The following is a 72,089-nucleotide window of genomic DNA, read 5'->3' as shown; positions in this document are numbered from 1 at the left end:
TAGGTCCTCACCTGCCATAGCCTTCCTGTCATCAATTTTTGGCATGTTATTTGTTTCTTCCACTGTGAAGACCGACACAAAATACCTGTTCAATGCCTCAGCCATTTTCTCATTTCCAGTTATTACATCCCCCTTCTCGTCCTCTAATGGACCAATGTTTACTTTCGCCACTCTTTTTCGTTTTATATATTTGTAGAAACTTTTGCTAGGGCGGCACAGTGGTTAGCACTGCTGCTTCTCAGCTCCAGGGACCTGAGTTTGATTCCCGGCTTGGGTCACTGTCTGTGTGGAGTTTGCACATTCTCCTCGTGTTTGCGTGGGTTTCCTCCGGGTGCTCCGGTTTCCTCCCACAGTCCAAAGATGTGCGGGTTAGGTTGATTGACCATGCTAAAAGAATTGCCCCTTAGTGTCCTGAGATGTGTAGGTTAGAGGGATTAGCGGGTAAATGTGTAGGGATATGGGGGTAGGGCCTGGGTGGGATTGTGGTCGGTGCAGACTCGATGGGCCGAATGGCCTGTTTCTGCACTGTAGGGTTTCTATGATTTCTATGATCTGTTTTTATATTCTGAGCCAGTTTACTCTCATAATCCATCTTACTTTTCTTTATAGCTTTTTTCGTCACTTTCTGTTGACCTTTAAATATTTCCCAATCCTCTCGTTTCCCACTAATCTTTGCCACTTTGTATGCATTTTCTTTCAATTTGATACCCTCTTTTATTTCCTTAGATATCCATGGCTGATTATCTCTTTTTCTACAGTCCTTCCTTATCACTGGCATATACTTTTGCTGAGCACTGTGAAAAATCGCCTTGAAAGTCCTCCACTGTTCCTCAATTGTCCCACCATAAAGTTTTTACTCCCAGTCTACCTTAACCAGCGCCTCTCTCATCCCTTTGCAGTCTCCTTTGTTTGAGCACAAGACACTGGTATTGGATTTTACCTTCTCACGCTCCATCTGTATTTTAAATTCAACCATACTGTGATCGCTTCTTCCGAGAGGATCCCTAACTGCAAGATCATTAATTATTCCTGTCTCATTACACAGGACCAGATCTAGGATAGCTTGCTCCCTCATGGGGTCCATTACATTCTGTTCAAAGAAGCTATCGCGGATACATTCTGGCAGTGGTTACCTCCCATTTTCAGACTTAGTGACAGGACTACCAGTAAGTGGAAAAATTCAGCCCAATATTTCAATGGGTGAGTGAGTGGGCAATCAATGAAGCAGTTAACTCATGTGCAAACAAAATAGGTATAATTTTGTGATACAGCATTTGAGTAATTATATTGGCGATCTTGTGGCGCAGTGGGCAGTGTCCCTGCCTCTGAACTAGAAGCTCCGGGTTCAAATCCCACACCAGGACTTGTTGGCCATTGTAGATGAGTTCATAACACAGGCTGAGTATCAACTTGCAAATCATTTCAAACCGCAGCAATGGCAGATGTAAAAGACAGCAGAGATTCCTAGCCAACCATATGATGGAAAGAAAGTTGGAGCTTCTATTATAGCTCACAGCATGTCTAAGTGCAAAATACCACTGCAACCCACACCTCCCAAGTGAACTGGAACACACCAGTGCCATACGAGCAATTGGAGGCATGACCTGTGAGAAGCTTAGCTTACTCAGGAACAGCACGTAGCTTTGAACTTTTGGTTCCATAACTCTCCCACAGTGAGCTTTCCGTTCAGCATGTGGGTTTGTTGTGGACTAACTGATAGAGATCCATTGCTATGATTGGTCATGACTCATCATCATTCTATCACGTGATTACCAAGATGGTTGAAGGTAAACTAATAGGATCCTGCTCTACATTTAACTCGTGATTCCTATGCTCTAAGAACTGCAATGTAACTGATTCAACTTTAACCTTACAAACAAGCCATTCCCATTAAAATCAAAGAGGCATTTTAACATCGCCACTTTAAAGCTTCATACACAAGTCAGCCTCAATGTCATACATTCAGTGCATACAGACTTTCAGATGGGCTATTCTGCTATCAGTTCTGTCCAAGTTATGATGTGATGTGATGCTGAAATAACTTGGAGCAACAAGAGTAGCTCATGTGGAATGATGTGTACACTGCACATTCATTTGGTTTACTGGCACAGCATGAAGCGAAAGAAATCTGGATTAAAATGATCTTAAAATAATTTTGTTTACTTTTTCTTATTAATAGCCTGTCTAAAAGCAACAATGTGGCTACAACAGCCAGAGGTTGAGTATTTAGCAATGAGTGAATCACCTCTTAATGCCTTGTGCATTTACCTCTGGCTGTGTGTAATGGAATATGCCATCCACCTGGCTGAATGAAGGCACAACACTCGAGAAGCTCCACATGATCTGGGACAGAGAAGCTCATCTGAGCCTGGTGTGCCATTCACTCCGAGTCTGTCTGATCTATTTTTCAGTTCCATTTTCCCGCCTTTGCTTGCTACCCTTATTCAAGCAAATCTATTGATCTTATCATCCACTCACAGACAGATATCTGATCAAGGGTTACAGACCGAGGGTGCAATCTTTTTATTTATTAGCCGAGTGCCAACTCAAGTGGGAAAAGTGTTGTGCTGCCTGTTTTTCCCCTGAATTTTTAAACACTCCGAAAAACAATCCTGGAGGCGGCTCCCAGGATGCCATGCTCACACGGATGGACTCTCCAGAAACCTTAGCTCCTGACAGATTGGAGCACATTTTAAATAAAGAACCTCCATGGACATGAAACATTCCCCCCTTCCAGGAATCTCACCCCCAGAGAACCACCACCCCGCCACGCCCCCCCCCCCCCCCCCCCCCTCCCCCCGTTCCTGAATCTCTCCAATGTTTGTAAAAACATGTTAGGAGCCATGGTGGCATAACGTCACAGTACCAGCAGGGGCAGGGTGGGGGGGTGGGGGGGGTGGGGGGGGGGCGGGGGTACCATGAGGTCTACTAATTGGATTAAATGAATTTATCATTGCATGACGGGAACCCTGACGGAACTCCCCTTCGATTCTCCACCATTTCTGCCTGCCGAAAACTGGGGCAGAAAATCCTTCCCGCCCTGTAATTTGTTAACTGTGTCTCTCCCCACAGATGCTGTCTGACCTCCTGAGTACTTGCAGCATTTTCAGTTTACAGTATTGCTGTTGAATCTTTTTCTCTTCCGCTCGTCAGGATAGAAGCAAGGATGCTAAATTTCAAAGAGAATAACAAACTGCACAACTGATTGGCTGGCAAGTTTGCTCTGATTGGTCAAGATGTTGCCATGGCAAGTGCTCCATGGGGGAGCTATTGTCCCCTATGCTTTTGCTTCATTCAAAAAAACGACCTTAAATTACCTTGGAAAGGTAAAGCATGTCAAAAAAATTACAGTAAGCGTTCTCCAAGGCGGCTTTCAAGACACACGACAACGCAGAGTCGCTGAGCAGAAACTGATAGCCAAGTTCCACACACATGAGGACGGCCTCAACTGAGATTTTGGGTTCATGTCACACTATCTGTAACCCCCACGACTTGCCTGGGCTTGCAAAATCTCACTAACTGTCCTGGCTTGAGACAATTCACACCTCTTTAATCTGTACTTAACCCTGTCTCCACTCGCTTTGTCTGAACCTGTAAAGACTTGATTACCTGTTAAGACTCGCATTCCAATCATTATTTTGTAATTGTGTTTGTGTCGATGTATGCCCTGTTTGTGAACTCAACTCCCACTCACCTGATGAAGGAGCAACACTCCGAAAGCTCGTGCTACCAAATACACCTGTTGGATTTTAACCTGGTGTTGTGAGACTTCTTACTGTGCCTACCCCAGTCCAACACCGGCATCTCCACATCAAAAAAATTGAGCAAGAGATGAAACTAGCTGTTTCACACTGCTAATAAGCAGTCGCAACACGAGTGCTATTTTCCACTGACAAGTTGTTCCATCAAGGCAAAACAATGTTTGCCTATCACACAAATCAGTAATGTGATTTTCAGTGTGGATGTGATGCCAGGTGTGTATGCAGTACATCCCATTATATCAAACAGCACAAGAGTTCCAAATATCATAGGAAACAAGAATTGGGACTAGATAGAAAATGGATGCTTATTGGTTAGCAAGTCAGCTCTGATTGATCGAGAAGGCTTGTGTGCACGACAAACAGCAGGACAGGAATAGGGCCTGGATGGGATTGTGGTCGGTGCAGACTCAATGGGCCGAATGGCCTCCTTCTGCATTGTAGGAATTCTGTGATTCTATGACTCTTTGACTGTTCACAATAGGCTGAGTGCTGACCATACTCAACCAAACTGCACTTGCAAAACTTAAAACACTGGGCAGGATTTTACGGCCTCGCTTGTCCCAAAACCATAAAATCCCACCCGAGGTCAAAGGACCTTTCCATGGTCCGCCCCTCGCCTGCTCCAATTCCCGGGGCAGGCAGGACAGTATAATTCCAGCCATAATGTCTAACATTAGCTATGGTTCCCAATCGACAGAACTTGCTGCACAATTCTGAGTGTGCTAAGAATTACACTAGCAGTGACTTTAGGTTTATCAAGGGACTCGCTTGCTACACTTACTGGAGGCTCCATTTATTCAAAACCTGTCCCTAAAAAAAATTGGCAAGTCATGTTGCAGCTTTATAGAACCTTAGTGAGGCCGCACTTGGAATATAGTGTTCAATTCTGGTCGCTACACTACCAGAAGTATGTGGAGGCTTTGGAGAGGGTACAGAAAAGATTTACCAGGATGTTGTCTGCTATGGAGGGCATTAGCTATGAGGAGAGGTTGGAGAAACTTGGTTTGTTCTCACTGGAGCGACGGAGGTTGAGGGGAGACCTGATAGAAGTCTACAAGATTATGAGAGGCATGGACAGAGTGGATAGTCAGAAGCTTTTTCCCAGGGTGGAAGAGTCAATTACTAGGGGGCACAGGTTTAAGGTGCGAGGGGCAAGGTTTAAAAGAGATGTACGAGGCAGATTTTTTACACAGAGAGTGGTGGGTGCCTGGAACTCGTTGCCGGGGGAGGTAGTGGAAGCGGATACGGTAGTGACTTTTAAGGGGCGTCTTGACAAGTACATGAATGAGATGGGAATGGAGGGATATGGTCCCCGGAAGTGTAGGGGGTTTTAGTTAAGTTGGGCAGCATGGTCGGTGCAGGCTTGGAGGGCCGAAGGGCCTGTTCCTGTGCTATAATTTTCTTTGTTCTTTTGTTTGTTCCATAGCCAAAAGGAACATATGCAGATATTATAGCTATCAGGAATAAACAAAAAGCATGGGGGACAATGATGTCCTTTGGGGAAGGAAATTTGCCATCCTTACCTGGTCTGGCCTACATGTGACTCCAGAGTCACAGCAATGTCGTTGACTCTTCACTGCCTCCTCAAGGGCAATTAGAGATGGGCAATAAATGCTGGCCCAGCCAGCGACACCCACATACCATAAACAAATTTTTTACAAGTAGTTAATTCACCGTGTCAACATCTCAATCAATCAGAGCTGACTTGCTAACTAATAAGCACCCGTTTTCTATCTACTATCAATTCTTTTTTCCTATGAAGAAAAGGAAAGCGTACAAAAGGTTCAGAGAGCTTGGCAAAGATAGGGATCTAGATGAGTATACGGCTTGTAGGAAGGGACTAAAGAAGGAAATTAGAAGAGCCAGAAGGGGTCATGAGAAGGCCTTGGCAGGTAAGATTAAGGAGAACCCTAAGGCGTTCTATAAATATGTGAAAAGTAAAAGGATGAGACGTGAAGGAATAGGGCCTATAAAAGGTGAAGGTGGGAAAGTCTGTACGGAACCAGTAGAAATGGCAGAGGTGCTTAATGAGTATTTTGCCTCGATTTTCACAGAGGAAAAGGACCTGGGTGGATGTACTCTGGGCTTGTGGTGGACTGAAAAGATTGAGTATGTGGACTTTAAGAAAGAGGTTGTGCTGGAATCTTTGAATGGCATCAAGATAGATAAGTCGCCGGGTCCGGATGGGATGTACCCCAGCTTACTGTGGGAGGCGAGGGAAGAGATTGCAGGGCCTCTGGCGATGATCTTTGCATCGTCGATGGAGACGGGAGAGATGCCGGAGAATTGGAGGATTGCGGATGTGGTTCCTATTTTCAAGAAGGGGAATAGGGATAGCCCAGGAAATTACCGACCGGTGAGTCTAAACTCAGTGGTTCGTAAACTGATGGAGAAGATCCTGAGGGACAGGATTTATGAGCATTTGGGGAGGTTTAGTATGCTCAAGAATACTCAGCACGGCTTTGTCAAAGACAGATTGTGCCTTACGAGCCTGGTGGAGTTCTTCGAAAATGTGACTAAACACATTGACGAAGGGAAAGCGGTAGATGTGGTTTATATGGATTTTAGCAAGGCGTTCAATAAGGTCCCCCATGCAAGGCTTCTAGAAAAAGTGAGAGGGCATGGGATCCAAGGGGCTGCTGCCCTGTGGATCCAGAACTGGCTTGCCCAAAGGAGGCAGAGAGTGGGTATAGATGGGTCTTTTTCTAAATGGAGGTCGGTCACTAGTGGTGTGCTCCAGGGATCTGTTCTGGGACCCTTGCTGTTTGTCATTTTCATAAATGACCTGGATGAGGAAGTGGAGGGATGGGTTGGTAAGTTTGCTGACGACACGAAGGTTGGTGGGGTTGTGGATAGTCTGGAGGGATGTCAGAAGTTACAGAGGGACATAGATAGGATGCAAGACTGGGCGGAGAAGTGGCAGATGGACTTCAACCCAGATAAATGCGTCGTGGTCCATTTTGGCAGGTCGAATGGGATGAAGGAGTACAATATAAAGGGAAAGACTCTTCGTACTTTAGAGGATCAGAAGGACCTTGGGGTCCGGGTCCATAGGACTCTAAAATCGGCCCCACAGGTGGAGGAGGCGGTTAAGAAGGAGTATGGTGTGCTGGCCTTTATCAATCGAGGGATTGAGTTTAGGAGTCCGGGGATAATGATGCAGCTGTATAAGACCCTTGTCAGACCCCACTTGGAGTACTGTGCTCAGTTCTGGTCGCCTCATTACAGGAAGGACGTGGAAAAGATTGAAAGGGTGCAGAGGAGATTTACAAGTATGTTTCCTGGATTGAGTGGCATGCCTTATGAGGATAGGCTGAGGGAGCTCGGTCTTTTCTCCTTGGAGAGACGTAGGATGAGAGGAGACCTAATAGAAGTATATAAGATGTTGAGAGGCATAGATCAGGTGGACTCTCAGAGGCTTTTTCCCAGGGTGGAAATGGCTGCTACAAGAGGGCACAGGTTTAAGGTGCTGGGGGCTAGGTACAGGGGAAATGTTAGGGGGAAGCTTTTCACACAGAGGGTGGTGGGCGAGTGGAATCGGCTGCCGTCAGTGGTGGTGGAGGCAAACTCAATAGGGACTTTTAAGAGACTCCTGGATGAGTACATGGGACTTAATAGGATGGAGCGTTATAGGTAGGCCTAGAAGGTAGGGATATGTTCGGCACAACCTGTGGGGCCGAAAGGCCTGTTTGTGCTGTAGTTTTTCTATGTTTCTATGAAATTTGGAGCTCTCGTGTCTGTCCTGATGAGTGTAAGATGAAAAGCTTCGAGTGCATGTGTCTTTATTCAGCAACACTCGCATTCTGTGGTACCAAGGGATATTTGTGCTTTTAAGTCAGATTTTCAGCATGTGTAGTTTTTGTTTTGTACCTGGGGTAAAAGGATATTGTGAGTGCTGTTACAACTCTACCAATACAGATGAATGGTAAGCACATCATTTGAACCAAATCTCTGAGATGGTTTAGAGTTTAGAGATAAGTTAGTTATCACAGAATGTCTGCCTGGCTCTATTCTTCAGCCACAGAGCTGAAACGACTCATCCGGTCACTTTCTGCCCATGATGATGCTCAAGATGCTTATGGTGAGGAACTAGGTGCCAATGGAGGTCAGGGGAGGCAGTTGTTGAAGGTGGTCATTGCCTGGCACTGAATTGAATGCCACGTCCAGGTCCAGCTATTAGTTCCAATGGACTGATTCATTGTTGTAATAGTTGTAATTTTATTTATTCTTGCATGGGATGTGGACACCAATGGCAAAGCCAGCAATTGTTGCCCATCCTTAACTGCTCTTGAACTGAACAGAGAGTCAATCGCATTGCTGGAGTCACATGTAGATCAGACCAACCCGGTCTGATCTACATGTAAGAGCAGATTTCTTCCCCTAAAGGCATCAGTGAAAAGATACTAGCGAAGTAGTCTTTTTGACTACTTTTTAAAAAATTCATTCAAGGGATGCGCAAGTTGCTGGCTCGGCCAAATTTATTGTCCTTGAGAAGGTAGTGATGAGCTAACTTCTTGAGTCACTACAGTCCATTTGCTATAGGTACACCCATAGTGCTGTTCTGGAGGGAGTTCCAGGATGTTGACATGAAGATAGTTTCATGGCCACCATTACTGAGACCAGTTTTATCTTCCAGATTTATGTATTGAATATCAATTCCAACAGCTGCTACCTGGGATTTGAACCATCGTCCCCAGACTCTGGTCTTTGGGTTATTAGATGAGTGACATTGCCACTACACCACCAACTCCCCCAAAAATGGAGTTGAATGATCACAATCTTCATAAAACTGTCCCATTCATAATCTCACATTCAAAGAAAGTCCATTAATAAAGCAGCTGGAAGTGGTAGATCAGCTAACTGCTCCACATTGAGGAATCTCGCTGAAATGCACCAGAATATGTGGGAATTAGGGACAATGTATGAAATGGAGGTGCTTGTCTGAACACAGGTTTAAGGCTGGACTTGTTGCAACAGCACAACCTGCCTATGACCTGATCAAATAGTGTTAGAAACACATTGAATTTATACATGGAAGCAAATATTTTATTCCCAAGCACTGGGATTGATAAACCTAAAATGAATCCCTAAAATTACCACCATTTTTTCTCAATACACTGGAGCTGATGCAGTCTGCCAAATACTGTCGCCTAATCAAGTGAAAACCCTCTGGGATGCCTTAGATAGAAATTATATTGAGGTTTAACGTTGACTGACATCTGATTAGCATTAAGGTTATCTGGGCTCAGGAGACACTTGCAGCAGATGAAGAGCTTTCTTGCCTGGTTTGCATGATTGCCTAATCCTCTCATTTTTAAAGGAACAGACAGTCACAGCTCAGATGGGTTCCATAATTCTAATATTCTCCGAATACTCCAAGCCACCCTATTACCAGCGTGTGCAAAGTATCTATTCACAGATTATCATAACAGCATGTGGAGACATTAACACATTAGCTATCCCACCTTATCTTCTTAAGCAGGTTTGGTGAGCTTCCATATTCATCATTACAATTTAAAGTTCTCTTATGTTTTGCTAACAACTCTTTCATCTAGCCACAAAGAGCATCACTCCCACATCAATGAGGCATTTCAGAAGTCAATCCAGCAATAACTATGACTATGAATAAGAATAGCGTGTGATCTCAAATGCAAAGGTTCAAAGTCAGCACTGTAAGTCAACACATATAGGATGCGATTCTCCCAAAAAAGTTCCAAGTGTCAAATTTGCCGGAAAACTGGAGTAAATCATGCTGTTTTTTTCAGTGCGACTTCAGACAAGAACCCACCCCCACACCCTGTGCACTGCAGAGGTCACTATTGTGAACATCATTAAAAGTTCAGGGGCGGGGTCTATTCACGCCAAGAGGACACCCAGGGGACGTCCGCCAAGGGCATCACAGGCAATGGGACGTGGATCACAGCTGGACACCTTTACCTCTGAAGTGCATCCTGGGGGAGCACTGAGAAGAAGCAGTAGGCCACACAAAGTTAGAAAGTTGTAAGTTCACTAAGATGGCACAGGTGAAGGTCACCAGGAGTCAGGGTTTCTTTGGGCTAAATGTTAAGAGCACAATAAACTTTTATTTGCACCTCACAGCTGTGACTAATGTGTGTCTGATTCTCCCCCCAACAGAGCTGAGTGCTCCCCACTCACATGCATTGAGCCGCTGACTGTTGTGCTGTGCGAAGCTCGACCACTACTTTCCCCAACATTCACCGGAGCCTTAGTGAAACTGGACCCCTGTCCATCCCAGCCCCTGTTGCGCCCCTGGCTGATTGCCCCACACACTTGTGTTCCCAACCCTTACTGCTACGTGGACCAAGGTGGCAGTGTGCATTCGGAGAACAGGTAGGAGTCAGACTTGAGTGGCACCAGAGGTAGGATCCCAGTGTGCACAACAGGAGACATTTGCAGCAGATGAAGAGCTTTCTTGCCTGGTTTGCATGATTGCCTAATCCTCTCATTTTTAAAGGAACAGACAGTCACAGCTCAGATGGGTTCCATAATTCTAATATTCTCCGAATACTCCGAGCCATCCTATTACCAGCGTGTGTAAAGTATCTATTCACAGATTATCATAACAGCATGTGGAGACATTTACACATAACCAAGATTTGCTACCAGCCCAGGCCCACTAACAAGTTTTGGTGTTTCTGGGGAACAGGGAGGTGGAATGAGCGAGTCTGAGGAAGAGTGTGAGGAGGGTGGGATGAGAGAGGCTGGGGAAGAGTGTGAGGGGGCGGGATGAGAGAGGCTGGGGAAGAGTGTGAGGGGGCGGGATGAGAGAGGCTGGGGAAGAGTGTGAGGGGGCGGGATGAGAGAGGCTGGGGAAGGGTCATGTGGTTTGAGGGGCCATTTCAGGATTGAGGGGGTATGGCAGCTTCATTTGCACCTGGGGTTTGGTGGAAGTGAGTTTGTAGCAGCCCTCACACTGCACAGCACCAGTTACGTGAAGCGGGCTGCTATCAGGGCGTCCTTCACTGCCCTGCCCTGCCAGGCACCTGCCATCACTGCCTGCCCTTCATCCTCTGACTCCTCATATGGCAGTCCACCTCGCCACTCCTCCTCCTTTTTCTGCTCCAGTTGGTCTTCCCGCTGCTGAGCGATGTCATGCAGGATGATGCCTGATGCACGCACAGGGTCATACTGCAGGGATTCCCCCCCACCCCCCCAACAGAGCGGTCCAGGCAGCGGAACCGCATTTTCAACAGGCCTATGCACCACGCTACTATGGACTGGGTGGCAGCGTGGGTCGCATTGTAGCGGGTCTCTGCCTCGGTCTCGGGCCTCCACACAGGCATCATCAGCCATGACCTCTGCAGGTAAACTTTGTCCCCCACGAGCCATCCCAGCTGGCCTGATCTTCAAAGAGGCCAGGGATGTCCGACTGCCTGAGGACAAATCTGTCATGGACATTCCCTGGGTGTAGTGCATCAACCTGCATGATTGTCATTCGATGGTGGTGGACAATCTGCATGTTCAAGGAGTGGAACCCTTTCCTGTTCACAAATGGTTGCGGTAGCGAATCTTGGTTGAAGGCTGAAAGGTGATGACAACTCACTGTTGTGCTCACTGGGATCCTGCCCCTGGTGCCACTCAAGTCTGACTCCTACCTGTTCTCCGAATGCACACTGCCACCTTGGCCCATGCAAGGCGATGTGGGTCCCATCTACTGCTCCCTGGACATTGGGCATCCCTGCAATGGCTGCAAAGCCTGCAGCCCAGGCCTCCCATGGCACATCATGTGGGCCATGATGTGCACGGCCCACATCAAAATTAATGTATTGTCCTGCCCGGGCATACAGGGCATCCACGATCTGCACACACATCTGTGCAGGGAGGCCTGAGAGATCCGCAGAGGTTGCCACAGGGTGCCTGGAAGAACTCAGTGGCATAAAAGTTAAGGGCAGCCTCATCTTCACTTCTACAGGGAGCAGGTGCCACCCTTCCCTCAGGTGCCAGGTGTGCGAGAACCTCACACAGGTGCCGTACCATGCTCTTCAACAGCCGGCGATGACACATCGCCTCAGACAGGACCTTGAAGGAATGCCAGGGCAGGTACCTCCTTGCCCTCTGCATCCTCCGTCTTCTGGGCACCCTTTCAGGAATCTGCTCTCCCGCCTCCTGGCCCTCAGCAGCAGCCCCTTGCCCTCCTTCCTGAGGGGCTGCCAGTTGCTGCTCCTGCAGTGGCCTCCTTACACCCTCCACCACCTGAGCTGCCTCCTCTTCCTCAGCCACTACCATTACCGCCAGCTCCAAGTCAATCAATCCAAGATCCATCTGTACAGTGAGGTTTGGACAGAGCAAAGAATGACGGATAAGTGTCATTGGCTGCATAGGCCCAGCACCACCCTAATCCCCCAATCCCTCACTGAAACCAGTACCCCCACTAGTGGGTGCTGGCAACACCACACAATCCATGTGCCATACGTGACCCGTTTAGGTGCTGTGAAATTGCTATCATGACAACAGCTGGCACAGAGGTTGTTGTGCAGCCATGGGCACCACACACCCTTGAGCCATTGCCATGTGTGCAACTGCACCATCTGTTCCAGGCATGTGTTACTGATCAGGGATACAGGGCAGGAACATCACCAGGTGGGTCTCCACTCACTGCAGATTCCATGCAGTATGAGTGTCTGTGTCAACCTGGGTATCCCTGCTTGGAGCACCAGCTGCTTGAGCTGATTAGCCCTCAGTCAGCACATGGCGCACTCCACCCCCCGAATCCCCAGCACTCAGTACAGTCCTTGACCACAACCCGCAGCAAGAACAAAGCAACACGCAGTGGCTGCACAGAGCAGCCTGACCAAGACTACGTTAAGGGCCCTTTCCCCAGACAGCACTCCAAAACTAGAACAGCCCCCCCCCCGCAGATAGCACGTAATATTCCTGGTCCACGGGACAGCAGCTAAAGACATCCAATAGGTAGCCCACAGCAAGCAGCACATCACCAGGGCCTGCCTCCAACATCCCCCGCACGCCGCTAGCTTCTGGTCCACAGCACTTACCTTCGCATGCCTGTTCAACGCTGCTACACCAGGTTCAGATATATACATATATCTTGTCTAATCCATGCCAGAGTGACATCACGCCAGAGAGGTGGGAGATGCAAACGAGAGTGGAGAATGCTGTGTCGAGCGCGCTAATCGCATGCAAATGTAGGGCTAGTGATGCAAATTACCGTCACGCCAGTTTTCAGCATGGTTGCGATGGCGCCAGCCATCGTGGGTTGGGAGATGCGCATGGGGCACCAACGCTCGTGGGAATCCCACGGATCAGCCAACACGCGATTGAATAGAGTGTTCGCCCGGCCCACCGTGCTAAAAAAATTAGTGTGGCCGGATGGGAGAATCGCCCCCTATAATGTTTATTTTCTTAGAATATTTGTTTTTTCAGAAGCTTATACAAAAATTGGAAATCCTTTGAATGTCAGGAAACGTCCGGTTGGTTGACTTGGATCACATAAAATTCTGGGTGTCAGAGTTTCAAATGTCTCCATTCTGCTTTGATGCCTGTGGGTGATTCTCAGAACATTCCGAAACCTGCTCGTTAGAGACTTGACAGAGAATGACCAAACTTATATTCCTCACTGATTATTTCTATCTCAAAAATTCCCAAAGGCCTTGATGTTTTAGTTGCATTCACTAAAAGTCAACACTCCTGCCAGCAGATAGATCTGGCTCTGAGTCCCCCTGTCACTCTCACAGCATTCTCAGTTCCACATATCTTAGAAAATATCTGTCATTGCCTTGAAGTCTGGACAAGATTCTGGTAACATGCTCAGAAAAGAGCCATGTGCTATGCCCAGTGCTATGTCCCAATATATTAGAAACGTCTAGTAAATATTTTTAAAACTGGACACAAAGTATTATACTATTAAAATGGCTGCGGCAAATCATGCGACCTTTGGCATTTTGAACTTCAGACAGCCCTAAGTCTTAAGCAAATACCTAATTAAATATGGACACACAGCTGTTACAGAGTGAAATTTTGAATAGAGTGTTCTTCTAAGCCTTTTCATAGAATCACAGAATTGCTACAGTACTGAAGGAGACCATTCAACCCATCGAGTCTACTCCGACTCTCTGGCAGAGTCTCTTAACTCGGCCCACCACCCTACCCTATCCCTTGGCTAGTCCATCTAACCTACGCATCTTGGGAAACTAAGAGGAAATTTACTATAATCGAACAATTTCCTACGTTATTGTTTAACTGGTGCCTGTTTAGGGTTTTGAGCATGTGCAAGTTTTGAGGGCTTTTTTATTCTGCAAGTGAGTGTTCTGCAAGTCTTGGTTTTTGTTCCCAATGAAAAGATTGAGGGCAGGTAATTGTCCCGATGGGACGTGTCCAATTGGAGGCAGAATGTTGGAGACAGCGTATTCTCTTTTGGAGTGTTCTGCAAGCTCGATCTGCTTTATTGTGATCCTGATTTCATTGTTACTACTGATGAGTTCCTGTTAGAGAAACATAGAAAATAGGTGCAGGAGGAGGCCATTCAGCCCTTTGAGCCACCATTCAATATGATCATGGCTGATCATGCGCTTTCAGTATTTCACTCCCGCTTTCTCTCCATACCCCTTGATCCCCTTAGAGATTTTTGGGTTGTCTTTCTTGTTAAATTCCATTCTGAGCTGAGAGTAGGTGTGTGAAAGGATCGAGCTTTCAGTGATCTCATTTCTCCATCTTGCTCTCACACTCTCTGTCCTTGGCCTGTGGCAGTGTTCCAATAAAGCTCAATCATCTTTTGGGTGGCACAATGGTGAGCACTGCTGCCTCACAGCGCCAGGGACCCGGGTCCAATTCTGGCCTCGGGTGACTGTGTAGAGTCTGCATGTTTTCCCCGTGTCTGCTTGGGTTTCCTCCGGGTGCTCCAGTTTCCTCCCACAGCTTGTTACATGACATGACTGTTTACAATGAAGATTGTCCACTCCACAGCATTTCTAAGTAGGTCACACCCAAAGGTGATGCATAAGGATTCCACTTTGCTCAATGTCAGAATACATTTCATGTGTCTCATCTTATGGTGTATTTGCTATCAGGATGTGGAACTTTTCTGAGTAATCTGAACACAAATGAACAATTCTCACAGTCTGAAGATCAAATACTGAATTCACTTAGTGCAGACTTTCTACTGCATCATCAAGAACGGTGCAATAGTTAAACTTGTGATGGGGGCGGTAAAATTAGGTGCCGTGCCAGTAAATTGTTCCCAGTGTCTATCTGCTTCACCAGACCCCACTGTGATTTTACTTGGAGCAGGGGAGGAATTGAGGCCCACTGACCTGCCGACCAAATGAAAAAGTTGCAGAAATGATCAAATTCATACAGCTTGTATACATTTCTTGCTTTTCATTTATTTACAACTCCGGCTTAACCACTGGTTTCGTATTAATACCTCCTTTTTTGACCCAGAATTCCAGAACCTGGAGAAGGATCTTAACCCATTTTGACCCGAGGCTGAGAAGAGATTTTCTCCGGTTTTGACAAGAACAAAGAACAAAGAAAATTACAGCACAGGAACAGGCCCTTCGGCCCTCCAGGCCTGCACCGACCATGCTGCCCATCTGGTCCCTTCCGAGGACCATATCCCTCCATTCCAATGCTATTCATGTATTTGTCAAGATGCCCCTTAAAAGTCACTATCATATCTGTTTCCATTACGTCCCCCAGCAGCGAGTACCAGGCCCACCATCCTCTGTGTAAAATACTTGACTCAGACATCTCCTTTAAACCTTGCACCTTAAACCTACTCCCCCTAGTAATTGACTCTTCCACTCTGGGAAAACCTTCTGACTATCTACCCTGTCCATACCCCTCATAATCTTGCAGACTTCTATCAGGTCGCCCTTCAGCCTCCATTGCTCCAGTGAGAACAAACCAAGTTTCTCCAACCTCTCCTCATAGCTAATGCCCTCCATACCAGGCAACATCCTGGTAAATCTTTTCTGTACCCTCTCCAAAGCCTCCACATCCTTCTGGTAGTGTGATGACCAGAATTGAACACTATATTCCAAGTGCAGCCTAACTAAGGTTCTATAAAGCTGCAGCATGACTTGCCAATTTTTAAACTCAATGCCCTGGTCGATGAGTGCAAGCATGCCATATGCCTTCTTGACTACCTTCTCCACCTGCGTTGCCACTTTCAGTGACCTGTGTATCTATACACCGAGATCCCTCTGCCTATCAATACTCTTAAGGGTTCTGCCGTTTACTGTATATTTCCCATCTGCATTAGACCTTCCAAAATACATTACCTCACATTTGTCCGGATTAAACTCCATCTGCCATCTCTCCGCCCAACTCTCCAACCAATCTATATTCTGCTGTATCCTCCGATGGTCCTCATCACTAACCGCAATTCCATCAATCTTTGTGTTGTCCGCAAACTTACTAATCAAACCAGTTACATTTTCCTACAAATCATTTATATACATTACAAACAGCAAAGGTCCCAGCACTGATCCCTGAGGAATGCCACTAGTCACAGCTCTCCATTCAGAAACGCACCCTTCCACTGCTACCCTCTGTCTTCTTTGACCAGCCAGTTCTGTATCCACTTTGCCAGGTCACCTCTGATCAAGTACAACTTCACCTTCTGTACCAGTCTGCCATGAGGGATCTTGTCAAAGGCCTTACTGAAGTCCATGTAGACAGCATCCACTGCCCTCATCAATCATTTTCACAATAACTTCATTGCAGTGTTAATGTAAGCCTACTTGTCACACTAATAAATATATATACCTTTGTCACTTCCTCGAAAAACTCATTCAAGTTAGTGAGACATGACCTCCCCTTCCCAAAACCATGTTGCCTCTCGCTAATACGTCCATTTATTTCCAAGAGGGAGAAAATCCTGTCTCGAAGAATCCTCACCAATAATTTCCCTACCACTGATGTAAGGCTCACCGGCCTATAATTATCTGGATTATCCTTGCTACCCTTCTTGAACAAAGGAACAACAGTGGCTATCCCCCAATCCTCTGGGACCTCCCCTGTAGCCCATAAGGATACAAAGATTTCTCTGATGGCTCCAGCAATTTCCTCCCTTGCCTCTCTCAGTGTTCTGGGATACATCCCATCAGGCTCGAGGGACTTGTCTATCTTAATGTTTTTCAAAACCCCCAATATCTCTTCCTTTTTGATGTCAACATGACCTAAACTATCTACACACCCTTCCCCAGACTCATCATCCACCAAGTCCTCTGATGAATACTGACGCAAAGTACTCATTTACTACCTTGCCCATTTCCTCTGGCCCCACGCATATATCCCCTCCCCTGTCCTTGAGTGGGCCAACCCTCTCCCAGCTACCCTCTTGCTCTTTATATATTGAGTCATAGAGGTTTACAGCATGGAAACAGGCCCTTCGGCCCAACTTGTCCGTACCGCCCTTTTTAAAAAAAATCCCTCAACTAATCCCAATTGCCCGCATTTGTCCCATATCCTTCTGTACCCATCTTACCCATGTAGCTATCTAAATGCATTTTAAAAGACAAAATTGTACCCGCCTCTACTACTACCTCTGGCAGCTTGTTCCAGACACTCACCACCCTCTGTGTGAAAAAATTGCGCCTCTGAACACTTTTGTATCTCTCCCCTCTCACCTCAAACCTATGCCCTCTAGTTTTAGACTCCCCTACCTTTGGGAAAAGATATTGACTATGTAGCTGATCTGTGCTCCTCATTATTTTATAGACCTCTATAAGATCACCCCTCAGCCTCCTACGCTCCAGAAAAAAAAGTCCCAATCTATCCAGCCTCTCCTTATAACTCAAACTATCAAGTCCCGGTAGCATCCTAGTAAATCTTTTCTGCACTCTTTCTAGTTTAATAATATCCTTTCTATAATAGGGTGACCAGAACTACACAAAGTATTCCAAGCGTGGCCCTACCAATGTCTTGTACAACTTTAACAAGATGTCCCAACTCCTGTAAAAATGGATAAAAAGCCTTGGGATTTTCCTTAATCCTGCTGGCCAATGACTTTTCGTGACCCCCTTTAACCCTCCTGACTCCTTGCTTAAGTTTAGAACACAGAACATAGAACATTACAGCGCAATACAGGCCCTTTGGCCCTCGATGTTGCGCCGATCTGTGAAACCAATCTAAAGCCCACCTAACCTACACTATTCCAATATCATCCATATGTTTATCCAATGACCAATTATATTCTGAATCAAAGAGAACTAAACTATGCACACCATCCAACCCTGCATGTCCCCAGTAGGGGTGGGAATTGAGGTTAAAAATATTCCAAAAGACATTTTATGAGGTAAGTCCTTTGTTCACCACAAGCTTGACTTCTTTAAAAGGTTGTTCAAAAATAAATCACTACTGGTGGCCAAAAATATACCAAACAAAAACGGAAAGGAGAGCAAAGGGACAGCCACAGTGCAGACCAAGGCACCAAGAAGGTTGGCTGGATAGGGTGTGGGCAGGCGGCGGGGTTGGTCAAGGGAAGAGCAGAATAGAAATACACTAGTGATAGGGGGCTCTATAATTAATGGGGTAAATAGTGTCCTCTGGGGCCAAGAACAAGAATTCCAAAGGATATGTTGTCTAGCTGATGCCAGGGTAAGGGGTATCTCACATCAGCTGGTGAGGAACTTGGAAAGGGAGAAGTAAAATAAAACAATTAGGAAGGCAAAGAATAAATTGAAATAAAATTATCAAGTAACTTAAAACAAAAATAATAAAATATTTTACAGGCACATCAATTTAAAAAAAGGAAGCCTATTTGGGAATAGAACCATTAATGGATAAACAGGATAATACCACAGGAAACAAGAGAGAAATGGCAGAAATATTAAATAATTATTTTGCTCTGATATTTACCAAGGTGATAGAACAGATAGATGTGTTTCTTTCTACTTTCCTTGTATTCCACACTTGCTTCCCAGCCTCCTAGCCTTAACAAATGCGTACTTTTTCTTTTTGACTTGGCTCACAATATCTCTCATTATCCAAGTTTCACGAACCTTGTCATACTTATCCTTCATCCTTACAGGAATGTGCCGGTCCTGAATTCCTATCAACGTACACTTGAAAGCCTCCCATATGCCAGATGTTGATTTGCCCTCAAACATCTGCCCCCAATTTACATTTTTTTCAGTTCCTGTCTAATATTGTTGTAATTAGGCTTCCCCTAATTCAGCACCTTCACCTGAGGACTACACTCATCTTTATCCATCAGTAACTTAAAGCTTACTGAATTGTGGTCACTGTTCCCGAACTGCTCCCCTACTGAAACATCGACCACCTGGCCGGGCTCATTCCCCAATACCAGGTCCAGTAGGGCCCCTTCCCGAGTTGGACTATCTACATACCGTTTCAAGAAGCCGTCCTGGATGCTCCTTACAAACTCTGCCTCATCCACACCTTGACCTTCAATTGAATTTTCCACTTTGTCATTCGTGTCTGTCTCACTCTGACCCAGATCTGAACTGGTTTCAGGCACAACCTGCACTGGAGTAACTACTGGTTCTCCACTTGGATTCCAATTGTACCATTCATCAGAAACATTTAATTCTTCCCAATTCCTTTCTTTTGCACAAACCTTTGAAGTTAAAACATGATTTTTATGTACAAACCTAACCTTCCCACTGCCAAAGACCCAGACTGTGTGAGAGCCACATATTTTCATGACTTCCTGGTAGCCACTTCAACCACTGATGATGACCTTTCACCTTAACCTTCTGGTTCAACTTCAGACTTCTTTCTCTCACTCTAACCCCCATCATGACTCTCTTTTTGAATGGATTATTTCTCTTCTACTGACTGTGCTAAATGTGGCTTCAGTAACAAAAACCTCATTTTGGGCTGTATTCAAAGAAACAATTTAACTGGCATTCTGCAGATAGTAATGTGAGATGTGTTACAGCAAATTAACAAAATAAATGTCAGTTTTTCTTGTTTACAGATGACATTTTTTCCAATTTGTACCTAACATTGGTTTAACAAGAACATGGTTAACAATTTGTACTGTGCGCTCTGCTGCTCCATTCCAAGCTCTGGAACTCGAACATGTTTTACCTCATTCATAACCATAAACTTTACAGACTCATAGAGGTAGAGTCATAGAGGTTTACAGCATGGAAACAGGCCCTTCGGCCCAACTTGTTCATGCCACCCTTTCTTTTCTAAAACCCCTAAGCTAATCCCAATTGCCCGCATTTGGCCCATATCCCTCCATACCCATCGTACCCATGTAACTATCTAAATGCTTTTTAAAAGATAAAATTGTACCCGCCTCTACTACTATCTTGTTCCAGGATTGTTCGCAGCTTGTTCCAGACACTCACCACTCTCTCTGTGAAACAATTGCCCCTCTGGACACTTTTGTATCTCGCCCCTCTCACCTCAAACCTATGCCTTCTAGTTTTAGACTCCCCTACCTTTGGGAAAAGATATTGACTATCTAGCTGATCTGTGCCCCTCATTATTTTATAGACCTCTATAAGATCACCCCTCAGCCTCCTACACTCCAGAGAAAAAAGTCCCAGTCTATCCAGCCTCTCCTTATAACTCAATCCATCAAGTCCCGGCAGCATCCTAGTAAATCTTTTCTGCACTCTTTCTCATTTAATAATATCCTTTCTATATCCTTTCATGAATTGCACACAGTATTCCAAGTGTGGCCTTACCAATGTCTTGTACAACTCCAACAAGACGCCCCAACTCCTGTATTCAATGTTCTGACTCCTCCGAACAAATCCAATGTATATCGTTGAACACAATTTCCTCTGGGAATCCAGAAGTAGCAAACAAACTACTCAAAATATCTAACATTTTGCTAGTTGTTTGATTTATCAGGAGCTCCTCAATCCACTTTGGAGGGCTGTCTGTCTGTTGTCGTGAATAGCTGCTGCTCTTCAAATGCTGCAACATCGGCCATACTCGAGTTGGCCATTTCCACACACACACTGTTTCACTGTGTCATAGAACATAGAACATAGAACAGTACAGAACAGAACAGGCCCTTCGGCCCACGATGTTGTGCCGAGCTTTATCTGAAACCAAGATCAAGCTATCCCACTCCCTATCATCCTGGTGTGCTCCATGTGCCTATCCAATAACCGCTTAAATGTTTCTAAAGTGTCTGACTCCACTATCACTGCAGGCAGTCCATTCCACACCCCAACCACTCTCTGCGTAAAGAACCTACCTCTGATATCCGTCCTGTATCTCCCACCACGAACCCTATAGTTATGCCCCCTTGTAATAGCTCCATCCACCCAAGGAAATAGTCTTTGAACGTTCACTCTATCTATCCCCTTCATCATTTTATACACCTCTATTAAGTCTCCCCTCAACCTCCTCCGCACCAGAGAGAACAGCCCTAGCTCCCTCAACCTTTCCTCATATGGCCTACCCTCCAAACCAGGCAGCATCCTGGTAAATCTCCTCTGCACTCTTTCCAGCGCTTCCACATCCTTCTTATAGTGAGGTGACCAGAACTGCACGCAATATTCCAAATGTGGTCTCACCAAGGTCCTGTACAGTTGCAGCATAACCACACGGCTCTTAAACTCCAACCCCCTGTTAATAAAAGCTAACACACTATAGGCCTTCTTCACAGCTCTATCCACTTCACTGGCAACCTTTAGAGATCTGTGGATATGGACCCCAAGATCTCTCTGTTCCTCCACAGTCTTCAGAACCCTACCTTTGACCCTGTAATCCACATTTAAATTTGTCCTACCAAAATGAATCACCTCACATTTATCAGGGTTAAACTCCATTTGCCATTTTTCAGCCCAGCTTTGCATCCTATCTATGTCTCTTTGCAGCCGACAACAGCCCTCCACCTCATCCACTACTCCACCAATCTTGGTGTCATCAGCAAATTTACTGATCCACCCTTCAGCCCCCTCCTCTAAGTCATTAATAAAAATCACAAAGAGCAGAGGACCAAGCACTGATCCCTGCGGCACACCGCTAGCAACCTGCCTCCAATCCGAAAATTTTCCATCGACCACCACCCTCTGTCTTCGGTCAGACAGCCAGTTACCTATCCAATCGGCCAACTTTCCCTCTATCCCACACCTCCTCACTTTCATCATAAGCCGACCATGGGGGACCTTATCAAACGCCTTACTAAAATCCATGTATATGACATCAACTGCCCTACTTTCATCAACACACTTAGTTACCTCCTCAAAAAATTCTATCAAATTTGTGAGGCACGACTTGCCCTTCATGAATCCGTGCTGACTATCTCGGATTAATCCGCATCTTTCTAAATGGTCGTAAATCCCATCCCTAAGGACCCTTTCCATCAATTTACCAACCACCGAAGTAAGACTAACCGGTCTATAATTACCAGGGTCATTTCTATTCCCTTTCTTAAACAGAGGAACAACATTCGCCATTCTCCAGTCCTCTGGCACCATCCCCGTGGACAGCGAGGACCCAAAGATCAACGCCAAAGGCTCTGCAATCTCATCCCTTGCCTCCCACAGAATCCTAGGATACATTTCATCAGGCCCAGGGGACTTATCGACCTTCAGTTTATTCAAAACTGCCAAGACATCCTCCCTCCGAACATCTATTTCCTCCAGCCTATTAGCCTGTAACACCTTCTCTTCCTCAAAAACATGGCCCCTCTCCTTGGTGAACACTGAAGAAAAGTATTCATTCATCACCTCGCCTATCTCTACTGACTCCATACACAAGTTCCCACTACTGTCCTTGACCGGCCCTAACCTCACCCTGGTCATTCTTTTATTCCTCACATAAGAGTAAAAAGCCTTGGGGTTTTCCTTGATCCGACCCGCCAAGGACTTCTCATGTCCCCTCCTAGCTCTCCTAAGCCCCTTTTTCAGCTCATTCCTTGCTAACTTGTAACCCTCAATCGAGCCATCTGAACCTTGTTTCCTCATCCCTACATAAGCTTCCCTCTTCCTTTTCACAAGACATTCCACCTCTTTTGTGAACCATGGTTCCCTCACTCGGCCATTTCCTCCCTGCCTGACAGGAACATACCTATCAAGGACATCCAGTATTTGTTCCTTGAAAAAGTTCCACTTTTCATTAGTTCCTTTCTCTGACAGTTTCTGTTCCCAACTTATGCCCCCTAATTCTTGTCACAATGTCCCCAATGTCCTTCTCGAGACCTAACCACCAACAATAGCTTCTCACTAGACTCTTTGTCAGTCTCATCCCTAAGTGCTGATCTGTACCTTACAGGACCAGTAAGTAGTCTCACAACACCAGGTTAAAGTCCAATAGATTTATTTGGCAGCACGAGGTGAGTGATGAAGGAGCAGCGCTCCGAAAGCTCGTGCTACCAAATAAACCTGCTGGATTTTAACCTGGTGTGAGACTACTTACTGTGCCTACCCCAGTCCAACGCCAGCAACTCCACATCATACCTTACAGGAATTATGGTTCCCCACATAACACAGCTTTTACTAACTGACAACTTACTGTTAAGAATAAAAAATTACCTGATTTCTATATCCAGTATCTGTGTTGGCCACCCATTTGGTACACCCTTCCCAGAGTTTCTACCAATTGTTTGACCAATGTCATGAGCTGTAATTGGCACCTCATCCATGTGTGAAAATGAAACATCTTCCCTGCTGAGCTCTACCTGTGACAGAGATAGTAATCCAGACATCACACGAGCATTACCATGATCTTCCGATTGTCTATATTTAATGTCATACTGATAAGCAAACAAAATCAACGCCCATCTCTCCATTTGGGCTGTATGTACAGTGAGCACTGGAGACTGGCTTCAAAATAGTGATTGATTGATCTGTTTTGGTTGTAAAACTATGGCCATCTTATTTATCAAATCTTCTTCCTCCAAAAATCAAAGACAGTGCTTTACATTCTATCTCGGCGTAATTTCACTCACTTACATTGAGGATCTGTGAGGCAAATGAAATCCCGCCCCTCCCTCCCCACCCCACCTCACCTCCACCCCACCCCACCCCCCCCAACGCCCCCCCCACCCCACCCCGCACCCTGACCAACACATGAGAGATCGCAGCACAAACTCTGTATATAGAGCTATCGCACAAAGTTTACTTGTTTTGTACACATCGTAATGTACAAGCATTGTACCATCTACAAATTTACTTTTACACAACTGGAATGCCTTGTCACACTCCCTTGTCCAGTTTCACAAAAGACCCTTCCTCAAGAGTTCATTCAATGGGCACAATAAAGAGGAATTCATCAGGCGAATGAAGCTGCGGGAGTTCTTCCACAAACCCCAAGAAGCCAACAGCAAACACAATGAAACACCCAATGAACCGGAACAGCCAACAGAGAGATCCGCAGTGCATCCGAAGAGGAAAGAGTCGAATTGGATCTCTCCGGAAGGCGGCTGCCCTCGACTTGACATGTATGCCCAAGCCATCAGAAGGTGCGTCAACACCAAATTCATCAGCTGCACTCACAAGACAGCCCCAAACCTTACCCAAGCACAACGCAACGCCATCCACGCTCTCAAGACCAACCGCAACATTGTCATCAAACCAGCAGACAAAGGAGGGGCCATCGTCATACTGAACAGAACAGATTACTGCAAAGAAGTGTACCAACAACTGAACAACGAGGAACACTACAGACAGTTACCCACAGATCCGACCAAAGAACACACCCGTCAACTCAACACTCTGATCAAGACCTTTGCTCCAGGCCTTCAGAACACCCTCCGTGCTCTCATCCCACGTACTCCCCGCGTTGGAGATCTCTACTGCCTCCCAAAGATACACAAGGCAAACACACCCGGCCGTCCCATTGTATCGGGCAATGGGACCCTGTGCGAGAACCTCTCCAGCTATGTCAAGGGCATCCTGAAACCCATTGTACAAAGAACCCCCAGCTTTTGTCGCGACACTACAGACTTCCTACAGAAACTCAGCACACATGGAGCAGTTGAACCAAGAGCACTCCTCGTCACAATGGATGTCTCGGCACTCTACACCAGCATCCCCCACAATGATGGCATTTCTGCAACGGCCTCAGTACTCAACGCCGACAACTGCCAGTTTCCAGATGCAATTTTACAACTCATCCACTTCATCCTGGACCACAATGTCTTCACCTTCAACAACCAGTTCTTCATCCAGACACACGGAACAGCCATGGGGATCAAATTCGCACCTCAATATGCCAACATCTTCATGCACAGGTTCGAACAAGACCTCTTCACCGCACAGGACCTTCAACCGATGCTGTACACTAGATACATCAATGACATTTTCTTCCTTTGGACTCATGGCGAGCAATCACTGAAACAACTATATAATGACATCAACAAGTTCCATCCCACCATCAGACTCACCATGGACTACTCTCCGGAATTGCTTGCATTCTTGGACACACGCATCTCCATTAAGGACGGTCACCTCAGCACCTTACTGTACCGCAAGCCCACGGATAACCTCACGATGCTCCACTTCTCCAGCTTCCACCCTAAACACGTAAAAGAAGCCATCCCCTACGGACAAGCCCTCCGTATACACAGGATCTGCTCGGATGAGGAGGATCGCAACAGACACCTCCAGATGCTGAAAGATGCCCTCATAAGAACAGGATATGGCGCTCGACTCATCGATTGACAGTTCCGACGCGCCACAGCGAAAAACTGCACCGACCTCCTCAGAAGACAAACATGGGACACAGTGGACAGAGTACCCTTCGTCGTCCAGTACTTCCCCGGAGCAGAGAAGCTATGACATCTCCTCCGGAGCCTTCAACATGTCATTGATGAAGATGAACATCTCGCCAAGGCCATCCCCACACCCCGACTTCTTGCCTTCAAACAACTGCACAACCTCAAACAGACCATTGTCCGCAGCAAACTACCCAGCCTTCAGGAGAACAGTGACCACGACACCACACAACCCTGCCACAGCAACCTCTGCAAGACGTGCCGGTTCATCGACACGGATGCCATAATCTAACGAGAGAACACCATCCACCAGGTACACAGTACATACTCTTGCAACTCAGTCTACATTGTCTACCTGATACACTGCAGGAAAGGATGTCCCAAGGCATGGTACATTGGGGAAACCATGCAGATGCTACGACAGCGGATGAATGAACACCGCTCGACAATCACCAGGCAAGACTGTTCTCTTTCTATTGGGGAGCACTTCAGCGGTCACGGGCATTCAGCCTCTGATATTCGGGTAAGCATTCTCCAAGGCGGCCTTCACAACACACGACAGCGCAGAGTCGCTGAGCAGAGACTGATAGCCAGGTTCCGCACACATGAGGACGGCCTCAACCGGGATCTTGGGTTCATGTCACACTATCTGTAACTCCCACAACTTGCCTGGACTTGCAAAGTCTCACTGGCTGTCCTGTCTGGAGACAATACACATCTCTTTAACCTGTGCTAATGCTCTCTCCACTCACATTGTCTGTACCTTTAAGACTTGATTAGCTGTAAAGACTCGTATTCCAATCATTATTCATTATTCTGTAAATTGAGTTTGTGTCTTTATATGCCCTGTTTGCTGTTTATGAGCAGATCTCCCACTCACCTGACGAAGGAGCAGCACTCTGAAAGCTCGTGGTGTTTGCTACCAAATAAACCTGTTGGACTTTAACCTGGTGTTGTTAGACTCCTTACTGTGTTTAACCCAGTCCAACGCCGGCATCTCCACATCACAATAAAGTTACCAGATTTGATCAGAACTTATCGTAGTAATTCACTAAGCCCAAAGTAAAAGATCTGAGCTCAAAGATATTCTGCATTTCTTTCTGCTTGAATCTTACTCTTGGCAGGATGTAACAATCTTTGTCAATTCTGTGACCCAAATGCTCCACCAGCAGAGTTTCCCTAATGTTCCCAACTATGGAACCCTTTTTACCTTCTAACATTACTGACGGAACCCATAAGAAATAGTCTTATTGTGTTGAAGCAACAAAATAATGTTTGTTTTTGCGCAATAGGTACAAATATACAAAAACCTAATTTATATGTCTTTTCTATTCCTTAGATGTATAATTTACTATAATGAAAAACATCTCTTAATAAAAAAAGGACTCTTATATGTTGGTGATCCCTGTTCACCCTACACCCCAACCGTCGCTCCATTTTCCCCCTTGCCACACTGTTCCAAGGCACACACCCTCCCACTCCCACTCTGAGGTCTGCTGCCCCCAGTCCCTGAGGCCCCCTCTCCCTCGCAGCAAGGCCCTTTATCTCTCGGTCCAGGACCCCTTTCCCCTGCTCTGAAGCCCCCATTCCCTGATTCAAGACCCCTTTCCCCGCTTCAAGACTTTTTCCTCCAATCCAATTTCTCTACTCCGAGGTCCCTTTCAACGTTAACCAGTTTATTCCTAACAAGACTAGTACAATTCTGGGCAATTTTGTAGATTGCTCCTTGCATGTGACTAGAAACAACACACTCCCCGTTCTTCTCCAAAACTTTGTAATTCTACGTGTGATCTCTCCAGCTAATGCTGACTCAACTTTTCATATTATAGTGATCCAGGGATCACGCTGATTGATGCCCCTGTGTCGACCTCTGTGTTCATCAGAGTTGCAACAGTACTTGGACTATGATTCCCTACGGATTTCCACTGGACATCCATATGCTTCACATGAAATGGGTCTAAACCAATCCCTTATCAACCGTTGCTGTTTGACAACTTTATGCACTGATTGTTCTTTCTTCCCGTCAGCATTTTCTCCATTTACATTTTTCAATATATTGTGGCAAGGTCACCCTTCTTTTCGCAGAGGTACCACTGCTGCCTTGGCCAAGAGACAATTCTGTGACAATGTTGGCCAGTAAGAAGTCTCACAACACCAGGTTAAAGTCCAACAGGTTTGTTTGGCATCACGGGCTTTCGGAGTGCTGCTCCTTCATCAGGTGAGTGGGAATGTTGGCCGAAGCAGTAGTAACAGGTCTTTACTGTGCTGGTGCAACACAGTCGTTAGGATCTTCCACTGACTCAGATGCAGCTTATTCAGCAAATGACTGGTAATTGTTAACTCTGAGTTCTGTCAAGTCCCATTCCTCCATGTCAGTGGACAATGCTGTTTGACAAGCTATGTCAAAAGTTAACTTTAACAATATCAGCAATACACTGTGAATGGGTTCACTTTTCAAACTGCTCACAAATTTGCACCAATATGTTCTCTCTTGGAATTCCCCCAAATTTTCAGTTGTTTCAAAGCCACGATAAAGTCTCCAATGTCCTCACTGGGCAATTGATTCTTGGTTCCAAACTGTCAGCTTTCTGCAATCTCCAGTGGCTTGGGAATGAGTACTGCTCAAGCTCACACAGCAGCACTTCTTTTGATTTATTGTCCAAAGTAGTGAACAAATTTCTGAGTTGCTACTGAGCCTGCGTCAGTCAGGATTATCTCCCTTTCCCCCATTGTCTGATGAACAGCTGGATTATCAGAATCCTCAAGAATATTATCAGCAGAGAAAAACATCTCAAGTAATTCCGCATATGCAAAGAAAGACTTTTTAAAGACTATGATTATACTCCTCAATCACCCAACAATACCTGCTGATGCAGCCATATTTGATGGTCAGTTCACAAACAGCCTTTTCAGTAAGATTGGGTTTTTAAAGTTATTTCACAGAAAACCCACAATTCTTCTGCTGGTTTACTGGAAGCTTCTCCAACCAAATTTGCTTGGCTAGGGTCATCCACAATCCCATTCCCATGGCTAGACTGTGATATCGTTTTCAGTGGTGAAGAGTGACTGTGTACAGCACATCGAGTTCCAAATAGCCAGATTTGATTTCAGGTTTGATTACATATTCATACATACACAAAAGACCAAGTCCTAATACAGTTTCAAGCCAGGGTTTTATATGGTTTGGAGTGGGTTTGCAGGTGCTCGTGTTCCCATGCATCTGTTGCCTTTGTCCTTCAAGGTGAAAGAGATTGCTGGTTTGGAAGGTGCTGTCAAATAAGGCATTTGAGATGCTGCAATGAATCTTGTAGATGGTGCACACTGATGACAATGTGAGTCAGGAAATGTTTAATATGGTGCTGACTTGTGCCTTGCAGATGATGGACAGACTTTGGGGAGTCAGGGTGTGAGCCACTTGCTATAGAATTCTTAGCCTCTGACCAGTATCTTGTAGGCACAGTTTTAAATGGCTAGTGCAGTTCATCAATGGTCAACCCTAAGGATGTTGATGGCAGGAAATTCAGTGACAGTAATGCCATTGAATTTCAACAGGAGATGGTTTGATTCTGCACCTGGCACTTGTGTGGTGCAACTGTTACTTGCCACTCAGCAGCTGAAGCATGGTTAGAGAACTGCTTCAGCATCCAAGGAGTCACAATGGCACTGAGCAATGTGCAAATATCAGCGAACATCCCCATTTCAGACCTTATGTTGGTGGGAAGGTCATTGATGAAGCATCTGAAGATTATACTGGGACACAACCCTGAGGAACTCCTGCAACTGACTTCCAACAACCACAACCATCTTCTTTTCTGTTAGGTATGACTCCAGCCAGCGGAGAGTTTTCTCCGATTCCTCATGACTCCAGTTTTGCTAGGACTGTTTGATGCCGCACTGTCAAATGCTGCCTTGGTGTCAAAAGCAGTCACTCTCACCTCAACTCTGCAGTTCAGCTCTTGATGTTTATGTTTGAACCAAGGTTGTAATGAGGTCAGGAGCAGAGTTGTTCTGGTGGAACCCAAACTGTGAGTGAGTGACCAGGTCATTGCTGAGTAAGTGATGTCTGACACCACTGACTCCAGACCACTGATTAATGCGCAACAATTACACCTGGACCCGAATAAACAGAAAACAGTCAACCAATAATTCAAGTTCCAGTTTACGAGCTGTTAGAATCCAAAATAAAAGTGAATCAAAGGAAATTCTGGTGTGCCGACTGTGCTTGATTGTTACTGAAATTCTGCTCTCTCTTGTACTGGATTGCTAACTCATTAAGCTGGAGAGAGATGAGCAGCCGGCCCAGATCACTGACTGATGCTGTAGGGTCTCTGCTGTCAGAATCTTTATGGTTCAAATTGTTCCACAAAGTCAGCCTCACTGATTTTCACTATTGTAGCTGGGAGACAAATAGATGTCAGAGGTTTGAGAATACAAGCTGGATAAATATACACTGTTAAAGGAAATACTCGAGATTGCTTCAAACACAGTGCAGTCCTCTGTTACACTGCGAGCAGGTAGTAACCCCCCACCCTTATTATGCTTGTATTCTATAGCAATAGGATCAGAATTTCTACAGAATGTTCATAAATACAATTTATTTTCTGGACAGTTTTGCTACATTCCTTAAACAATCAGTTCAGTTCACTAGGAGATGGTGAATTGATATTTGTCAATCTTAATACAATTCCTGTACTCAGGCGAGAATCCTTACAGTGCAGAGGGAGGCCATTCAGCCCATCAAGTCTGCACCGACTTTCTGAAAGGACATCTTACCCAGGTCTAGCCTGTGCCGGAACCCTGTAACCCCGTACATTTACCCCACGAATTCCCCTAACCTACACATTTTAGGACACTAAGGGGCAATTTAGCATGGCCAATCCACCTAACCTGCATATCTTTGAAGTGTTGGAGGAAACCAGAGAACCCGGAGAAAACCCAGGCAGACACGGAGAGAATGTGCAGATTCCACAAGAGGCTGGAACTGAACCCGGGTCTCTGGCGCTGTGCAGCAGCAGCGCTCACCACTGCGCCACCATGCCATCCCTTTTGTACACTATACAATCCACCAAATCATTGGTTCTAACAGGGCCTTGGTGCATTGCTGTGGCAGCTGCCATCCTTCTCACAGTCACTTCCAGGACAGATGCCAGCCTCCGGTTGGCTGTCAGCTCTCGGATGTTAAAGCTCTCTCGTATCAGCACTCTATATTTCTTCCACACCTCAGTAATTTCCTGTTGGATTGGCTCCTACATCTCTCTTTCGAATTCCGAAGCGACCCATAGAATACCTCCAGTAGATGATCACATGTTTCTTGCTTTCAACTCTTAACCAAATAGATTCTGTCCTTGCTCCCTCAAAGAAATCCTCTCATTCTAACACCATAGACACTTCCACAATCAGTCCTCGCATTAAACCTGCTCGCTTCCCTTTCCTTCCTGAAAACTTCCTATTCTTCATGCACCCCACCTCATCATTTTTAAGCTACGTTTCCATTAGTGTTGCTACATCATGTTGCTAAATGGCTCCTTGTGATTGTGGCTTACCAACTTAAATCACCAGGCTTCACACATTTACAGACATGCAGTATAAACCTGTCTTCACAGTCACTGTGGTCCTCTAATACTGTTCCAATCTAATATGCTATTACAATAACATAAAGAAAATGCTACCACGTTCTTTTCTAACATCATCCAACACTCACTTGCATTAGATTCACCTTATTCCTCTTTTCAATTAGTATATGCTGGTGTCATTACCTCTGCCATGGTGACCATTAATTTACTGAACCTCACAAACATTGCCATGCAACATTGCACCATATCATAGAAATCCTACAGTGCAGAGGAGGCTATTCAGCCCATCGAGTCTGCCCTGACAACAATCCCACCCAGGCCCTATCCCCGTAACCCCACATATTTACCCCACCAATCCCTTTAACCTACGTATCAAGCGAATGGTGTAACATTGCACCGTATCCCAGAGTCGATATCCCAGAGTTATCGAGGGAAAGATGTAACATTGCACCGTATCTGGGAGTAATTGAGTGAATGGTGTAACATTGCACCGTATCCCAGAGTAATTGAGGGAAATGTGTAACATGGCATTTCATTGAGGTGTATTTCACTGACCTTGCTGATCCTTCCTAATGAATGTATATTTTCTTGAATGCTAACTAACTGATGATGAATTCCAAACATTTCCCAGAATAAACTCAATGTTCTGCACTCATTTCTTCCATAACATCTGTTTCCTCCCAATTCTCTAATTTTTATCCTGAAATCCAGAAAGCTTTAAAGGTAAGAATTAACGATTTCCAATTTCATCCACTTCATTTTGAATTCCCTAATGTGGAAGTTTTCTGAGCTGAATTTGTTCTGATAATAATTTGGACCTTTGCAGTTTTTCGATTTACACTTTTGACTGCAAGTATCTCCCCTTCAGTAAGCTCCAGTCTTCGCTCTGCCTCGGACATCATATCCTCTGACGACTGAAGCAAAGTATTAATTTTGTGTTGCATTCACATATTTATCCTGCACAATTTTCAAAGCTAAATCTGTTTGTAATTGCCCCATCTGCTCCTTTTTGGATGTGTTGATATAAAGTATTCTGATTATCCTCGTTACAAATACTTCATTGTTTTCTTGTTCTCCTTTTGTTACCTTTGATGAATTTCAATCCTCATTCTTGCTCCTATTCTTCACTCTTACATCAGTTCTTTCTATTCAACACTTGTCCAACCCACACACATCTTATCATTGTTTAAGCCATGGTATATACTTGTCCAGTCATCAATGAATTCCTGAACTGCTTCTGCAGGTTTACCAATTAAAAGTCACTCCTACAATTACAGAATTTTTATGGCGCAGAAGGATGCCATTTGGCCCATCGTGTCTGCACCAGCTCTCCAAGTGAGCATTAGGACTTTGCACCATTCCCGTGCTGTACCCCGTATCGATGCTGCATCAGGATTGGGTCCACAAAAGCTGCCATGGAGTTCTCCACCACTGGCTTGCTGGGAAGAATGGGCTCCATCTGCCCAATGCCCTGTGCCATGTTAGAATTGGTCTCCATGCTCCTTGACAGTGACGGGAGACTGTCTGGTAGTGCAGCCAAAGGACCCAGCATCTCTACCTGAGTATCAGATATATGGTGAGTATCAGCAGGTATACAGTGAGTATCAGATATATGGTGAGTATCAGCAAGTGAATACAGCAGATATCCCTAATCATCCATCAACCTACACAATGATGTCACAAAGATGGAGGGATTGGCAGTCTGCTACAGGATGAAGCTCTGACAGCTGTTGTTAGGATAGCAAGCATTCAGTGTTATTGTCTGTGCCTGGTTACACAACAACAGCACGGTGATAACATGGTAAGTTCCGATGTCTCTTCACGTTGACATGTCAGACTCTCTGAGCCATGTGCATGATTTGATGGCTTCCTGCTGAATTGGGAACATTGCTGCCCTCACAAAACTCCATACCCTCTTACCCTGCTCCTCCCTGCTTTTAGAGAAATTAATGGCATCCCTTCCCCTCGCATTCAGGACTTCTCTCTGACGAAGTGTCACACAGCAAACAGAAATGCTGGCCGTGCTGCCTGCCACACCTGGAAGAAACTACATGCTTAGAAAGTAAGGGCAACAGTAATTTTAACATGCACTGGCAGCACCATCCTCATCTTCCTCTGCTGAAGGGGTTGGCACAGTTCAGCGACACCTCTTTGCTAAATTGTGGCTGCCTCAGACACTGCTCCTTGCTGAGCAGAATTGCATCATAAAAACCCTTGAGTGAGAGTCTTCTTCCTCCTCCTCTCTCTGGGCAAAACTCTGCAGCCTGTACGCCACCTCACCGTCATGCTGCAGTCTAAGAGTCCCCATAACCCTTGCAGGTTTTATACTGACGCTGTAACCTCACTGATACCTGCAGTATTCCTGCTCTGGTCTCCCGGTTAGGGTGTAGCATCGCTCCCTTCACCAATTCACCAAAACACTCCAAGAACACATCACAGAATTTCAACAAATGTTGCAACTTCATCGGCAAGTTAGATGTCTGTTCCTTCAAATGATGCTAGCTGGGTGAGAGGAGGTCCCTCTTGTAATTGAATAGATGCTCACTCGGGAGTGTGTGTGTTAAGGGACACAGGTGGCAGAAAATGGAAGCAAGAAAATTTTAATTAGGCAATGGATTATTGGAAGAAATGGACTGTTATGTGATTGAAAAGTACTGCTGAAACTGAAAGGAAGATGTGAGCAGTCCTGTTATATCATCCTCAAACCTGGGCAACATCAAGTAGAAAGAGGAACAATGACTGGATACGAATGTGATGTGGATGGGTAGAGTATTAGAAAGGCCAAAATCAGGAACCAACACATCTGGGGATCAGTTAAGATTGTGGGAAGATCAAGAAAAGCAACTGAGAAGAGACTGGTAGGGGATGATCATCTGTTGTGGAGAGAGAGAGGAAACGTGGTGAGCTGACTGATGGAGATGGGACTGGCAGGAAAAAGAGGAAAGTCTAAGACCAGATAGAAAGATGTGATGGCGAGAGACTTAAACACAGTGGGATTAGAAGAGGAATGGGTGACTGACAGGGAGAGATGGAGAAGAGTGATCAATCGGCATTGCCGCGATCCAAGTAAAATGGGACAATCTGAAAGATGAAAAAGTTAGCTGGACCTGTGCAATCCAAATTGCCGGAACAGTCATCAAATCAGCATTAGAAGCTGCCTGTTGACTGAGCTGCCCAGTCTACATGTCTCCAGCACACACACAGCATGCATACCCACGATCATACCCTTACAGACACATCGGGCAGGCAGTTCCCGTGGTGGTCAGAAATAGTGTGTTGGCCATTGTCAGCTGTTGTGGTTGGAGTTGTGCTTCCTCTTGTGCTGCTACAGAGCTGCATTTGTGACGAGGTCATGGCATCATGTGATTGTGGACGTGCTGTGGAATTGGGCGGGGGGGGGGAGCTGTTTTCGGAAATTCCAGATGACAGCAAGCATTTCCATGACATTTCATTTGGTCCCTGTGTGAAACAGCAGGTCAACCATTGCAGTGCCCGTATAAGTACCGTTGATATCATTAGCATTGCTAATATCCATGGTAACCCAATGAATTAAAAACTTGTTGTTCAACCAAATTCATTGGGTTTAAACCTGTGGATTAAAGGCCAAGGAAATGAGACAAAACAGATATAGCATGTGCAAACACCTGCATGTTATTGACTGATAAACAGACACCATCACTTGCCCACTGCAATAGGGGTGAATGGAGATAATAAAACAGTAATAATCTCTCTCTGGAATGAACAGCTTGGTCCTGTACAATGTGCCTGTTTGTAAATACACTGAAGCATGAAATGGTGATGTGAAGGTCTTGACCCGAGAGTGGTTTGGGACCTCAGAGTATTTTGAGGTTTGACAGTATAAAATGCCATTTCCTTATCATTAAATCAAAGCTTTGAGTTGCGCACATGGCACATTAACCTTCTCACAGCCTGGCTCCACTTTCACATGAGAATTTATTCCACATCCATTCTCACAATGGAAAGGAAAGAGTAAAATGACTTAATTACTTTGCAATCACTCGGAATTATTATCTGTACAAGTCTCCTGGTCCCCTCAGCTGGAAACTAAACACAAGCTCGAGCCCAGAGCTCAACAGCATCCACTTGCAGAATAGAATCAGAATCATACAGTGCAGAAGGAGACTCTTCCACCCATTGGAAGCATTATCCAATTAGTCAAACTCCTCTCTCCTTATATAGCCCTGCAAATTTTAACCCTTCAAGGCCTTAACTAATTCACTTCTGAAAAGTAAGATTTAATCTGTGATGCGCGATATAACTCACGAGGCTAGAGATGCTCAAGGAAATAAAGGCTTTTATTTCCTATTACAATGAAGCTACCATATATAGTACACAATCCCAGACTGAGGGGTCCCAGACAGAGCAGTGACCTTTATACCTCTCCCAGGAGGCGGAGCCCGACTGGGATGTACCATAATAACTATAATACAGGTAGAACAGCCCAACCCTAACCCCAACAGTAACAAGTAGAACAACCCAACCCTAATCCCAACAGCAACATATATACAGACTCATAGTACTGGCCAGACCCTGGCTCAGTACTACCTGGTGGGAACCAGCGATGGTTCACCACATTCACCCCTCCTTTGAAGACAAAGGCCGGCGGGGTACAAAAAAAACACAGAATAATTTGTCATCAGTCTATAAGTTCAGACGGTCAGGGGGACCGCACCGTCGTTGTGACCTCGTCAACACCGGCGATGACACCGGAGTAGGCACTCGCGGTGGCGTTCTCCCCAAGGCGATGTCCAACGGTTCCTCCACTGTCTCACGGGCCGGTTGACCCCGAGGTGATGTCAATCCGTTGAGTTCAGACACGCCTTGAAGTGGCAACCATCTCCTGGACTCAGGCAAGCTGTACACGGGAGTGAAAGGGTTAAGTGATGGTCCCGATGCTGCCCGCGCCGTGTCAGGAGGGGAAACAATAGTTGGGGGATCTCTAACAGGAGGTACGGGAGCGACAGGGGTTTCCAAGTCCCCTGCTGGCGCCAGGTCTCGAATCGAGACCGTGTCCTCTCGCCCGTCAGGGTATGCCACATAGGCATACTGAGGGTTGGCGTGGAGGAGATGGACCTGTTCAACCAAAGGGTCGGACTTGCGGGCCCTAACATGTCGCCGCAGGAGGACAGGTCCTGAGTACGTCAACCAAGACGGTAATGAGGTCCCAGAGGAAGACTTCCGAGGGAATGAAAACAGCCTCTCATGGGGAGTAGCGTTGGTTGCCGTAAACAGGAGTGAGCGTATGGAGTGGAGCGCATCAGGGAGCACCTGTTGCCAACGGGAGACTGGAAGGCTTTTTAACTTCAACGCCAGTAAGACAGCCTTCCAGACTGTAGCATTCTCACGTTCCACCTGTCCGTTACCCCGAGGGTTGTAGCTCGTGGTTCTACTAGAGGCAATCCCGTATGAGAGCAGGTATTGCCTCAAGTCATCGCTCATGAACGACGAGCCCCTATCGCTGTGGATGTAGCAGGGGTACCCGAACAGGGTGAAAAGATCACGAAATGCCTTGATAACCGTGGCAGCGGTTGTATCAGAGCAGGGAATGACAAAAGGGAATCTCGAGTACTCATCAATGATGTTGAGGAAGTACACATTCCGATCTGTCGAGGGAAGGGGACCCTTAAAGTCCACACTCAGTCTTTCGAAGGGACGAGTGGCCTTATCGAGTTGTGCCCTGTCAGGTCGGTAAAAGTGCGGTTTGCATTCCGCGCATACCCGGCAGCTTCTCGTTATGGAACTGACATCCTCCACCGAGTAGGGTAGATTCCGGGCTTTTACGAAGTGGTAGAGCCGAGTGACCCCCGGATGGTAGAGGTCATTGTGGAGAGCCTGCAAACGGTCCTCCTGCATACTGGCGCATGTTCCACGCGACAGGGCATCCGAGGGCTCGTTGAGTTTCCCTGGACGATACATGATGTCGTAATTATAGGTGGAGAGTTCGATTCTCCACCTCAAGATCTTGGCGTTCTTGATCTTGCCCCGTAACGTGTTATTGAACATGAACGCCACGGACCGCTGGTCCGTGATCAGGGTGAACCGTTTTCCCGCCAAGTAATGGCGCCAATGCCAGACGGCCTCCACAATGGCCTGGGCCTCCTTTTCCACCGCTGAATGTCGAATTTCGGGGCCTTGGAGGGTGCGAGAAAAAAAGGCGACGGGCCTGCCCACCTGGTTAAGTGTGGCGGCCAGGGCGAAATCAGATGCATCGCTCTCCACCTGAAAGGGGATGGACTCATTGACAGCGTGCATTGTGGCTTTCGCAATGTCGGCTTTTAGTTTATCAAAGGCCAAACGAGCCTCTGGTGCTCGGGGAAAAGAGGTAGACTTAATGAGCGGACGGGTTTTGTCCACGTAATTGGGAACCCACTGTGCGTAGTAAGAGAAGAAGCCTAAGCATCTTCTCAATGCTTTTGCGCTAGTAGGCAGGGGAAGTTCAAGGAGGGGACGCATACGGTCTGGATCAGGGCCGATGACCCCGTTTTCCACCACGTATCCGAGGATGGCTAAGCGGCGCGTACGAAATACACACTTCTCCCTGTTGTAGGTCAGGTTCAGGCGAGATGCAGTGCGTAGGAATTTAAGGAGATTGGTATCGTGGTCCTGCTGGTCATGGCCGCAGATGGTGACATTATCCAGGTACGGGAAGGTAGCCTGCAGTCCGTTCTGGTCCACCATTCGGTCCATAGCACGCTGGAAGACCGAAACCCCATTGGTGACACCAAAAGGCACCCTTAGAAAATGGTACAAGCGACCATCCGCCTCAAAAGCCGTGTATTGTCGGTCCTCTGGGCGAATGGGGAGCTGGTGGTAGGCAGACTTTAGTTCGATGGTGGAGAACACCCGGTACTGCGCAATCTGGTTGACCATGTCAGAAATGCGCGGGAGGGGATACGCATCCAGCTGCGTGTATCTATTAATGGTCTGACTATAGTCAATGACCATCCGGGGTTTGTTCCCACTGTTGACCACCACGACCTGCGCTCTCCAAGGACTAGCGCTAGATTGTATGGTCCCTTCCTTGAGGAGCCGCTGAACCTCAGATCAAATGAAGATCCGATCCTCAGCGCTGTAACGCCTACTCTTTGTCGCGATGGGCTTGCAGCCTGGCACAAGATTCTGGAATAGGGAGGGTGTGGTAATCTTCAGTGTCGAGAGGCTACAGGCGGGGCGCGTTGGGCAATTTGGAGGCTGCTGTTCTCCCACTGAAAGCGGAGGGAGTGGCCCACCGTACTGCAGGGTTACACTCTTCAAGTGGACCATGAAATTTAGTCCGAGGAGTATTGATGCGCAAAGGTGCGGTAACACCAGGAGCTTGAAGCTCTCGTAAACCGTGCCCTGCACCGTTAAATTTACCACGCAACTCCCTAGCACAGTGACAGACCGGGACCTTGATGCTATCAAAATCGTCTGCTTGACAGGTTGGATCTGGAGGCCACACCGCTTCACAGCGTCTGGGTGAATAAAGCTCTCCGTGCTCCCGCTGTCAAACAGACAATAAATCAAGCGTTTGTTTACCTGTATGTCCATCATGGACTTGTCGAGTCTGTGAGGCTTTGCCTGGTCCAGGATAATCGACGCCACCGTTGGTTCGTGAGCGCCACTGCAGGCAGCTGAGATGGATGAAGATGACCCCTGCTGGTCGTTCGCGGTCGGTGCCGACCAAAATGGCTGCTCCCATAGGTCGCACGCGGGTGATGGCGCCAAAATCAGCGACCCCTGGTGGTCGCGCGTCTCTTGCGACTCCGTCGTCTGTAATGGCAACGTCCTGGCCTCGCACGTGGAAGAAACCCTCGACGATGCCGACGACGAGGAACCCGGCTCCGGGGAGTCGCAGGCCGCACTGCTGTTCCTGGAAGTAAGTTTGGATCGACATACCTTCGAATAATGCCCCTTCTTGCCGCAGGCGGAGCACAACACCGCTTTAGCGGGGCATCGCTGCCGAGTGTGCTTCACTCCCCCACAGAAGTAACACTGCAGGCCGCCTGGAGCTGCTGCCGTCATCAGGCCCGAGTGTGGGCACGCCATCACACAGCTTTTCGGACCCGAGGGACGAGGTGGGATCTGCGACTGCTCCTGCCACGCTGTCTCCACGTGGTCTTCGGGATACAACGCTAGGCTTTTGGAGGCCGTCTCCAATGTATCCGCTAGTTCTATCAACTTAGTGAGATCAAGATTACCTTGCTCCAACAGATTCCTGCCACAAACACATCTTGAGCGAGGTCATTCATGTTCTGGTCTGCCGACACTGCTTTGCAGTTACAGCCCCTGGCTAGCTGTAGAAGCTCGCACGCGTACTGTTCCGTCGTTTCGCTGGTCTGCCGTCGTCGAGCATGCATCTCGTTTGGCGGTTTAATGTAGCGCTTCTTAAGAAGCTCGAGGGTCCCTTTGTAGTCGGTGGCCGCACGTATCGCTAGATATACGGCGTCACTTACCCTCGCGTGGAGGACCCGGAGTCTGTCGTCGTCTGTGGTGACCGCTGCGGAGGCTGCGAGGTAGTCCTGAAAACATTTCAACCAGTGGTCGAAGGTGTTGGAGGTGCCCGCCGCACGTGGGTCCAGTGTAAGACGTTCGGGTTTTAACATTTGCTCCATACTCTCTGTATCGTTTTCCTTATTTTTTAACGACGAGAGTTTCACTAATAGTAAATAAAATTGATGCGTGATATAACTCACGAGGCTTGAGATGCTCAAGGAAATAAAGGCTTTTATTTCCTATTACAATGAAGCTACCATATATAGTACACAATCCCAGACTGAGGGTCCCAGACAGAGCAGTGACTTTTATACCTCTCCCAGGAGGCGGAGCCCGACTGGGATGTACCATAATAACTATAATACAGGTAGAACAGCCCAACCCTAACCCCAACAGTAACAAGTAGAACAACCCAACCCTAACCCCAACAGCAACATATATACAGACTCATAGTACTGGCCAGACCCTGGCTCAGTACTACCTGGTGGGAACCAACAATGGTTCACCACAATCTGCTTCCACCAACACCCTTTCAAGCTCTGTATTCTAGATCACAACAACCCACTGCCAAAGATATTCCCAGGCCGTCCCCTTGGGTTATTTACCAATGATCTTAAATCCATGGATTCTGATTACTAATGCAGAGGGTTGAGAAGGGGCATGGGGAAGAGGGGGTGAGGAACAGGGGGTGGGGAAGAGGGGGCTGGGGAAGAGGGGGCTGCGGAAGGGGGGCTGGGGAAGGGGGGGTGGGGAAGAGGGGGCTGGGGAAGGGGGTGAAGACAGGGGCTGGGGAAGGGGGGCTGGGGAAGGGGGGCTGGGGAAGGGGGGGGTTGGGGAAGGGGGGGTGGGGAAGGGAGCTGGGGAAGGGGTCTGGGGAAGGGGGGTGGGGAAAAGGGGCTGGGGAAGAGGGGGCTGGGGAAGAGGGTGGAGACGGGGGCTGGGGAAGGGGGGCTGGGGAAGGGGGGCTGGGGAAGGGGGTTGGGGAAGGGGGGCTGGGGAAGGGAGATGGGGAAGGGGGCTGGGGAAGGGAGGGTGGGGAAGGAGGCTGGGGGTGGGGAAGAGGGGGTGGGGAAATGGGGGCTGGGAAAGGAGGGCTGGGGAAGGGGGTGTGGGGAAGGGGGGTGGGGAAGGGGCGGTGGCGAAGGGGGGTGGGGAGGAGAGGGTGAGGAAGGGGGCTGGGCAAGAGAGGTGGGGAAGGGAGATGGAGAAGGGGACAGAAGCAGGGGAAGGAGAAAGGGACGGGGAAGGGGACAGAGGTGGGGAACGGTTGGGGAAGGGGGGTGGGGAAGGAGGACAGGGAAGGAAGGGGGGTGGGGAAGGAGGGCGGGGAAGGGGGGTGGGGAAAGGAGGTGGGGAAGGGGGTAGGGAAAGGGGGGTGGGGAAAGGGGGGTGGGGAAAGGGGGGTGGGGATGGGGAAGAGGGGAGAGGAAGGGGAAGGGAGATCGGGAAGGGGAAGGAGAAGGGATTGGGTGAAGGGGGATGGGGATAGCAGGATGACAGTGTTGGCTCCTCAGCAACACTTCAAGACCAGGCCAATTGTTGCAGAAATTCCACACCAGTAGAGGCCCAGCAGGATTTCTTTTAGATTCCTTATGGGTGGAGCATTGTAGGAGTTCCTGAGCCTTAGAATGAAGCCTGGGGCCTTGTAAGAACGTAAAAAATAGGACTAGGATTAGGCCATTCAGCCCATTGAACCTGTACCACCATTCAATAAGATAATGACTGATCTTATTGTAGCTTTAACTCCACTTTCCTGTCTGCTCCCCTTCCACCCCCGCTCCCTGTCCCAATAACCATTGATTCCCTTATAAATCAATAATCTGCCTATATCGGCCATGTTATATTCAGTGAGCCAGGCATCAGTGCTCTTTTCTCTTTGGAAGAGAATTCCAAAGACAAACTATTTTCGGAGAGAAGAATGTCCTCTTCATCCCCGGTCTTAAATAGGCGCTGCCTAATTTGAAACAGTGCCCCAGTTCCAGATATCCTCGTGAGGGAAACATTCATTCAGCATCCACCCTGTAAAGCTCCCTCAGCATTTCCCCTCCAAGCCACTCACTATCCTGACATTTTTTTATTCATTCGTGGGACATGGGTGTCGCTGGCTGGCCAGCATTTATTGCTTGGAGGGGAACTTGCAGGTGGTGATCTTCCCCTTTATCTGCTGCTCTTGTCCCTCTAGATGGATGTGGTCGTGGGTTTGGAAGATGCTGTCTTAGGACCTTTGGTGAATTGCTGCAGTGCATCTTGTAGATACTACATGCTGCTGCTACTGTGTCAGTGGTGAAGGGATTGAATGTTTGTAGATGTGGTGCCAATCAAGCAGGCTGCTTTGTCCTGGATGGTGTAAAGCTTCTTGAGTGTTGTTGGAGTTACAAGTCCAGACAAGTGGGGAATATTCCATCACACTCCTGGCTTGTGCCTTATAGATGGTGAATAGGCTTTGGGGAGTCAGGAGGTGAGTTACTCACTGCAGTATTCCTAGCCTCTGACCTGCTCTTGTAGCCATTGTGTTTATTTGGTGAGTCCAGTTGAGTTTCTGGTCAATGGTAACCCCAAGGATGTTGACAGTGGGGGAATTCAGTGATGGTTACACCATTGAGTGTTAAGGGGCGGTGTTTAGAGTGTCTCTTATTGATGATGGCCATTGCCAGGCATTTGTATGGCGTGAATGTTACTTGCCACTTGTCAACCCAAGCCTGGATATTGTCCAGATCTTGTTGCATTTGAACATGGACTGTTTCAGAATCTGAGGAGTAGCGAATGGTGCTGAACATTGTGCAATCATCAGCGAACATCCCCACTTCTGACCTTACGATGGAGAGGTCATTGATGAAGCAGCTGAAGATTGTTGGACCTAGGACACTACCCTGAGGTACCCTGCAGAGATGTCGTGGAGCTGAGATGACTGACCTTCCACAACCACAACCATCTCCCTATGTACCAGTTATGACTCCAACCAGCGGAGAGTTTGCTCCCGATACCCATTGATTCCAGTTTTGTTAGGGCTCCTTGATGCCACACTCGGTCGAATGCCGCCTTGATGTCAAGGGCTGTCATTCTCATCTCACCTCCGGAATTCAGCTCCTTTGTCCTTGTTTGAACTAAGGCTGTAATGATGTCAGGAGCTGAGTGACCCTGGCAAACCCCAAACTGGCTGTCACTGAGCAGGTTATTGCCGAGCAGGTGCTGCTTGATAGCACTTTGATGACCCCTTCCATCACTTTACTGATGATCGAGAGACTGAGCAGTAATTGGCCGGGTTGGATTTGTCCTGCTTTTTGTGTACAGGACCTACCTGGGCATTTTTCTAAATTGCTGGGTAGATGCCTGTGTTGTAACTGTACTGGAAGAGGTTGGCTAAGGGAGCGGCAAGTTCTGGAGCACAAGTCTTCAGTACTATTACCGGAATGGTATCAGGCCCATTGCCTTTGCAGTATCCAGTGCCTCTAACCGTTTCTTGATATGACGTGGAGTGAATCGAATTGGCTGGAGACTGGCAGCTGAGATGCTGGGGACCACTGGAGGAGGCCGAGATGGATCATCCACTCGGCACTTCTGGCTGAAGATTGCTGCAAATACTTCAACCTTATCTTTTGCACTAATGTGCTGGGCTCCTCCATCATTGAGGATGGGGATATTTGTGGAGCCTCGTCCTCCAGTGAGTTGTTTAATTGTCCACCACCATTCCCGACTGGATGTGAAGGACTGCAGAGTTTAGGTCCGTTGATTGTGAGATCCGTTGGTTGTGGGGTCGCTTAGCTCTGTCTGTCACTTGCTGTTTTTGCCATTTGGCATGCAAGTAGTCCTGTTTGGTAGCTTCACCAGGTTGACACCTCATTTTTAGGTCTGCCTGGTGCTGCTCCTGGCATGCCCTCCTGCATTCTCCATTGAACCAGGGTTGAACCCCTGGCTTGATGGTAATGGTTGAGTGGGGGATATGCCCGGCCATGAGGTTGCAGATTGTGCTGGAGTACAATTCCGCTGCTGTTGGTGGTCCACAGCGCCTCATGGATGCCCAGTCTTGAGTTGCTAGATCGGTTCGAAGTCTGTCCCATTCAGCACGGTGATAGTGTCACACTTGGAAATATATCACCATTCGTTCGCAGTCTCTGGGTCAAAATTCTGGAACTCCCTCCTTAACAGCATTGTGGGTCAGCCCACAGCACATGGACAGCAGCGATTCAAGAAGACAGCTCACCACCACCTTCACAAGGGCAACTAGGGATGGGCAATAAATGCTGGCCGAGGCAGCGATGCCCATGTCCCATGAATGAATAAAAAATTTCATAGTTACCCCTCATTCTTGTAAAACTCCAATAATTACAACATGCTCAACCTTTCCTCAAAAGAAAACCCCTTCAACTCATAGATCAGCCAAGTAAACCTTCTCTGAACTAAGTATATCCCTCCTTAAGGAGACCAGAGCTGTATGTCATACCCTCAGTGTGATCTCACTAATGGTAGCTGTCCAGTTGAAGCACAACTTCCCTACTGATATACAATGTACAACAAAACACATTGTGAGCAGTGTACGAAGTGGAAAGGAGCACACAAACATCGCTGCTTCACCTGAAATGAGTGTTTGGGCTCTTGGGTGGTGAGAGGGGGCGCAGCAAAATGTCAAGTGTTGCATCTCCTGTGCTCACATGGGAAGATTGAAAGGGTAAGAGTCTTAACAACACCAGGTTAAAGTCCAACAGGTCTATTTGGTAGCAAATACCATTAGCTTTAACCTGGTGTTGTTAAGACTCTTACTGTGTTCACCCCAGTCCAACGCCGGCATCTCCAAATCAAGATTGAAAGGGGACAGGGTGAGGGTGACAGAGGAGTGGACGAGGGTATCACCGAAAGATCGCTGCCTTTGAAATGCTGCAAAAGGAAGGAGATGTGTTTTGTGGCGGTGTCCCAGTAGAGATGGTGGAAAGTTCCACCACACATGAAGATGGCCTCAACTGGGAGCATGAGTTCATGTCACACTATCTGTAACGCCCACAACTTGCCTGGGCTTGCAAAATCTCACTAACTGTCCTGGCTGGAGACAACACACATCTCTTTAACCTGTGCTTAACCCTCTCTCCACTCACATTGTCTGTACCTTTAAGACTTGATTACCTGTAAACTCTCGTATTCCAACCATTATCTTGTAAATTGAGTTTGTGTCCATATATGCCCTTTTTGTGAACACAACTCCTCACTCACCTGAAGAAGGAGTGACACTCCAAACAGTTTTGCTACCAAATAAACCTGTTGGACTTCAACCTGGTGTTGTGAGACTGCTTACTGTGCTTACTTCAATCCAACGCCGGCATCTCCACATGATGGTGGAAATGGCAGAGCATGATCAGCTCTTTGGACCTCTGTTGGTCTGTTCTCTAACAAGCTCATTCATCACAGCATCTGAAGCTTGTACAAACAATCTGGGCACTACTGTGAGAGGTGAGAGCAGAAAAAGAGGTCTTACCTATAAAAGTGTTACTTAATCCTTACAGTATCCCCATGGTACAATATCAAACTAATACAGACAATTGTTGCTTCACACGAAACTAGGTATTTTCCACTTACATCATATTATTTACAGATAGCTTTTACTGCCCATAAATCTCCACTGCACCTCTTCAAACAGGTCAAAAGGAGAGAAATATAAAAGTGACACGCTTATCACAACTATGACATTATATCTAACACCACACAGCCACATTCATATGACGTAGGAATAAATAAATAGATGTGTTTCTTAAAAGCCAGTATTTAAGGCAGGTTTGTGTCATGTCTGTCTCTCCACTGTGAATCAATATTTATAAAACCTTGGTTAGGTCGCATTTGGAGTATTGCATGCAGTTCTGATCACCACATTATCAGAAGGGCATGGAAGCTTTGGAGAGAGTGCAAAGAAAGTTCAGTAGGATGTTGCCCGGTCTCGAGTGCGTTGGCTATGAGGAGAGATTGAATAAACTAGGATTGTTTTCACTGGAAAGACGGAGGCTGAGTGGAGACCTGATAGAGGTCTACAAAATTATGAGGCACAGACAGGGTGGATAGTCAGAGGCTTTTTCCAAAGGTGGAAGTGTCAATTACAAGGGGGCACAGGTTCAATGTGAGAGGGGGAAGTTTAAGGGAGATGTGCAGCGAGTGGTCGGTGCCTGGAACACGCTGCCAGAGGATGTGGTGGAAGCAGGCGCATTAGCAACATTTAAGGAGCATCTAGGCGGGTGCATGAATAGGGAGGCAATAGAGGGATATGGACCAAGTAAGGGCAGAAGGTTTCTTTTAGTTCGGGCATCATGATTGGCACAGGCTTGGAAGGCCGAAGGGCCTGTTCCTGTGCTGCACTCTTCTTTGTTCTTTGTTTAATCAGGAAATCAGAGAAAAACAATTAGAACAAACACAATTTCCTATCACCTGGTCACAAGTGGAGTCCGTGAAGTGATCTGCTCAAATTTCTGCTAATACTAATTGACCGAACATCTGTCATACAGCAAGCTAACCAATCATTTACTTCAACATGGTGATTGCAATATTCAGAAATACAAGTGTCATTAGGAAAGTTGTATTTAACGCGTATCACTTATTGCACAGATTGGTGATTATTTCAAAGTCAAACATATTGGCCTGTAACTTCCTGGCTCCCCAGCGATAGATTTGGGGAGTATCCCAAAGATGCTTTGGGGAATCTCTCGCAGAGGTTTCCAGGTAACGGTTTGCCTGGCAATTGCCCAGAAGTGCTAACTCTCCCTGGGTAATTGTGCTGAGTTGGGAAACATCTGATAAATCGCTAACTTCAGATGTTTCTGCCAGTGATTTACGAGGATGTTAAGGACTAATGGGCCTGAGTTATAGGGAGCGGTTGGCCAGGCGAGGATTTTATTTCTTGGAACGTAGAAAAATGAGGGGTGACTTTATTGAGGTTTATAAAATCATGAGGAGCTCGACAGGATGAATGAACATAGTCTTTCTCCCAGGGAAGGGGAATTAAAAACTAGAGGACAGAGGTCTACGGTGTGAGGGGAAAGATTTAAAAGGGACCTAAAGGGCAACTTCTTCACACAGAGGGTGGTGCGTGTATGGAATGAGCTGCCAGAGAAAGTGGTTGAGGCAGGTTCAATAGCAACATTTAAAAAGCATTTGGATAAGTACATGGATGGGAAAGAATTAGAGGGATATGGGGCAAACATGAGCAATTGGGACGAGCTGGGAGGGCACCATGGTTGGCATGGACCGGTCGGGCTGAAGGGCCTGTTTCTGTGCTATATTGCTCTATGACTCTATGATGCATTAATGGTTGCTCAGAAAGAGTTAGAAGAAACTGTTTAAAAAAGACCAGACCGAGCCCCGCATCACACACCCCTGACTAATCAACCCCCAGGTATTCCCCCACTCCATACAGCATGGGACCCCTTGCTAACCCCAGAGTGGTTCTGACCTGACCCCCCACTACACCCACCACCTTCTCACACAGCCCCCAAGACCTGACCAGCCAAGTTCCATCCACTTAGCTACTCCCTGGCCTGCCACTTTCACTGGTCTCTTTAAACCTGCCTACTTTATGGCAGCCAGGGTGGTAAAAAAAGGGGATGTGACCCCCCTGAGCTCCCTGTGTTGTGGCCTTCAGGGTCTCTTTGGCTGTGGACTCCAAGCAGAGGTTTTAATTAAGTTTTCCAGAGTGGGTAAGTGGACCATCACTTTCCAGCACTGGGTGAAGGTTATGGCCCGTAGCTGTGGAACTGGAGTGATAAACAGATCAGCCTGGCTGAAGTCTCCTCCCTAACAGCACTGTGGGTGTATCTGTCGTGGTTCAGAAAATAGCTCACCACCACCTTCTCAAGGGCAATTCAGAATGGGTAATAAATGGTGGCCTAGCCAGCAACACACACATTCCAATAAATTTTGGTAGAATGCCTGAATTCCTTGGGAGTGTGCACTCAGCGAAACTCGTTCTCGGCCACGATTAGCCCGAGAGTTAAATTTCATGCTGGCTACTCAATTAAAGAACAAAGAAAAGTGCAGCACAGGAACAGGCCCTTCGGCCCGCTAAACCTGTGCCGATCATGATGCCTGTCTAGACTAAAACCGTACGCACTTATAGAGTCTGTATCCTTCCATTCCCATCCTATTCATGGATTCGCCTAGTTGTCCCTTAAATGCCGCTATCGTGCCTGCTCCCACCACCTCCTCGGGCAGCGCGTTCCAGACATTCACCACCTTCTGTGTAAAGAACTTGCCTCGCACATCTCCTCTAAACTTTTCCCCATGCACCTTAAACCTATGTCCCCTAGTACATGACTTTTCTACTCTAGGAAAGAGCATCTGACTATCCACTCAGCCAACCAGGGTGAAACGTGCTCTGTGAAAGATTGAGCCCTGCCAGGGAAGGCAGAAGGGAGGGATGGGCACCGAGAATAGGGGGTGTGTGGGTTGGTGTTTCGAATGTGCTCCCTCAGGGGGACAACTGCTGTGGAGCGGGGCTCGAGGAACTGCTGACCCTGAAAATTAAATAGCCATGTGAAAACTCTGGCACAAGTATGTAGACAGCTCAATCAAACACAGACCTCAGTCCCCAGACATATTTGTTAATTTTATTTCAGCCCTGATAGTTCATCCCACCCTAGATCAAGGTCACAGCTAAAACATGAAGGCCGCCTGGCCAATCAACCCACCCACCAATCATAAAGGCAGACAGGCCGCAGAAAACCCCAGTCAATTGCTGCTTAGTTAGAACATTGGTGAGGCCACAGCTAGAATACTGTGTGCAGTTCTGGTCGCCACATTATAGGAAGGATGTGTTTGTACTGGATGCAGGGGAAATTCACCAGGATGCTGCCTGGGATGAAACATTTAAGTGATGAAGAGAGGTTGTGTCGGCTTGGGTTGTTTCGTTGGAGCAGAAAAGGCTAAGGGGTGACCTGATAGAGATGTACAAGATTATATGGGGCATGAATACAGTGAATAAGGAGCAGCTGTTCCCCTTAGTTGAAGGGTCAGTCACAAGGAGACATAGGTTCAAGGTGAAGGCAGGAGGTTTAGGGGGATGTGAGGAAAAACTTCTTTACCCAGAGGGTGGTGACGGTCTGGAATGCGCTGCCTGGGAGGGCAGTGGAGGCGGGTTGCCTAGCATCCTTTAAAAAATATCTGGATGAGCACTCGGCACATCATAACATTCAGGGCTAGGGGCCAAGTACTGGTAAATGGGATTAGGTGGGAGGTCAGGTGTTTCTCGTGTTGGTGGAGACTCAATGGGCCAAAAGGCCTCTTCTGCAGTGTATGATTCTATGATCCTATGACTAGTCCCAAAATAGAATAAGCTGTCAGGAGTTCCTGCTGATGATAACTAGCTGATGATAATAGTCAAAGACTATTTCCTCGGGTAGATGGAGCTATTACAAGGGGGCATCACTATAGGGTTCGTGGTGGGAGATATAGGAAGGATATCAGAGGTAGGTTCTTTACGCAGAGTGGTTGGGGGTGTGGAATGGACTGCCTGCAGTGATAGTGGAGTCAGACACTTTAGGAACATTTAAGCGGTTATTGGATAGGCACATGGAGCACACCAGGATGATAGGGAGTGGGATAGCCTGATCTTGGTTTCAGATAAAGCTCGGCACAACATCGTGGGCCGAAGGGCCTGCCCTGTGCTGTACTGTTCTATGTTCTAACTATATCGGTGATAATCTCAGAGTCTGGCGGAATTTCACGCATTGCTTTTGATGTTCTGAATGTTACCTGGACCTTGAATTTTCTTTGCCGCCAAGCACAAACTCCTACTCATCTCCTATTCTCACATTGTGTACCTGCAGCACATCCAAAGTCATCACTGCTCTGAAGGAAAGAGCATTATGCAGCCATAACATCGTTCAAACCCTGAAGCACATCAAGAAAGTCTGACCATTCCCTATCTAGCCTATCACTTCCAGCCCTACAACCTTCTCAATTCTCTGCAACTCCCCAATTCATGCCTCATGCATGTCACCAAATTTAATCACTCCACCGCCTGCAAACATGTTTTAAACTATGGCCTAATCTCTGGAATTCGCTCCCCACATGAATAGGATGGGAATGGAAGGATACGGACTCCATAAGTGTATACGGTTTTAGTTTAGGCAGGCATCATAGTCAGCGCAGGCTTGGAGGGCTGGAGGGCCTATTCCTGTGCTGTACTGTTCTTTGTAATTTTTGTTCCTGAACTGGATGTGCAGAGTGGGAATATATCCTGACTTTCTCAACCCACCTCAGGAGAAACTGCCTCAATTTGCTGGATTTTCACTCTGGGGAGGGGAAATGGATTCGGGGCTGGACTAGCACCTGCCGACCCCAGAAACAGCAGTGATGCAGAGCTGGGCCCTGCAGGGGGAATAACTCTTGGGTGCAGTATAAAAGGAGAAGCTGTCAGGAATGCCTGTTGTAAGACAGGAAGGGGATATGTAAATGCTGCTGGAGATGTTAATCAAGAGTCAGACGTGAGTACCAACTGTAATAGCTGTCCAAATGGGAGAGATGGCCCATCAGGCGTCTTCCATAGGAAGACAGGAACAGACAGAGATTACTGCTGCCTATTCACCTTATCGTAAAGGAGCACTTTCATGCCCACTCTACAACATTTAAGCTCATCTCACTTCCTCAGGAGGTGGAGGTGGCAGTGTCTTGACCCCATCAACTGCTCACTATATTCTGTACTGATTAGCATACTGCCTCAGGGAATGACTGATAGACACCACATACAGAACCTCTCGCCTTCCATCTACCCTCTTTTCACCATCTCTCAGGATGTGGCCATTGAGTCTTGTCCAAGACTCTCACAGTTGCACACTGCCATGACAGAACATAGAGTCTGAGGGGGCAGGCCAGCAGGGTGGTCCGTGTTCAGGAGTGCAACGTCCAGGTCATACAGCCCATTCCCAACCAGCGCAAACGTCAGACATGGCTGTGCTGGAGAATATACTTCACAAATGTAAACAGACAAATGGGGAGGGATTTCCTGGCCATTCCCGCTGGCGGTGCACTAAGGCAGACTTTCATCTGTTTCCATTGCTAGTAATTCCCAGAACAGGTCACTAGTTTGTTGCCAGGGGCTTATAGCTTGAGGGATGTCACTCCACATCAAGCATAGCTGACCAGGGGTCTCTCCTGCTCTTACCACCAGCCAATGGTGTGTTTGGAAAGCTTTTGCTGGTTGACACTCAACCCGTTTGGCCACATTATGCAGGCAACTTCCTTGGCCATCAAGTTCTGGGGTGGGATTCAAATCTGGTGCTCCTGGCTCAGAGACACGGACTGTACCTATTGTGCCTCAGAGGTTAGGAGCTGTAGCAGCCAAACTTCATTATGTAACATTGGCTGAGAGCTCAGACATCTAATAGAATAACAAGGCACCTGCTCCCCAGTGGAAACATTGTTTGATTGACAGCTCAGGCTCTCTGATCTTTGCTGTCACGATGTTTATTTACATAAGACAAGTGCTTACAAATGTTTGATGTTTATGGTTTTATTTTATTGTTCACTTTTGTTAGCTTGTCGGCCAGATTCTTTTTCAAGCATATGGGAAAATGACCAATTAATTACATTTTTCAAAGCTTTATTTACACATCCCACTTTCAACCGTGGTGAACATTGGTTCTAGAAAGTGTACAGTTGGTGAATGGACATGGGTTTGGCAGAGGGAGCATGAGGAACCTGGAGTTCCAGATTCAGGTTTTTGACAGGAAGCAGTCCGCACCTTAATGGGACACTCCTGAAAACTGCAGCTGGAAAACGGTGTCTCGATTCCAGAAATCTGGACCCACCGCAGTTTAGAATGGATTCCTGATTGATCCAGTCACAGTGAAAATCTAGTTAATGACTCTACTGATATCAGATTAATGAGAATATACATCACAGAAACAGGCCATTCAGCCCAATCACTCCATGCCCATGTTTATGTTCCTTCCATTCTCACTTACCCTTTCTCATCTAAATCTATCATTGTCATCCTTGATTCTGTTCTCCTTCATATTTGTCTTGCTTCCTCTTAACTGTATTGATACTATTCACTTCAAAAGTTTCAAGTTTAAAGTTTATTTATTTGTGTCCCAAGTAGGCTTACATTAACACTGCAATGAAGTCACTGTGAAATTCCCCTTGCCGCCAGAATCCAGCGCCTGTTCGGGTACACTGAGGGAGAATTTAGCACGGCCAATGCACCTAACCAGCACATCTTTCACACTGTGGAGGAAACCGGAGCACCCAGAGGAAACCCACACAGACACGGGGAGAATGTGCAGACTCCGCACAGACAGTGACCCAAGCTGCAAATCGAACCTGTGTTCTAGTGCTGTGAGGCAGCAGAGCTAACCACTGTGTCACTGTGACTCCCTATCACTCCCTGTGGGAGCAATTTCCACATTCTGACACACTCTGGGTGAAGAATCTTTTTCACAATTGCACCCTGAATTTCTGTGTGACAACCTTACATTGATATTCTCTCCCCCATGAGGAAACATTCTCTCTGCATCCACTAATTGTTCCCAATTTTAAAGACTTCCATTCGGTCACTTCCTTCTTTCATCCTTTCCTGATGTGAACACCCACACATCTGGAATCCTCTTTGTAAATCTTCTCTGCACTGTCTCCAGTACCTCTCTATCCTGTTTATAATATGGTGATGAGAACTGCAAGGGTCGATAGAGGTTTATTGTACTTTTTAATTAGCATCTACTTTTCAATTCTATCTCCCTAGCAGTAAAGCTTTGTGCTTGGTTTGCTTTCTTTATGGCCTTGCTAAACTGTCGCCCAACATCTGGTGATTGATATATTCATACTCCGAGATCCCTTTGTTTTTCTACCCCACTTGAACTTGTATCTTCCAAGTCAGGTGACTTCCCTATTCTTCCCATCAAAATGTCCTAATTTACATTTATCTGTGTTGAAATTCATTTGTCAAGTATTTGTCCGTTCTGCAAGTTAATTATTGCAGTCCTCCTGAACATTGACAATTTCTATCCCCATGCACCTGTTTGGCCTTGCCAAACTGACAAGTCTATAATTCCCTGTTCATGTTCTGTCCCTCTTATTAAAGACAGGAATTATACGAGCACTCTGTTTATAAAGTTTATTTATTAGTCACAAGTAGGCTTACATTCACACTACGATGAAGGTACTGTGAAAATCTGGCCAATTCACCTAACCTGCACATCTTTGGACAGTGGGAGGAAACCGGAGCACCCGGAGGAAACCCATGCAGACACAGGGAGAATGTACAAACTTCACACAAGACAGTGACCCAAGCCGGGAATCGAACCCAGGTCCCTGTCGGGTGAGGCAGCAGTGCTAACCACTGTGCCACCATGCCACCCCTCTGGCAGTCCTCTGCCATGACATTTTTTTCTAACAAGTAATTATATATGTCATAATGTCTTTGCTATCGTTCCCCTAGATTCTTTTAAAATATGACAAACCTATTACAATTTAAATGCAATCCATCTGGACCAGGGGTTTTATACTCTTTGAGTTTGTTTAGTGTATTCAATACATTCCTTTTTCATTTTAAGTCACAGATTCACAGAATTGTTACAGCACAAAGGAGGCCATTCAGGCCATCATGCCTGCACCAGCTCTCTAAACGAGCATTATGACAATGCAATTCCCCTGCCTTTTCCCTGTATTGTTTCTATTCAAATAATCATCTAATGCACCCCTGAATGCCTCGATTGAACCTGCCTCCACCACACTTCCAGGTAGAACATTCCAGACCCAAACCATTCGCTGTACGAAAAAGCTTTTTTCTCACATCACATTTACTTCTTTTGTAAATCACTTTAAATCAGTGCCCCCTTGATCTTAATCCATTTCCCTTTCTACTCTGTCCAGTCACCTCATGATTTTCAATATCTGTATCAAATCTCCTCTTAACCTTCTTCTCTTCGAGGAGAACACTCCCAGCCTCTCAAATCTATCCTCATAACTGAAGTTTTTCATCCCTGGAACCATTCTTGTAAACCTCCTCTGCACTTTCTCCAATGGGTTCACATCCTTCCTATAGTGTGGCACCCAAAACACAATATTCCAGCTGAGATCTAACTAGTGTCTTGTATAAGTCCAGGATACTAAATGCTTTATCAACCGCTCTCTCTATCTGTCTTGCCACGTTCAATTGCTCCCTTCCAACTAACTCCTCACCCATGTTTAGTTCATATAGCAGTCTTTCATGTGGAACATTGTCAAAGGTTTTCTGAATCTCTGTTATTCTAAACCATTATCATTTTCAGAATTCATTTGAAATGTTACCATTTCAAAACCACTCAGAGAATCTGCTTGGTTCAGATCTGAAATCATAGATCATAGAATCATAGAATCCTACAGTGCAGAAGGAGGCCATATGGCCCATCGAGTCTGCACCGACCACAATCCCACCCAGGCCCTATCCCCATATCCCTACTTATTTACCCTACTAGACCCCTGACATTAAGGGGCAATTTCGCATGGCCAATCAACCTAACCCACGCATCTTTGGAGATCACATCATGTTGGTATTATTAAGTTATTTTCAGATTAAACTGTGTTCTTAATGATCAATTTTATCAATTTGATAGTCACTAACATAAGGTTAATGGGTCTGTAGTTAACGGAGTTCGATTTACCACATTTTGCAATTTAATGAGCCCTCCATAAATACCAATTTACAAATTTCAGAAAAGCTGGCTAACTCTATACGCAACAATCTTGAAAAAACATTGGACAAATCCACTGCTGTGAATTGATTGAATAAAATAAATTTCCTTTAATTACAGGTGACAGACGGAGAGATGGTCATTGGGGGAAAATTATTCCAAACTGATTCCAAAATCTCATTTGACAGACAGCTGATTCTATTGTTACTCCGTCAGCATGGGGACTGCCACCTACAAGTATCCCAGAAACAGCAGGTCCCTGAGATGCTAATCTAGTAGGCAGTGCTGTGAGGCAGGACCTGTGTCGCCATCTCAGTGTTCCTCAATGAGGCAGGCACCACGGCCACACAGTTAGCAGCCTGTAGCACTTTCTGCCACTGGGGAATCGATGCAGTCAGCATCACAGTGCTGGAAGCAACACTGCATGAATCATTTCTCCCCTAATGACTCTGTGTCAGGAATGAGAGCTCTGCATGCAGGGTCTTTAACTTACAGAAATTATACTCAGACAACAAACTGAGTGATACAAATCTGCTGAACACCTCAGATTACAGTTAGTGAATTCAGTAGCTGAGTGGCCAATCTCTGATGTTTTCTAATTTCATGCTACAATAATATCCTTAGCTCCAGTCCAGTGAACCTTCAAAGACATCTACCCCGAATTTACATGAACTTCCACGAGATTAGCATCCCAGGGTGGGGTCCTTTCTGGGGTACTGACAGCTGGAAGGCCCTATGACAATGTAGAGTAACAGCACAGAATAAGAATCGTAGAATCATAGAATCCCTACAGTACAGGAGGTCATTCGGCCCATCAAGTTTGTACCGACCACAATCCCACCCAGGCCCTATTCCTGTAACCCCACATATTTACCCTGCTAATCCCCCTGACACTAGGGTCAATTTAGCATGGCCAAGCAACCTAACCCGCACATCTTTGGACTGTGGGAGGAAACTCACACAGACACAGGGAGAAAGTGCAAACTCAACACAGACAGTGACCCGAGGCCGGAACTGAACCTGGGGCCCTGGCGCTGTGAGGCAGCAGTGCAAACCACAGTGCCAACGTGCCACCCTAAACTGTCTTGTCAACTGATGTCACGAGCAAAGTTAAATATAACCATTCACCTCATTATAAAAATAGATTGCTAACTGATAGATTGATTTACCAGAAGTTGAAAACTACACACATAACAGAAATCTATAATTTGTGAATTCTGTGTAACAGCCATGAATCGGAATGGATTTCAGCATGTTCCAGATACTACATGGCTCTACAGTCATCAATACAACAGCAAACATGAAGTACAGTTTCTGTAATAATTACACTGGATTTTAGGACCAGGATTTTTTGGATTGGGAATTTCCTTTTCTGTCATCTGAAGAGTCAGTGGAAAACACATCTCCTTTGATATTGCCTCCCTCGCAGGCATTTAATGCTCCAACAAACTAGGTGACTTGTCATGACTGGGCCTTATAAGGGCCAGTATCGGATTGTAAAAGGAATTGCTGATGGAGGCGCATCCCCACCTTCCCGCCCAAGGCCAGAACCCAGTTTAGTTTAGGATGCCCCCCCCCCCCCCCGCCCCCCACCCTTGAATTCCCCCCACCAGCCTGAAAATTGAGGCTGGGCAGGAAGCAGGCGTTAGTAATTGGCCACTTAAGGGTCTCAATTGGAAAAGGGCAGGTGGGTCAGCGAGGCCTCACCTACCCCAATGTAAAATTGTGGCAGGGTCAGGGCGGGCAGAACCCAGCAAGATGTCCGGCACCTATCAACCCACTGGCAGGGGAGGGAGCGTGAATTCTGCCCCAGGAATTTTATTCTGAAACTCATTTCAGTTCTTTTCTGTGAAATCAGAAATCCAATGATCATGTATAAGACACACAAATAAATAATAACAGCGGGAATGCTGGAGGAGTTCAATGTATCATGATTTAAGAAAGAAAACAGAAAACCTTTGGGCGTGATTTTACCGGCCGTTCACGCCACGTACCCGCTGCTGCGAGGTCGGAGAATTTGGCATCCAGCCAAATCTCCATTCACTGCAACGGGATGGGAAAATCCCACTGGTGTGAATGGCCATAACATTCCAGCCCTAGTATTTACATGGCACCTTTCACAGTAAGAAGTCTCCCAACACCACGTTAAAGTCCAACAGGACTTTAACCTAGTGTTGTGAGACTTCTTACTGTGCTTACCCCAGTCCAACGCTGGCATCTCCACATCATGGCTACCTTTCACAGTCACAGGACATCCCAAAGTGCTTTACAACCAATGAAATACTTCTTTCTGAAGTAATGACTGCAGTAACACAGCAAATTGCACTCAGCAAATTCTCACAAACTACAATCTGACCATGACCAGATACTCTGAAGTCATAAGAACACTGAAAATAGAAACAAAGAGTCGACCATAAGATTCCTCAAGACTGAGCTTCAGCCTCAGCTCCATTTTTATACACACTTGCCAGACTTCTTGATTCATTGACAGATCAAATATCAAGTATCTGTCTATCCCAGCCTTAACTGTATTCAATGATGGAACATCCAAAACTCTCTGAGGTAAAGAATTCCAAAGATTCATATCCCTTTGAGTGAAGATATTTTTCCTCCTCTCAGTCCTAAATGAGCCCCCCCTTATCCTGACGCTGTGCCCCCCATGTCCTAGATTCCCCAGCCATCAGAAATACCCCTCAGCATTGACCCTGTGCATCAGAAATACCCCTCAGCATTGACCCTGTGTCAAACCCCTTCACAGTCTTCTACACAAGAACATAACGGGTAGGAATAGGAAGAGGAAGAAGCCATATAGCCTGCTCCATTATTCAATATGATGATGGCTGATTTTGGGCTTCAACTCCACTTTCTTGTTCACTCCTCACATATCCCCTGATTCCCAGAGAGTCCAAGAATTTTCAATATGACATCACCTCTCATTCCTCTAAATTTCAGAGGCTTCATTCACTCAGCCTCTCGTGACAGGGCAACCTTTCCATCCCACAAATCAGCTTAGTGAACCTTTGTTGAACCGCCTCGTAGGCAGGTATATCTTTCCTTAGATATGGAGACTAAAACTGCACACTGTACCCCAGCTGAGGTCTCATCAAAGCCCGAAACAAGTGCAGCAAGAGGGCTTTGTGCCTGCACTCCTATTTTAAATAAATCAAATAACCAATTAAACTAAATTAAACAAACTGAGGGACAAATTAAAGGGGCAGTTCCTTAAAGGGATACTGCCTGAAACAAAAAGCAAATCACAAATGAAAATTAAAACATCAAGCCAAAATGTGATTAAGAGGATTGATAAGCCACCCCCGTCCCCACGGTGTCCAGAGGGCACAAAGGTTTTGTGTTTGCACTCCATACCATGTGCAATAAAGGCCTTTTGAATTCCTTGCTGCGCCTGCATGCTAACTTACTGTGTCCCTTAATGAACACATACAAATCTCAGAACATCAGCATTTACAAATTTTACACCTTTTAAAAAATATTCTGCTTTTCTATTTTTAGTACCAAAGTGAATAACCTTACACTTGCCCAAATTATATTCCATCTTCCACCTGTTGTCCACTCAAATAACCTGCCTTTATCTCTTTGCAACCACTTTGTGTCCTCCTCACAGCTGACTTTTCCACCAAGCTTTTTATCATCAGAAAACCTGGATACATTACTCTTGGTTCCTCTGTCTAAGTAAATTGCAAATTCTTGTGGTACTCCACAAGTCACAGCCTGACAACTTGAAAAGTCCCATTTCTCCCTCTTCTCTGCTGCCTGTTCATTAACCAATCCTACATATTGATCAAGGGATAAATATTGGTCCGGACACAGGGAAACTTCTCGGTCTGCCTTTGAAATAGTGCCATGGTATCTTTGACGTCTACCTATTGTGGTTTAACATCTCATCTGAAAGAGCTGTGACAGCGCAACACTCCCCAGTCCTGCACTGGAGTGTTAGAACATAGAACATAGAACATTACAGCGCAGAACAGGCCCTTCGGCCCACGATGTTGCACCGACCAGTTAAAAAAAAACTGTGATCCTCCAACCTAAACCAATTTCTTTTCGTCCATGAACCTATCTACGGATCTCTTAAACGCCCCCAAACTAGGCGCATTTACTACTGATGCTGGCAGGGCATTCCAATCCCTCACCACCCTCTGGGTAAAGAACCTACCCCTGACATCGGTTCTATAACTACCCCCCCTCAATTTAAAGCCATGCCCCCTCGTGCTGGATTTCTCCATCAGAGGAAAAAGGCTATCACTATCCACCCTATCTAAACCTCTAATCATCTTATATGTTTCAATAAGATCCCCTCTTAGCCGCCGCCTTTCCAGCGAAAACAATCCCAAATCCCTCAGCCTCTCCTCATAGGATCTCCCCTCCATACCAGGCAACATCCTGGTAAACCTCCTCTGCACCCTCTCCAAAGCCTCCACATCCTTCCTGTAATGTGGGGACCAGAACTGCACACAGTACTCCAAGTGCGGCCGCACCAGAGTTGTGTACAGTTGCAACATAACGCTACGACTCCTAAATTCAATCCCCCTACCAATAAACGCCAAGACACCATATGCCTTCTTAACAACCTTATCTACTTGATTCCCAACTTTCAGGGATCTATGCACACATATACCTAGATCCCTCTGCTCCTCCACACTATTCAAAGTCCTCCCGTTAGCCCTATACTCAACACATCTGTTATTCCTACCAAAGTGAATTACCTCACACTTCTCCGCATTAAACTCCATCCGCCACCTCTCGGCCCAACTTTGCAACCTGTCTAAGTCTTCCTGCAAACTACGACACCCTTCCTCACTGTCTACCACACCACCGACTTTGGTGTCATCAGCAAATTTGCTAATCCACCCAACTATACCCTCATCCAGATCATTAATAAATATTACAAACAGCAGTGGCCCCAAAACAGATCCCTGAGGTACACCACTTGTAACCGCACTCCATGATGAATATTTACTATCAACCACCACCCTCTGTTTCCTATCCGCTAGCCAATTCCTGATCCAATTTCCTAGATCACCCCCAATCCCATACATCTGCATTTTCTGCAGAAGCCTACCATGGTGAACCAAGGTGTTAGCCTTGGTTACGTCCTCGAGTCTCTGGAAACCATAGAAACCATAGAAAATTACAGCTCAGAAACAGGCCTTTTGGCCCTTCTTGTCTGTGCCGAACCATTTTATGCCTAGTCCCACTGACCTGCACTTGGACCATATCCCTCCACACCCCTCTCATCCATGAACCCGTCCAAGTTTTTCTTAAATGTTAAAAGTGATTTACCACTTTATCCGGCAGCTCATTCCACACTCCCACCACTCTCTGCGTGAAGAAGCCCCCCCTAATATTCCCTTTAAACTTTTCTCCTTTCACCCTTAACCCATGCCCTCTGGTTTTTTTCTCCCCTAGCCTCAGCGGAAAAAGCCTGCTTGCATTCACTCTATCTATACCCATCAAAATCTTATACACCTCTATCAAATCTCCCCTCAATCTTCTACGCTCCAGGGAATAAAGTCCCAACCTATTCAATCTCTCTCTGTAACTCAGCTTCTCAAGTCCCGGCAACATCCTTGTGAACCTTCTCTGCACTCTTTCAATCTTATTTACATCCTTCCTGTAACTAGGTGACCAAAACTGTACACAATACTCCAAATTCGGCCTCACCAATGCCTTATATAACCTTACCATAACACTCCAACTTTTATACTCAATACTCCGATTTATAAAGGCCAATGTACCAAAGGCACTCTTTACGACCCTATCCACCTGTGACGTCACTTTTAGGGAACTCTGTACCTGTATTCCCAGATCCCTCTGTTCAACTGCACTCTTCAGAGTCCTACCATTTACCCTGTACGTTCTTCTTTGGTTTGTCCTTCCAAAGTGCAATATCTCACACTTGTCTGTGTTAAATTCCATTTGCCATTTTTCAGCCCATTTTTCTAGTTGGTCCAAATCCCTCTGCAAGCTTTGAAAACCTTCGCCACTGTCCACTACACCTCCAATCTTTGTGAGTGAGCCTTGAACCTACAACCTTTGAAGAGAGGTGAGAGTGCAATCAGTGATCCACAGCAGACACCTTCAATCACACCCAGCGTTCTATCAGTTTCATTAATTCTTGAAGAGATCAATTCAGAATGCTTGAGGGGGGAGTATTCCTGCTGGAAATTGCAGCATGTTGAATGATGTTGTGAATGAGCACTGAAGAACTTGTTTCACCACCAGAGCTAAGGACAAGAGCGAGATGATTAAAAACTGAATACAGCAGAATGTTTTTCTTTGCTTCTTTTCCAAAGTTAGATTAATGCAACATTCAATCAGTAATTTTCTCCAGGTCAATGCTTTATTACAGAAACAGGATTCATTCATTTGAGAATCATGAATACACTGGCTGGAACCTTTTGGCTGTTCACACCGGTGGGATCTTCTGGTCCCGTCAATGGTACACCCCCACTGCGGGTTTCTTGGTGCTTTGGGGAGGAATCAATGGGATATCCGATTGCCAGTGGTGGGATCAGACGGTCCAGCCAACGGCGTGCTGCCTCTCACCACAAGAAACACACCATGGAGAGGCCAGAGATTCTCGCCCACTGTCTTTGAATGATGGTCGGAGAAGGTGAGTAGGTTGTTAAAAAAGCAAATGAGCTCTTTGGTTTTATGAATGGAGAAAGTACAAAGCAAGGAATATATACTCTATCTTTATAAACCTGTGGGCAGGCCTCAGCTGGAGTATTGTGCTCAGTTCTGGGCACCACACTTCAGGAAAGATGTAAAGGCTTTGGAGAGGATGCGGAGGAGCTTCACTCGAATGATAGCAGAGATGAGAGCTTCACTTCTATGGAGAAATTGGAGAAGCTGGGATTGATCTCCTTCGACCAGAGATGATTAAGGGAATATTTAACAGAGGTTTTCAATTCATGAAAGGTTTTGCTCGAGTGGATAATGAAAAACCATTTCCACTGGCAAGGGGTTAATAGAAGGGACCTGCAGAGTTTCACTGGCTGTCTTGTCTGGAGACAATACACATCTTTTTAACCTATCCTGATGCTCTCTCCACTCCCATTGTTTCGTTTCTTAAAGACTTGATTAGTTGTAAGTATTCGCATTCCAACCATTATTCATGTAAATTGAGTCTGTGTCTTTATAAGCTCTGTTTGTGAACAGAATTCCCACTCACCTGAAGAAGGGGCTAAGAGCTCCGAAAGCTTGTGTGGCTTTTGCTACCAAGTAAACCTGTTAGACTTTAACCTGGTGTTGTTAAACTTCTTAAGGGGTTAATAAACAGAGGACCCACTTTTAAGATAATTTGCAGAAGAACCAGAGGAAGATGAGGGAGTTATGTTTCTTCAGAAACTTGTCAGAATCAGGAATGTGCTGCCTGGAAGGTCAGTGGAAGCAGATTCAAAAGGGAAACATCTGAAGTACAAGCATTTTTGTTGGGCTATGGGAAAGAACAATTGGAAATCTCTTTCAAAAGATCCGGCAGAAGCACAATGGGTTGAATGGCCTCCTTTTAGTCTGTATCGCTTCTGATTTATGACGCTGAACAGCAGATATCAATGTCTGCAACAGCTGAAATAGGAATTTGTGGAGCTGCCTATGGCTTGGTCTTTCTTCAAATCACTTCAAATAGCAAAGTGACACCAAGTCCTGCCAGGCTGGAATAGATGACAGAATAGATCAATTAGACAGGCACTGGAGGGTTCAATAATCCAATCATTCTTCAAGGCTACAGAGAAGATTTACCAGACGGATTCCTGGGATGGTGGCACTGATGTATGAGGAGCATACATAATGGCGAATCTGGTGAGAACCTGGAGTACTATGTACAGTTTGGTCTCCTTACTTGAGAAAGGATATACTGGCACTGGAGGTTCACTAGGTTGATTCTGGAGTTGAGAGGGTTGGCATATGAGTAGAGACTGAGTAGACTGGGGCTATACTCATTGGAATTCAGAAGAATGAGGGGAGATCTTATAGAAACATACAAGATTATGAAGGGAATAGATAAGAGAGAAGCAGGGAAGCTGTTTCCACTGGCAGGTGAAACTAGGACTAGAGGGTATGGCCTCAAAATAAGGGGGAGCAGATTTAGGACGGAGTTGAGGAGGAACTTCTTCACACAAAGGACTTTGAACAGTAAAGGAATTTCGGGTTATGGTGAGTGGGCGGGTAAGTGGAGTTGAGTCCACGAAAAGATCAGCCATGATCTTATTGAACGGCGGAGCAGGCTCGAGGGGCCAGATGGTCTACTCCTGCTCCTAGTTCTTATGAATCCACCTAACCTGCACAAACCTGCACACCATTGGACTGTCTTTGTTCTTTGACTGTGGGAGGAAACCGGAGCACCTGGAGGAAACCCACACAGACACAGAGAGAACGTGCAGACTCCTGCAAGAGCAATTTAGGGAGTTAGGGAGAAGGCTAAAAAGCAGGACCTCTAGGGTAGCAATCTCTAGATTACTCCCCGTGCCACGTGTTAGTGAGGCTAAGAACAGGGAGATTGTGCAGCTGAACACGTGGCTTAAGAACTGGTGCAGGAGGGAGGATTTCAGATTTGTGGATCACTGGGAAGTCTTCCAGGGAGGATGGGACCTGTACAAGAAGGACGGGTTACACCTGAACTGGAGGGGCACCAATATCCTGGCTGGGAGGTTTGCTAGTGTGGTTCGGGTGGGTTTAACTAATGTGGCAGGGGGGTGGGGATCAGAACAATAGGTCAATAAGCATAGAGGCTGGGGAAGAGCATGGGGCCAAGACAAGGCTACCTAAGAGGAAGAGCAATCTGGGGGAGGTTGAACTCAGTGGGCCTGGAGGTCTGGAGTGCATCTGCTTCAATGCAAGGAGCGTAACGGGCAAGACAGATGAACTGAGAGCCATAATGTATGCGGGAAACTTGGGTGTGGTTGCAATGACAGAGACTTGGTTAAAAGAAGGACAGGACTGTTAGCTGAATATTCCAGGGTATAAGTGTTTTAGGCGAGACAGAGGAGGGGTCTAGAAGAGGTGGGGAAGTAGCAATACTGGTTAGGGAGCATATTACAGCAGTACAGAGGGTGGACAATTTGGAAGGATCATGTAACGAGACACTGTGGGTAGAGCTCAGAAACAGGAAGGACGCAGTCACTACGCTGGGGGTATACTATAGGCCTCCCAACAGCCCACGGGAAGTTGAGGAACGGATATGTAAAGAGATTCTGGACAGGTGTAGAAAAAGTAGGGTTGTTGTAGTGGGAGACTTTAATTTCCCTCACATAGACTGGAAATCCCTTAGGGCTGGGGGTCCGGACGGGGAGGAATTTGTAAAATGTGTCCAGGAAGGTTCTTTGGAACAATATGTTGATAGTCCAATTAGAGAGAGGGCTATACTGGACCTAGTACTGGGGAATGAGCCCGGTCAGGTCATCAAAATTTCAGTGGGGGAACATGTGGCGAACAGTGACCACAATTCTGTAAACTTTCGAATAGTCATGGAAAAGGATGAGTGCTGTCCTATGGGTAAGGTGCTGATTTGGGGGAAGGCTAACGACAGCCGGATTAGGCAGGATTTGTTGGCTGTTGATTGGGAGAGGCTGTTCGAGAGAAAATCCACATCTGGCATGTGGGAGTCTTTTAAGGAGCAGTTGATAGGACTGCAGGACAGGCATGTGCCTGTAAAGAGGAAGGATAGGAAAGATAGGATTCAAGAGCCGTGAATAACCAGGGAAATTGTGGGTCTAATCAAAAAAGGAAAAAGAGGCAGACATAAGGTCCAGGCAGTTAAAACAGATGAAGCACTGGACGAATACAGAGAAAGCAGAAAAGAACTCAAACAGGGAGTTAGAAGGGCAAATAGGGGTCATGAAATGTCCTTGGCAGACAGGATTAAGGAGAATCCCAAGGCATTTTATACATACGTTAGGAACAAGAGGGTTGTCAGAGAAAGAGTCGGACCTCTCAAGAACAAAGGAGGGGAATTATGCTTAGAACCCATGGAAGTAGGTGAGATCCTAAATGAATACTTTGTACCAGTATTCACAAAGGAGAGGGACACGGGTTGGTAGTGTCTCAGAGGGATGTGTAGACCCGTTAGAACAAATCGCAATTACAAGGGAGGAAATGTTAGGTGTTTTAGGAAGCATTAATGTAGACAAATCCCCAGGGCCAGATGGCATCTGTCCTAGATTACTGAGAGAGACAAGAGATGAAATTGCTGGACCTCTAACAGAAATCTTTGTTTCTTCATTGGACACAGGTGAGGTCCCAGAGGATTGGAGGATAGCAAATGTGGTCCCGTTATTTAAGAAGGGTAGCAAGGATAACCCGGGTAATTATAGGCCAGTGAGCTTGACGTCTGTGGTAGGGAAATTGTTGGAGAAGATTCTTAGAGGTAGGATCTATACACATTTAGAACTGAATAGTCTCATTAGCGATAGACAACATGGTTTTGTACGAGGGAGGTCATGCCTCACAAATTTGGTTGAGTTTTTTGAGGAGGTGACAAAAATGATTGACGAGGGAAGGGCCATGGATGTCATCTACATGGATTTTAGTAAAGCATTTGACAAGGTCCCTCATGGCAGGCTGGTGCAAAAGGTTAAATCTCACGGGATCAAAGGTGAACTAGCTAGATGGGTACAGAACTGGCTTGGCCATAGAAGACAGAGAGTAGCAGTGGAGGGGTCTTTTTCTGATTGGAGGTCTGTGACTAGTGGTGTTCCGCAGGGCTCTGTACTGGGACCTCTGCTGTTTGTGATATATATAAATGATTTGGAGGAAGATGGAGCTGGTCTGATTAGTAAGTTTGCGGATGACACAAAGATTGCTGGAGTTGCGGATAGTGATGAACATTGTCAGCGAATACAGCATGATATAGATAGGCTGGAAAATTGGGCAGAGAAATGGCAGATGGAATTTAATCCAGATAAATGCGAAGTGATGCATTTTGGTAGATCTAATGCAGGGGAGAGCTATACAATAAATGGCAGAACGTCAGGAATATAGACACACAGAGGGATCTGGGTGTGCAAGTCCACAGATCCTTGAAGGTGGCAGCACAGGTGGAAAAGGTGGTGAAGAAGGCATATGGCATGCTTGCCTTTATTGGACGGGGCATAGAGTATAAAAGTTGGCATGTGATGTTGCAGTTATATAGAACGTTGGTTAGGCCACATCTGGAATCTGGAATACTGCATCCAGTTCTGGTCGCCACACTACCAGAAGGACGTTGAGGCTTTGGAGAGAGTACAGAAAAGATTTACCAGGATGTTGCCTGGTACTCGTATTAGCTATGAGGTGAGATTGAGTAAACTAGGGTTATTCTCCCTGGAAAGACGGAGGTTGAGGGGCGACCTAATAGAAGTTTATAAAATTATGAAGGGCATAGAGAGGGTAAACAGTTGGAAGCTTTTCCCCAGGTCAGAAATGACAAACACAAGGGGTCACAAGTTCAAGGGAGGCAAGGTTCAATACAGAGATGCGGGGGACGTATTTTACACAGAGGGTGGTGGGGGCCTGGAATGCACTGCCAAGCAAGGTGGTTGAGGCAGACATGCTAGGATCATTTAAGACTTATCTAGATAGCCACATGAACAGACTGGGAATAGAGGGATACAAACGGATGGTCTAGTTAGGAGCACGTGATCGGTGCAGGCTTGGAGGGCCGAAGGGCCTGTTCCTGTGCTGTATTGTTCTTTGTTCTTTGTTCCACACAGTCATCCAAGGCCGGAACTGAACCCGGGTTCCTGGTGTTGTGAGGCAGCGGTACTAACCACTGCGCCGCCGTGCCTTCGGCATTTTCCAGTAGAATTCAGCTCGTAGGCTATGGATAAGGAGTCAGCAGAAACGTGGAGCTCAGTTTTTGAATGAGCATGCACACACATGCACCATCTTCCTACTGGAGCGCAATGACTGACGTTGAAGTGGTTTAGTTTGGGATTGAAGGCAGCATAGATTGAACAGTTTCCTATCTGTTCTGTGGGCTATCTCTCTGCATGTGGGTAATGTGCTGGAGGTAAGGTGCAGGATAGCAGCAAGGAAAATGAGAAGGGAGTTGGTGCAATGACATAGCTTGTTAAGTCTAGTTTTCACTGAGATACAGTTTGTAGCGGTCCTGTTGCGGAGGTTCCTGGAATGCATATCATTGTGGAAATGGTGGGAATTCGTCACTATCTTCTGCCTACTCCTTTCTGTACTCCATCTTTCGGAATCCCTTCTTTGCATGTTCTAAAGAAGCGTCATATGGACTTGAAACATTAACTTTGTTTTCTCTCTCCATAAATGCTGCCAGACCGGCTGAGTTTTTCTAGCATTTTCTGTTTTTATTTCAGATTTCCATTATGCACAGTATTTTGTTTTTATTTTACTGTACAGTGTTATTCTCTGGGCTGGCAGTAAAGGACATAGCACTATGTGAAGCAGAGTAATCAACAATGAAAGGTCCCACAGGATGTTTTGTACCTCCTGTTAGAGGGTTGATAGAGGATCTATAAAGTGCACTTATGCGCTGAAACAATCTCCAGTCACAACAAACATAAGCGAGAGGCAGGATGGCTAGAAATCAATTTTCACACTCACAGCACACACAATTGGCAAATTGGAACCTTCCCAATTTTCAGTCAAGCACCTCAAACGAATGCAACATTTCGTAGATTTCCACCCTCATTTCCCTTAGCAAGATTAAAGTTTATCCCATCAGTATGGCTGGTATAAGTGACAGTAACATAAAAACCAGGAGCAGGAGTAGGCCAATCAGACCCCTGAGGCTGCTCCGCCATTCAATACAATTATAACTGAACATTTACATCAACTCTGCTTCTCAACCCCTTTTCATATCCATTCATAACTGCAGTGACCAAAAAATCTATTCATCTCAGTCTTAAATATACTCAACAACAGAATATCCACAACATCCTTGGGTCGAAAATTGCAAAGATTTACAATCCTCTGACATCAAGGTGGAGAACTCAAGTTGTAGAATGTAGGAAGCAGCGGAGCAGTAACAGATAAGCTTGTCCTCCCATTCAATTAGATCATAGTCGATCTCTGGCCAAACTCCATGTTCATCTATCTATCAACCTCACTTGAAAATTAACAGTTGATCTAGCATCAATGCTGTTTGTGGCAAAGTGTTCTAAATTTTCATACAAGGAAATAAAGAGATCATATGTCTCATTGAGTCTGCCCTGTCATTCAGTGCACCATCATTGGTCTTAGCTCCACTTTCCTGCCCATTCCTCATATCCCTCCATTCTGAGAGAGAGAAAATCATCTGTCTTGCCCAGCCTTAAATATATTCAATGATGGGATATCCACAACTCTCTGGGGTAGAGAATTCCAAAGATTCACAACCCTTTGAACGAAAAAGTTTGTCTCAGTCTGAAATGATCAACTGTGCCCCTATAGATTCCCTACTCCAGGGAAACAAGTTCTCAGTGTCCACCCCATCAAATCCCTTTACAATTTGATATCTTTTAATGAGATCACCTCTCATTCTTCTATTTGCTTAGCCTTTCATCATAGGATTATTCTCTCAAGCAAGAATCAACCAACGCAAATATGTCCTTCCTTAAATATGGAAGCCAGAACTGCACAGAGTATTCCAGAGGTGGTTTCAAAAATCCCTGTGCAATCATAGATTCACTGTTACAGCACAGAAAAGTCTACTCTTTGTGTCTGCATCAGCTCTCTGCAGGACCAATTTACATCATGCCATTCCCCATAACCCTGCACATTATTCCTTTTCAGGCAACAATCAAATTCCCTCTTAAATGCCTCAATAGAACTTGCCTTCATCACACTCTCAGGCAATGCATTCCTGATCCAAATCACATGCTGTGCACACCATGCTGGTTAGGTGCACTGACCCGAACAGGCACCGGAGTGTGGCGACTAAGGGATTTTCACAGTAACTTCATGTAAGCCTTTCTTGTGACTAATAAATAAACTTTAATTCCGTCACATCTTTCAGAAGTGGACATAACACTCTAGTTGAGCCAAATGAGTGTTTTATACAAGATTAACATAACTTCCTTGCTTATATACTCTAAAGTGCCTCGGTTACTTGATGCTTTATTAACCACGTTCTCAACTTGTCCCGCCACTTTCAATGATCTGCGTAGATTTCCACCCAGATCTTCTGCTCCTGCACCCTCTTTAGAATCTATCAGGAAGAGCAGATGGCCCAAAATTGACCCCTGGAGAACTCCATTATAAACCTTCCTCCATTCTGAAAAACACCCATTAACTTATTACTGTTTCCTATCACTCAGCCTGTCTCTTATTCATTTGCTACTTTTCCTTTTATTCCACCAGCTATAACTTTGCTCACAAGTCTCTTAAGAAGCATTGTCTCAAATGCCTTTTGGAGCCTATGTACAGCATTGCCCTCATCAACCCTCTCTGTTATCTCATCAAAACTCCAGCAAGTTAAATGATCAAAATTTCCCCTTAAGAAATCCATGTTGGCTTTCCTTAATTAATCTGCATTTTCCCAAGTAACTATTAATTTGTCCTGGATTATTATTTCTGAAAGCTTCCTTGTGTGGTTAAACTGACTGGCCTGTAGTTTTTGAACAAGGGTGTAACATTTGTATTCCTCCAGTACTCTGGTACCACGCCCAAGTCTAAGGAAGACTGAAAAATTATGGCCACCCATCCTCAATTTCCACTCTAATTTCTCTAAATCTCATCCAGTCCTGGTGACTATAAATACAGACAACCTATCCAATAGTTCCTCCTTATCAATTTTAAAACTCTTCGAGTTACCCTTTCATTCAACCTGTCTGTATCTCTGTGCAACCTCTTTCTTCATGGATTTCATTTCCACTGAGCTTTGTATCATCAGCAATTACTCTCACTAGTCCTTGTCATTCACCAATCACAGCTGTCAATTAAATGCCCATTTATCCATACACTTAGCTTCCTGTCTGTTATTAATCCTCCATCCAAGCTAAGATATCACACTTTTTTATTCAGTAATAGGATGTGGGCATTGTTGGTTGGGCCAGCATGTACTTATCTATCTATAGCCCACCCAGAATACATTCTGCATCCTTGCCACCCTCAGTGCTTCCTCCAAGTGGTGTTCAACTTGGAGGAATACTGATTCATCTCTGCCAGTGGGACAGGACAAACCCAGGAATGGGGATGCTGTTGTCTGGAACATTATCTGACTCCACCAGCCATTATGGGGTTGAGATGTCAAATGCTCTGCTCATCCTTGGGTCTATTGAGGCCAATTAATGGCGATGTAAGTGCTTCACCCTGCCCTGCTGCTATTTTACCCACAACAGCAAGCGGCTCGGGTTAATCAGGTAGCCCAGCAAACTGGGTGAGCTGCTGTTGAGCAATAAGGGGAAACCTCTTTTGGAAGGTCTCCTGTAGGCATCAGAGGTTGCCTTCCCCCCAAGCCCTTTAAAGATCCACACCCTTTAACCTTCCCTTCTAGTTTGTCCAACCTGGTCCACAGCCTCCCCAGTGGCACCTTCCAGCCTCGCTCCAGCGATACCCCGGGCTTACCTTCAGTTCAATCTCCATAATCTCCTCTTCTTTTGGGACTGCCATTTGTTCCGACAATACTCACCACTCGAACATGGTGCTGCTGGGACTGCAGAGCCACTGACCGTCCAATTGGCTGACAGGTCGCTACGGTTGGACTTCCTCCTCACTAGCACCCCCTTGAGCATGAAGTGGCTGTGGGACGGCCTGCTCTATGCTGGGCAGGCTCCCTGCCGATGAATTACTTGGGGGGAGGGATGCTGGGGCAGGGAACATGGCACTTTGTAAAATCCAGCTCAGTATGGACGAGAGTGATCTCTGCAAGAAGCTCCAACTACTTCCTTCAGTACACTGAACCACGCTCTTGGACATCCAATATCTGACAAGATGCATTGCAGGGAGTCATCAAGACTCCTTAGGCAGCACCTTCCAAACCCATGACCCCTACCAGGGCAGCCGACACGTGGGAACACCACCATCTGGAGGTTCCCCTCCAAAGCATTCACCATCCTGACTTGGAAATATATCCTTGTTCCTTCCCTGTCACTGGGTCAAAATCCTGGAACTCCCTCCCCAACAGCACTGTGGGTGTACCTACGCCACACAAACTGCAGCGGTTCAAGAAGGCAGCTCATCACCACCTTCTCAAGGGCAACTAGCCAGTGATGCCTACACCCCATAAATGAATTAAAATGAAATGTTAGCACCACATTAGCTGCCAGCCAGAGGAACTGGCCACCAACATGGACATTATTGGGCAGGATTTTATGGCCTCGCTCGTCCCGAAACCATAAAATCCCACCTGAGGTCAACGGACCTTCCCATTGTTCGCCTCTCGCTTGCTCCGATTCCCATGGCGGGCGGGGTGGTAGAATTCCGGCGATTGTGTCTAAAAATCATCAGAAGCAGCCTGACAAGAGGTGAAGGCTCTCTTCAATCCATCTTAATGATAAACTTTGAATCACAACTAACTCCAATAGTGACACCTCCAAACCATTTGATCCACAATGTTTTCTCTTCACTTTAAAAAAAAGTTTTAAATTATTTCTGCCGTTTGCTGCTGATTTTTCAGAACTAATTGAGCTCAGATGGTCCGGATCAACAGCAAAAGCAGTGTCTGTTGAACAGACTAATTAGTTGAATGATCTTTAAGTGGAGCTCAGTGTATAGACACTGACGGAATTTAATGGAGAGATTCCAGCTGTCAAAATACTGCGCTCAATCACTCGACGACACTGAATTACTTTCATCCAACTGGTCTTGGAAAGTCTCGAGTTAGAATTTAGTTCATAGTTTCATTCTCAAAGCTTGAATTCCACAACAGAAGGGTAGAATGCACATTATGCAACTCCGTAAGTGACAACTTTGCAACTTGTTGTTGCTGCTATTCCAAGCATTGGAACACACACCCGCCACTGGGATCCAAATCCTCACCCTGACCAGTGCCAGAATTAATAGCAATTATTCAAAGTTCTTTCTTAAGGTGTGGCCATTGTGGTGAGGCCAGCATTTTTATTGCCCTTCCTTAATTGTCCTCTAGACGATGGTGCTGAGCCACCTTCTTGAACCAGTACAGTCCACACAGTGTATGTGTACCCACAGAAGCGTTGCTAGGGACCAGACCAGAAATTCCAAGGTATATTATGAAGTTAGCCTGGAGCCTAACGTTTTATGATTTTGGCACTAGGAAGTTTTTATCAAAACAAACTTTATTTAAGAACACAGTTAGAATATAACAAAAAGACTTGGCATAACTTTTACCAATTAAAATACTTAAACATTACAAAGTATAATTCTTAACAGCTAACTATCTCTATAGAACATAGAACATAGAACAGTACAGCACAGTACAAGCCCTTCGGCCCTCGATGTTGTGCCGAGCTTTGTCCGAAACCAAGATCAAGCTATCCCACTCCCTATCATCCTGGTGTGCTCCATGTGCCTATCCAATAACCGCTTGAAAGTTCCGAAAGTGTCCGACTCCACTACCACGGCAGGCAGTCCATTCCACACCCCAACCACTCTCTGAGTAAAGAACCTACCTCGGACATCCCTCCTATATCTCCCACCATGAACCTTATAGTTATGCTCCCTAGTAACAGCTACATTCACCTGAGGAAAGAGTCTCTGAACGTCCACTCTATCTATCCCCCTCATCATCTTATAAACCACTATCAAGTCGCCCCTCATCCTCCTCCGCTCCAAAGAGAAAAGCACTAGCTCCCTCAATCTTTCATCATAAGACCTACCCTCCAAACCAGGCAGCATCCCGGTAAATCTCCTCTGCACTCTCTCCAATGCTTCCACATCCTTCTTAAAGTGAGGTGACCAGAACTGCACACAATATTCCAAATGTGGTCTCACCAAGATCCTGTACAGCTACAGCATAACCCCACGGCTCTTAAACTCAAACCCCCTGTTAATAAACGCTAACACACTATGGGCCTTCTTCACGGCTCTATCCACTTGAGTGGCAACCTTCAGAGAT

Source organism: Mustelus asterias, chromosome 22 (genome assembly GCF_964213995.1).
Source record: "Mustelus asterias chromosome 22, sMusAst1.hap1.1, whole genome shotgun sequence".
NCBI lineage: Eukaryota > Metazoa > Chordata > Chondrichthyes > Carcharhiniformes > Triakidae > Mustelus > Mustelus asterias.
This window is presented reverse-complemented; position numbering follows the sequence as displayed.